Genomic DNA, 66,458 nt, shown 5'->3' with positions numbered 1-66,458 from the left:
GATCTATTGTCTCCGACGCGTGTGCCCCCTCCCCTCCCCCCGCTGCAGTCGCCAGGATTCGGAGGCGAGGACCGGCAGCGCGCCCGGCCACTGGGGCAGCCCCAGACGGCCCACTTCTCGGATGGGGGCAGGATGGCGAGCATTCAATTTTCCTCTATTTGGATAAAGTTTTATACCGCCGAAACCGCAATGAAACAAGGAACACAGCTACAACATGTTCGTATTCGAAAATTTGAAATTTGAAGAAAGAGTTCGTTGCTGCACGCCCGCAGAGAGCCACCTGTCAAGCCGTCTTTGTGCACTTTGACGAGGGTATGACGGAGATCGTCTCGGCTGCCCCGGCATCTACACTGCCAAAACAGGCTGAGCCGACAATAAGGAAATGCACATGGAGGATAGGACTTTGTCACCTGGATTTGGTCCTCATTTTTTTTTGCAAGTAGCTGACAGTGGTGCTCTCTCTCGGGAAAGTGCCACACTTTTAGCAAAGGAGATGAGATGGGAGTATTGACCAAAGCAGCCCCGGCTATACCCCGCGCGGGGGCCGGACCCGCGCGGCCCCAACGTTGCAACTCCGGGGGGTGACCCCGCGCCCTAAATTAAAATTCTGTCACTGAAATTTGTCGACAAGTCATCAAAGAATAGAGTCCATTCAAGACGACTCATGTATGTGTCAACCATGAACGCAGGACGTCTTTCTACGACAAAATTTTTTGTCGACTGAGAAAAGCTGTGAAGTTGAGCGTGTAAGCCAACGACAACTTATCTCAATGTTATTTCCTTTTAAATAAAAAAGAAACTACCTACTTAACTTAACCCTTGAACTACCAAGGCACGTCCAAGATTGAATTCATAGTAATTAATGTCATTTTCTAACCATTGGGGTCTAATTAATGTTAAAAAACCAAACCCCAAAGTTCTATCTTCATCCGGTGGCTTTTTAGAGTTGTAGCCAAATGGCTACATTGGCTGCTCCCGGTGTGGGTCTTAACATTTTTGTCGTGAATTTAAGAGCAAGCTAATTGCTTTTGGAAAGCAATTTATAAATAGAATAATGAAGAATCATTCTGGCCTTCCCTTGACACCGGAACAAGCCATCAAACCGAATTTCAGAGCCGCTAACAGTGGATTTTTTCAGTTGTAGCCAAATGGCTACATTGGCAGTTCCGGGTAACTGTAATTTTTCCTCTCAGACAAAAATGTGCCAAACCCAATTTGATTATCAGTGGCAAACTCTCGCACAAAATTTATGAGTTGTAGCCAAATGGCTACATTGGCTGTTACAGGGTTAATGATGTTCAATCAGTTTAATCTGGAACCGTCTATGCACATTGTTATCTATGAACTTTGAAAATACTATTTTTGGCACTTTTGGCCATTTTTTCACCAGGGTTCCTCCTTAAGACAGAATCCGCAACCATTCCTTACAGAAAACCCCCTATTTTTTTGAATAGGAGGGCGGGCTAAAAACTCTAGGAAGAATCACTTCGCAAGACGAAGGAAAACCATGAAGAAATGCTTCGTGGAGGAAAATCTTTCGTAACACGGTACAAACGGGTCCTGCTTTTGGTTAGCTTTTGCCTATGGTAGAGACATAGGCGATTTCCAGGGAGTTCCTGCGAAAACCACGAACCGTTTTTACCGTGAATACGAGGCATTTCTTCATATTACGAAGCGATTCTACAATGCCTTCATTTTCGTTGTGGTAATGAAGCAAAGTCTTTGTAGGCTTGTTAGAGAGCTCCTTGCACTGAGAAAACCTTACAAACTATTTTGGGCCTTACAAAGAAAAGTAGTTTGTATAACAAAGTATTTTGAGCATACGTAAGCTTACAAAGAAAATACTTCGTAATTTACAAACTATTTCTTCGTATAACAAAGTATTTTAGTTTGTTATATGTATGCTCAAAATACTTCGTAAGGTTTCAATAGTGTGAGATGTACACTAAGCACACATTAGATCTTTCAGTGTTGTGTTCCGGGCTTGCCTGTAGCGCCGCGACAGAGCAGGCGGAGCAGGTGAGGGCCAGAGACTGGAGTCCGTACTGCGACACGAACAGCGTCCAGTCCTGCCAGGTGCCCCCGGCGGAGGGCATGGCGCCGTCGAAGACGACGCCGGTGGCTCCGGGCAGATGCACGCAGCCGAAGGCGAGGCGGCCGGACACGACGGGCCACGACACCATGAACAGGATGTTCAAGGGCCTGTTGAGCGGCAGGGTCCGGCGGCACAGGGCCACGAGGAAAGCGATCCGCCGCGTGTACTTCAACTCCTGCTACGATCCAGAGGTCACCGCTCCCACTCCTTTTTACACTGTAACTCCAAAGGCAATACTTTTGGTACCTTTTTTAGGCGATACAATTAGGTATCGCCAATAAACGGCCACGGCGATACACAAAAGTATCGCCAAAATCTGGCGATACTTCGGAGTATTGCCACCATTGGGCAATAAACGTTGAACAAATCAAGGGGACAGTTCAATGCCGCGGTTTTGGCGATACCAAAAAGTATCGCCCAATTTTGGCGATACTTCTGTTTATCGCCGTTCTGAAGGCAATACTTTTCCGTAAGGCCGTTTATTGGCGATACTCAATTGTATCGCCGAAAAATGTACTCAAGTATTACCTTTCCATTTGCAGTGTTTTAGGCACGAAGTAGCTATAGTATCCCCAGGATTCAGGCGGCGCGAGATTCAATTCGTGTGGCCCCTTATGCATTTTAAAAATTTTCTATAAGAGTTTAATGAGATTTTACAGACTAGTAGAACTTTGAGCGCTGATTCTAATGTTGAAACGTGGTCGAAAAGTTTACGGCCAGTTTTGAGAAATTTGCTGTTAAAATCGGCCAGTTTTGAGAAATTTGCTGTTAAAATCGCTTTTTCTATGGCAAAACTCGGCTCGTCAAAGAAAAAGGAAGGAAGTGGGGGAGCGGAGCCGGAGCGGACCAATAGCCGAGCTTCTTTTCGCTTCTGTACAGCTTACCCCAAAAGCTGAAAAAGCCACGACCCATCCCCAATGGGCCTCAACCCGTCCCAAACGGGTCTTAACCAGTTCCCAACGGGTCACAACCCATTCCGAATGGGTTTCAACCCGTCTAAATGGGTTATAACCCATTGCCGAATGGGTTATAAGTCTTCTTTGTAAAAGAAATAATATAAAGTCAAGTCTGACTTTGGACACTTTGCGATGGGTCAGACTCAATATGGGTGCAACCCATTTAAATGGGTACTTTTCATACACCCATTTCATGGGTTGGACGCAATGAAATGTGTGCATCAAAAGCACCCATTTAAATGGGTTCAGCAAATGGGTTTATTCTGCTATGGGGCATGCCTGCAAGCACGCTCTAGGTAGCGCGGTTTCAGGAACTAATGTCCGCCGAAAAAATGTCCATTAAATTTATGTCCATTAGGAAATGATGTCCGGTGAAGAAACATGTCCGTGTGGAAAGAATGCCCCCAAATTAATTGGCCTCATTTTTAAATGTCAAACTTTTTGTTTATCCATAGTGACATAAATTAACCAAGTCCGTTCCCAAATAATTTTATTTGGCATGGCTTCCAAATATCATTTAGGATTTATCAATCATTGGCTTGTCATTTGCCAATCGCTGGCTCGGCATCAGACAATCTATCTGGCTGCACCTTGATGTTGTACGCAATTGCCTCTAGGTACCTGATATTCCTTCCCCTTTCGCTGTAATCTTCATAGCTTTTGGCCAGAATGAATCGTGCTACTATGAGTTTCTAGAACTTCGAAGCAGAGCCGCTGTGCCACTACTGTCGGCCACATTCGTTCGGTGCCGAAAAAACCTCAGGCCCTTATTAGGGGTGGTCATTATATTATGGGACATTCTACCTTGGACATTACATGCATGGACGAAAAATCGATGGACAAAAAGGGACCGGACATTTACCTGCGGACATTTCTTCACTGTACCAGGTAGCGCATGCCTGCCAAAGATGCACCAACTAGTGCATGTGCATACATGCCATGTACACGCTTCCTGATGCAGGCAACTCCCTATCCCTTATGCACTAGATTCGTGCTTCAGTTAGCGTGTACTTGGCATGTATGCACTAGTAAGTGCATGCTTGGCAGGCATGCACTAGCTGGAGCGTGCTTGCAGGCATGCTCCAGTTACAGCACACAATGTGCGCTCTTCGATTTGTAGAGGACATAGTATCCTTTTTGGCTGAGCGATAGCGAAGCCTGTTACTCCAGTGGGGTTGAAAAGTTTTTTCTGTCTGTCTGTCTGTCTGTCTGTGTGTCTGTGTGTCTGTGTGTCCGCACTACTCCTCCTGAACGGCTCGGCCGATCTCGGTGAGATTTTGCACACTTTTTGGGTATGTCCTTGGCTCGGCACACGCGAAATTTCACTACCCTAGCTCAAATGGTTCAGTTTTTATAGCCAAAAAACATCTAAAAAACGGCGAAAAATCGAGTTTTCCGCAGATAGATCACTTCTGTCTTGGAGAAAGGGAGGTCTGAGGGGGGGGGGGAGCCCCCCAGCCTCGACAAGTTAAAAAGTGACAAGGGTCAAGATCGTGTTATCTGTAGATAAAACAACTCTATTTACAATGTAGGGGGGTCTGGGAGGCGGAGCCCCCCAGCATTCAACAAGTTAAAAAATAACCAACAATGGACAAGCCATTGCCTGCCGCAGGCAGGCTAGCGCCGCAGGCCAAGGTAGGTACTTACGCCAGGCGCGGATTGGAGAAACAGGCAGCGAGACATCGCGAAGCCTGTTACGACAAGACGCGGTCTGGCGTAAACCTACCTTGTTATAATGACCCCAACCCCAACCCGAGCCCAACCCAACCCCTAAAAAAAGTTTCATCCAAATCGAACAGATGATTTTCCAAGAGTTCGTTCGTTTGACATGGGATCGCTCACCTCGTCCTGGATCATCCGCTCAATCCGGGCCGTGAGCACGGTGAGGTCCTCGATGAGTTCACGCAGCAGGTCGCGGTCGCGCGCCCAAAAGCGCTGGTAGCACGCGCCGAGCAGCGGTATGGTGGCGTTCATGGCGGAGAGCGTGCTGCGGTCGGTGCCCAGGTGCGCCACGGCGTCCAGCAGGCACTGCACGCCCAGGAGCACGCTCAGCAACGCCGTCACGTTGCCGCCGTTGGCCAAGACGCACGCACGCTGGGCCAGCCGGGCAGCACCCGCGCGCCCAGCGCCGTCCTCTGTTGGCACATGGATTGGGTACTTCGGAGAAAACCTAGACCGGAAGTCAGCGACAGATGGGGAGAAACAAAAGACCGTCTGTGGAGAAGGGGTGAAGGCGGCGCGCGCACGCTGCCCCCACTCTGCCCCTCCCGGCCCCCACCACCGCTCAGCACGGCCTGGCGACTCTCGTTTGTTTTTCCCCTTCTGTCGCTGACTTCCGGTCGGGATTTCCTCCCTATTGGGAAAATGTACAGAATACCGCAGAGTAGCGTGCACTTTCACCCTCGTGTTGGCTTTTCCTCTCGTGCTTGTGAAGTATTTTAAGCAGACGTTAAATGTACTAATTTCTCTTTGGCTAGACACAATTTTGACAGTTTTATTGATTAAATTGTATGTCACGGACGACCGAACCCGGGTGGAACGAACTGTAGTCAAATCTACAATTTCAAAATGCATCTACAACTCTACAATAACTGTACTGCATCTGGACTCAAATTGAAGTTTATCCAGTGTTACAAATGGCAGGCTGCATACAAACAAATATATACTTAGACTGCAGTTGGACTTATGTAGATACAGCAGTTTAACTGTAGTGAAACTACAGTTAAACTACAGTTAACTACAGTTTTCTTGCAAATAAACTGGTAGTTTTTTTGTAATACTGCAGTCGAATCTGCAGTTTAGACTACGGTCATCTCTCGTTTTAAAAATAGCAGTTAAAACTGGAGTTGAGAAGTATCTTTTAACTATAGTTTTAAAATTTATTTTTTAAAACTTTATTCCTTGTTCTGCGGGAACTCTCTCCCACCCACCCAACCCCTTCTCCTTCGTTACTCAACGACTTTTGATGATGAAAGTTGAAGGCGGTGATGGTATTCGAACGACGGTCCTCCGGGTCGTGGATCGGAGGACTTGACCACTACGCTGGCAGGCGGGCGTGTCCGGAGACGTGCACGACCCGGACCACATGACAAGACCCCCTCTCGTGACCCACTGATCGGGCACTGCAGTTCAACTACAGTTTTAATGCAGTATAACCATAGATAATGTGCACTTGGCTATCACAATTTCTACGCAAACTCACGTTTTATACCGTAAGCCTCACAATTATATTAGCGGATAATTTTTATAAACGATAGGGCTAAAAGAATCCGTATTAGAACCGCTGCCGTTGCTTTATCTTAACTAATTCCGCGCAACTGACTGAACACCAATATTCTGGTTATTCAAACACACAAAAGGAACTAAATTTGGTGAAATTATTTGGAATTGGGACAAAATAGGACACTGATTTGGCTGAACTATGAAGTTGCTCACACAACTGCAAAAAAGGGCAACCAAAATTGTAGTCAAACAACAATTTATTTACACTCCCGAAGTGTGCTTGCTTTTTGCAAACGGAAGTACAATTTAAGTTCCGACTACACTGGAGTTAAAACTGTATTTAAGAACTGCACGTGAGACTGCAATTTAATTGTACCTGTACTGCTGTTGAAAATGCCCTCTATACTACGTTTCGATCTACAGAGTTAAACTACATTTAAAGTACTTTTAAAACTGGCGTTTCTGAACTGCAGTTTATGACTGTAGTCTGCACTCAGTCAAAACTGCACTCCCTTCCACCCGGGAACGCACAGCACGCATCATACTTTATGGCCGTCCCTCTTGTACTATTTTATAAATGCATGGGAGGGGCCAATTATACAAAAGGATCGATAACTCCGAAAGGGTCAGGGGCAGTGACAAGGTGGGGATCCTTCCACAACGGATTGTGGGCCGAATTGAGGCTGGGCCTGAGGCAGTGGACCGCTCCTGGGCCGAGGTCTATTGACCTGTTTAAAACAATGCAAAACTGCAATTAAATAACAGGAAAAGTGGTGATACACATCGGCAACCTCCCAGTCAACAAAACATAGTCCCGGTCCGGGACGGACCATGTTAGGACTATCGCCCTATAGTGGTCCCTGCATGGTCCCCTGGGGATGTCCCTCGTGGACCTCCCAGGGACGTCCGCTCGGACCACCCGGCCGGTGCAATCGGCGGGTCCAGCCGACAGCAGACGTCCGCCAGAGGTCCGGCGGACATCCCATCGGGACCCGTCAATAGTCGCGAAGGGCTAGTTCCGGCCGACGTCCCTGGGTCGTCCCAAGGACGTCCTTTAGGGACATGGCCCCGCGGTGCTCGGACAAAACGCCGATGTACCAGTGGTCCCAGGCCTGTGCCGCCGGGCTAATCCCGGCGGATATCCTTTGCGGACGTCCCAGGGACGTCCTATTGGGACATGGCCCCTGGCGCATAGGCAACACGCCCGACTGCCAGTGGTCCCTAGCTGGTCCTAGCGGGAAGTCCCGGGGGATGTCCTTTGAGGACGTCCCAGGTACATACTTTTCGGACATGGCCCTTTCGATGAGATGACAACACTTTGAAGGAAAATACCAAAGTCATGTCTCACTGGGTGAAACGAGACCTATGCATATGGTCCCGGGCATGGTCCGCGCGGGACCTTCCTGGGACCTCCCCGGGACGTCCGCCGGGGACATCGCCACGGTGGACGCGACGTATCATGTAGTCGAGACACTGCACGTCATCATGCATGAGAGCGGCATGGCACAGTGGATAAGTGCGCTGCTTCACAACCTGAAGGTCGGAGGTTCGACTCTCCCCAAGTGCAACGAGTTTTCATCGTCCGAAGGGAAAGGTGAAAGGTAAGGATGGGCGGGAGTGGCAAATTGAGGGCATTCTAACACACTTGAATTCAAATTTTAACCAAAATTTTTAACGCTGAACATGGGACGTCCCTCGGTGGTCCGATGGACGTCCCCCGGGATAGTCCCTACGGACGTCCGTGGCAGAGGTCCACGGGACGTCTACCCGGGACGTCCGGGTCGGACGTCCCACGGACTACCCAGGGACTGGTTTTCTTTGCCATCTGGAGGTCCCCTCGGACGTCCGACCGGGAGGTCCGGGTAGTCCCGGCCGGACGTCCCTCGGACGTCCACGGGACTATGTTTTGTTGACTGGGGACATTTAATTTTGGTCATTCTTTGAGGTTGTCTCCTTCCCAACTATTAAGGGGCATTGAAATGCACCAGTTCCTCAGTTTACACGCTGATAATCCAAACGCTATGAGTTGGCGTCAATTGGTGCAATACAAAAGCATTGCACATGAAGTGCAATGCCTCCCCGTTCCCATGCATTAGCATAGGGCATTTTCGGGAAGGATTGCACGTTAGACGCAATATGGCTGTGGCATTGCACCATGAGACAAGGGGTATGGACTCGCAACGGAGCTGGCTGGAATCTCTGCCTTGCGAATTGTAGTTCACTATTTCTCCGACTAGATATGCGATTTTTCAGATGGCTCGGGCATTTTTGGAAAGGAGACACCTTAAAGTATGCCCAAAATTCAAAAAAGTTTAAATTTTCCCACCAGGGCTCGAACAGGAACAGCTTCACCGTTGCGCTTCTCAAATGCGCAGGGCGACGGCCATGGTGCCAGGGGCGACGCAGGGGGGGGGGGCGCCTCTTCAACTTGCGATTGAAGCTTCCGGATGCCGCAAAAGTGACCGGACATAGTTTGTCTTCGACTTATACCAAGGTGCACCACTTGTCCCATTGGTCTCATTCAGTGACTCTGGAGCTCAAAACGCGTCCGCTGTTTTGACCGCCTCCACCTCCAACAGTCTTTTGGCCAACTGCGCGCACGTCCTCCTCCATGGAGTATGACTCAATTTATACCTACGGTCTGCAGGGCGAGCAGCATCGCGCGCTGCAGCTGTCCCACGTCGCCATCCTGGAGGCCGAGCTGCCGACGCAACGCCCAGCACCCCGGGGTGGCCATGGTGGATGTGGCACTACACCGCCTCTGGTCGCGCCGTGCCTTTCCTCATGTCGCGTCCAATTATCGGGCCCTGACGACTTGGCCGCCTTGCGTGAATTTTTCAGGCGTCACGGAAAGTGAAGCGTTAACGACAGGTAAATTTCTTATCAGCCGCAGTGACGATTACCCGGATTACCTCCGTATTACATCAAATATAGCCAGGATAACCCTAGGATAACCTCCAAATTTCTGGTAATCCGGATGGCGGATTAAGTCGCCGTCAGCTGGATTACACAAGTATTTACCCCGTCGACGGAAACTAGCGGAGGGCAATGGGGTGCCTTGTGTTCTACTGGACACGCGTTTCTAAACTGACATGCCTTCTACATGTCTGGCATGAACTGGTTGGACACTGTGATAAGGGCTGTAGCCTGCAGCAGAGCCGGGATCAGGGTGGGCTAAGTGGGCTTGACTCAGCGAGCCCATGTGGGCTTCCCAAGCCAACTAAGAGCCCACGATCCCGTAGTGGGCTTCTCAAGCCCATTAGGCGTCTCTAGGGTCAACCTCTGTCCACTAGGTTGCAGCACCTGTCGGGACGATTTGCGACAGGTACAGGCGAGGGGAGAGGCGGGGCGGGCAGACGGCAGCAGCCGAACGGGCTAGTGGGCTCAAGAAACCCACTACGGAACGTGGGCTTTGTCGGCCGGAGTGGGCTTTTCGTGGGTCGGGCTCTAAGCGGGTGGGCTCTACGCGGGTCGGGCTTTTAGTGGGTTTGGCGGAAAGGCGCGAAGCCCACACTGGTATTTCTAATGTGATAAGTTTCATACAATTTGCTGCGATAAAAAGGCAAATGTGATTCCTTCAAATTATCGCATCTGTGGCAGCAATAAAATAATTATCGCATTAAAAATGCAATAAGTCCCTTAGGTTTTGGCCGGTCTGGGCCCAGATTATCGCAGTTTTGGTGTGATAAAATGATAACTACGCTAATAATGCGATAAATGTGCTAATGCCATACAACAATTATTGCACTTATAATGCAATAACTTTTTCATGGCACTACCAATGCCATAAAAATGTTATTGCTTTTTATATTAGTTCATTATTACATTTAAAAAATCAGTGCACTAGAGCCCACCCCGATCCTGGCTCTGGCCTGCAGGAGGACATTGGATCAACCAGTATGATCCACCCTAAAATGTTTCCAAACCGAAGGAATGGCACCCTCGGGTGAAGGCTCTTAAATCTTAAAAATTTGATGATTTTAAAGTCGTTGAATTACTACGAAATAGCTGAAGAACGACGACCGTCGCAAAGAAAATTAGCGACATTTTTGTTGCTAATTTACGACAAAATTTCTAACAGTGCGGAGCCCTGAACTGCTATTCTGGCTGAATCTATGGGCCTCAGGCGTATGCCAAAGAAAATGGCACGCCTTTAGGAATATTGGCATATATTTCTACGCACCTTAAGTGGATAGTATTCTGCATAATTTTAATGGGATTCGGGCCCTGTCAAGCACTTAAAAGTGCTTCAGAACAAGGATGCGTACAATGCACGCACCTGGTCACTTTGATGGGTGTATTGTTAAGGGGTGTAGTTTCAGAACAACCATAATGGTAGTTCAGCGTGCCATTAATTTATGATAATTAGAAGACAAAAGACAAGTGTTGAAAATGAAGTACTAAATCTTAATCGGTGTGAATTAATGTATTTAATTAATATTTGTAGCCCATACGACATTAATATGACAACCAGTACAGTCCGATCACAACAGAAGCTCCACCTGACACCTAACACACTGTCGTGGGAGACGTATAATAAACCAATAATAAAAATCAATTATAAGGCAATGCGACAAGCAACAAAACCAGGATCAAATCCACTCGATAAGAACCATGAGTCAGAAACAAACGAAAATAATTAATTTGACGTACATGAGCTTCAGACACCGCAAAAGAAACGAAAAGCCAACACGTTAGTCAAGACGGATCGGCATGCCGGTGTTCTCAACAAATATCTTGCAAACGCTTGGATTCAGGTCGAAGGCAAAGTTCAAGTGCTCGTCGCCCTCCTCCTTCATGCCGGACATGAAGCAAAGCGCGGCCAGCTTGAGGTGAATGAAGGCCCGATCTCCGACGATGGTTTGCGCGCGCTTGTAGAGATGGTGCATCCGGCGGAGCACTGCGGGGCTGTTCTCCCTCAGCCTGGCCAGCAGGTTGGCGCCCTGCAAAACGGTCAGTTGTACACTGTAAAACTCAACTATAATAAAACTTCTCGTAAAATAACGAAAGAAGTTTGGTTTTTTTTCTTTTACGATTTGCTTGTCATTACACAATAACAGGAAAAGTAGCGATATACATCGGCAACTTTGGCCCGTCCCGTACATTAAGAAACGTACGAATTTCACCTATGTTTGACCCCGACGGAATTAAAACCTGAATCTGGGGTTAAAATTAATGTCATTTTCGTCATCAGCACCCTTAAAAACATCAGAAACAATGCAAAAACTCGAATAAAAAGAATGTTCAAAAAATACCCCGCTGGCATTTGAACCCGGGTCCGAACTTCACCGATTCGCTCGAAACTGGCACCATTGTTTTTTTCTCGTCGCCCCGATTCCAAAAATACCCCTACATGCCCTCCTAGCTGCATCCGTTGCCGAGATCCTCCTCGACCCCATGTAGACCATGATGCACCTGCAGCAGCGCCCCCGGGGCTCGGATCGGATTTGCTGCCACCGGGCGGTTCTTAGGGTCACCCAAGAAGGCTGCATACCAAATTTGGTCAAGATCGGACCACGGAAAGTCCTCGGACGAACGGACGGACGGACGGACGGACGGACGCACAGCAGGGATCATACTATATGCCCGTCCCTCCGTCATTTTTTTACAAAAAATGAACGGGACGGGCCAAAAACGTCGTTTATTTACGAAAATGTCGCATATTTTCAAAATGTTCTTGGCTCATTACTATGATTTCAACCTTCAACAAGTGTGCATGCTTTAAAAAAATATCTAAAAGAAATTACTTGTAATAACAATTGATTCGAGTCAAAAGTTGACCCGATATTTTAATAGAATAATGACACTGGTAAAACTTAAGCGTAGTTGTAAGCTTCATTCAAGCGTACAACTACGCTTCAATAAGACTGTACGCCCTTCTAGAAGCGTACAACTGCGCTTCAAGGCAATTCCCCCATGCATTTAGATAGGAAGAAAGGAGCGCATGAACTCTTGTACGCTTAAAGAAGGGCGTACTGGCTGTACGCTTCACGAAGGGCGTAATAGTAAGCACGCCTTACACACTAACTGTTGATGTAGAATTTTGTACGTGCCACTTGCACGATTTTGTGCATGCGGGGAATTTGCATAATATTATGCGTGATGTGACTTCAGTTCCTGGGTGCAATTCAGACTGCAGATTCTCCCACGCGGGTTCCATAGCTTTTTGCCACAGTGCATGTGGTTCTTTCGTTTAATGTCCACCACCACAACCCGCAGAGATACATACGTTCGTGAGAGCCCGAGGATGGTCCGGGTACAGTGTCAGGGCCTCCTCGACGAGAGCTTCAGCTTCCGCTAACCGACTTGGGCCACACTCGATTAAACTCCTGGCCAGACGCAGAATGGAGTCTGGATCTTTCCGCAGCTTGTACGCATTTCGGAGCAGCCTGAGCTGGACAGCAAAAATGAAAAAGAAAAAAAAAACTACTTTATTTGAGTTTTTAAGCATCAAAGAAGCAAAACCAACGTCACAAGCAACGGGGTTACTGCAAGAGGGTACTCCAATGAATCTTGAAACGGGAGAAGAACAAAAGTAAGCCCTATAAACAGCATCTGCGCATGCGCACCCGGTGGTGGGGGAACGTCTGCGCATGCGCACAAGCTGTTTTTAGGGCTTAATTTTGTTCTTCTCCCGTTTCAAGATTCATTGGAGTACCCAAGTGAAAAGTGGTCTACTATCGCTACTATCGCGCAAGTGTTCACCCAGAACAGCACTATTTAAAAATTTTGATGTGTTAATGAAAAGACGCATTATCAGCAAACTGTTACTGCACCGATTTCGAGAGATTGTTGATATCGTACCTAGTCCCAGGGGGTGGCAACAGCCTTGGGAGAACGTGAAGCGATGCTCGCGCCGTCAGTGCAGAGGTTGCGTACTTCCTCGAGATTATGAAAACTAGACTGTGTTTTTCAAAACGCTTTGCACCGATGGAAAGGGCTTGAAATTTAGGGCGCATATGGCTAATTGCTCTTCTCGAAACTCCCCCCTTACCTAATATTAAGGTGCAGTGAAAACACTGAAAAACACGAGAAATCATAACGTTGAGGAAAAACTCGAGTGCGCCATGTTGATGTAAATGATTCCGCCCTTGTGTTCGGTTGAATTGGAAGTATCGGGCAGTCTACTAGGCCTAATGCACCCCAAATTTTGTGCTCTTTTCATCTGTGCAAAGCGTTTTGCAATCAACGGGCCAGATCTTACAATCGAAGCAAAATAAGTAACCCCTGCACCTCACTCGCGCATGGCTTCACGCGCTTCCTAGGCCGTTGCCGCCCCCTGGTAGCACCGGTGGTTGCGCGCCATCAGCAGGCCTGCTAGTCCGGGAGCTTTTAAAACTAGACAGTAGTGCACTCAGTACACACTATTGGGCACGAACTCACAAGTTAATACAGCCATGTGAGTGTGCTCGGATGAGATCACACCTTAATACACTGAGATTCCAAACGCTATGAGTATAGCACGTATGGTGCAATGCGCTGAGATATCGCACCTTACGTGCAATGTCACAGCCATATTGCACCTTAGGTGCAATGTTCCCCGAAAATGCCCTATGCTAATGCATGGGAATTGAGAGGCATTGCACTTCACGTGCAATCCTTTTGCATTGCACCAAAAAACACTTCTAGCAGAGCCTGGAGTGAAGAACAAGAACATAGGACGGAAACAGCTGCCAAATTACGCTTATTTCTTCATTACGAATGTTTATTCTCAATCCAAACATTTAAATTTGTGCAACAATTTGATTTAAACCTGCCAAAACCCCCGAAAAGGCCTGATTTCTTATACTGGTTCCGGTCTTCAGGCCCTGCTAGAAGTGTCTATTGACGCCATACTCATAGCGTTTGGATTCTTAGTGAACGCCTGCACTGGCATTCATTTTGCGACACTTTCACTACAAATTTTTGCGATAAAACCGAGTCTGCGATTCCCACGATTTATCGCATCCTGGAGTGCGATAATTTTGTTATTGCACTTTTTTTTGCAATAACCACCCCATAAGTTTTGCGATAATAGAGCGTTTTGTGGTAACTTTTATCACACTTTTTCTACGATAACTTTTTAGGGCGTTTTCTTTGTAGTCATTATCGCAAAAGTGTGATACTTTATTGCAAAATTTAGCTATAAATTTTTTATTGCAGATATTTAGTTGTCATCATAGCAGAAAAATGTGATAAGTTTTTTATTGCAAAATATAGACAGTGGTTATCGCAGTTTGAATAACAGTGTGGTAGTACATGCAGCTATTTGGATTGTTGTACGAAGAAATAATTCGTAAATGAAAGTCCCAAGATCTTACTGGGCTTTTGCACCGTAACACAAGCGCGGATCCAGGGGGGGGGGACAAAAGGACAATTGCCCCCCCCCCCCCCTTGACCCCTAGATAGCCGCCTGAAAGGTAGGCAAAAAGCACCGATTTGCCCCTGTAAGTAGGCAAAAAGTGCTACTTTGCCCCCCCCCCTTGGGCCGACTCTGGATTCGCCACTGCCGTAATACGAATAAAAAGCTCAATACCCTACGAAGAAGGGCTCTCAGTAACTTACGACCATGGGTGCGGTTCTTCGATTCTTCATAAAGCGAACATTTTTCTCTGAATTATGATAGGTAAAGTAGCTGAGAATTAGCTACCTAGCATTATGACTGCACATCATTTCACAGTAGGAAATTGCACTCTCATTTCAAGAACGTGACATCACGTAAAAACGAACGTGACAACATGTCACGCTCGTTTCGGCATTGTGTCACATTCGTATGGGTGTGAATTGGCCAAAAATCAGCTTGTTCGCATTCAAACGAACGTGACACAATGTTCAAATGAACGTGGCATTTTGTCACGTTCGTTTCAACGTGATGTCACGTTCCTGGAATGAGAGTGTGAGAGTGTTCGAAGTATTTTCGTAGTACGCTTCTGTGCTCAAAACACTTGGTTATAATCAGTTCTTTTCTTAGAAAGGTCCAAAATAGTTCGAATGGTTTTAGGTGAGCGTACACTGGTGAGCTTGGCGAGTGTCCGGTGCAATCATGCGCGCACCTGCCGCAGCGAAAAATCCTTACCTCTTCCTTGGATGGCGTCTTTTTCCCGTGTCGGTCTTCCTGGAGCATCCAACCCAGGTAATAGCCCCATTGCCCTTCGCCCGGACTCAACTTGATGGATTTTCGCAGCCACCGCTGACGATCTGAGAACAAGGCATCCGCGTTATGCTTTTATTTTCTTTACAGACTTACGACATGGAAAGTTCGAACAACTACTGCAATAACCCGTTTTGAAGGAATCGCTTGAGTCATTATCTCATCCCTCGATCTGCATTTCGACGGGTCCTATTCAAAAGATCTTATGGTCGTTCCCCCAAAATAATATAATCTAAAGCGCAGGCGTCACTGAGTTTGATCATTTGATACAGCTACAAATCAATATAGTCTGTGATTTAATTCACTTGAGGGGGCACATCACTCCAAAATGGTCAAAAATTGCAACCTTCTTTTTAATAGATTATATTATGGATTATTCTTCTCTGCGTCAAATGGCGAAAACCGAATTACAAAACTTAAAAAAAATGCAGATTTAGGAGGTTGTGGGCCGCAACCATGCACAGGGGAAAAGCCCAGTTTCCCCAACTTTGATCGCGTTTTACTCGGAACATGAAATTGCAAACGGTTGCAGCCCTCTATGGCGTAGTTTTTGAGCTACAGCGGTGAGATTTAGCATGGAAGCTCCTACGACATGCCGCTATGGTGGGTAGCAAAAAAGTTTGCATTGGTCAAGTTTCATTATTTTTTAACGTTCAAAATTGAACAATTTTGACAAAAAAAATAAAATTGAACCATAAATTTTTGGTATTTAACAAATGTGACTGAAAATTATTTTTAAAATAAGATTGAGGTACCCACCATAGCCATACATCTCAGGAAGGTTTTCACCAAATTTCGTTGTTCTAGGTCAAACCGTTTGGTTTGGCGTCCATGGACGCTGCAGCGCTGCAGTGCGAAATGGTCTAAACTAACACTCAAAAATGTGTTTTCAACGAAAGCCTTGCACTGCCCTGGTGGATTGACTTTGTGTTGTTTTATACTTTTATCTGTTAAAATATGAACAATTTACGTCTTTTGGTTTGGTAGTTAAGACGTTTTTACGAAATCACTGTTTTTGGAGTGATGTCCCTTGGTAAGGGGACACCCTGGTGAAACTTCCAAGTAGGCTTTAAAATAATCCCAGAAAGTTGAAACTTTGCTAAATTATTAGGTCCATTATGGTGAGTTCCCTAAACAAAATTTAATCCAAAATGTTGAACGGTCTCTGAGAAAAGCGGCTTTTTAGTGTTTTTAGAGCGTTGGGGAAAAATCTTCCTGCATCTTTCATTAGGACGGAAAGTCTTGAAAAATGTTTTGGGTTATCCTTAGAAGAGATGCAAGTGACGGAATTTGCAATTCCTCTACCGGAGCAGCATACGGTAAAAACTGTACCAGGTTTTCCCAGGAACTCCGTGGAAACCGCCTATGCCTTTACCATGGGCTTCCTGAGAAAACCAGAAACCGGTATTCGTGTACACTCTAAATGTTCTACAGTGAAGATTCTCCATATTATGGTGAAAATGTTCCATATTATGGTGGTGCAGCTGACTTCGTAACATACCATTGAGAATTCACTATACCTTATAGAGATTTTGACGAATTTCGTTGGTATTATGGAGAAAATCTCCACCATATTATGTTGGTGCAGCCCTTCACCGTAAGACATTTACAGTGTAAGCTTACCTTGATCAGGGGCAAGACACCCTCGGATGGCGTACACGGCTGCTCGCTGCTTTTCATCCAACTTGCTGAGGGGCTGCACGCTCGCGACGAACTTGTTCAAGTTGACTGCGTCGTGCTGATCTACAACGCACTCAACGCGCATCATGGCCCACGTTGAGTCCAGCACGAGTCGCAGGGCAGGCCTGTAAAATTAATTCGAATCCGCGTAGTTGCAAACGCCTTCGTCATGAATGTGACGAAGTGTCACATTCTTTCACTGTAAAAATTAATGTTTGGAATAAACGACGGATCCTTCGGCAAAATAATCGCCGACGGTTCCTTCGTTAATTTACGAAGCCTTTCGTATATTTACAAAATCCTTTGAAAATTTTTTGAAGGACCTCTGTCGATTTTACAAACACAATGAAGATTTACTCTGCAAACTCAACAGTGTGCTTAGTACACTCTGTTCAGCGTGTACTCACAAGTACACTCCAATTGAGAGTGGAATTACGGAGTACATTTCAACGAGTGTGTGCTTAGATGAGTTCACACTAACGAGAGTGTGCTTAGATGAGTACACTCCAACAAGAGTGTGCTCAGATCCTAGAAATATACACTGATAGAAATTTTTGTTAATTTACGAAATATTTTAGCACGAAACATTTCGTAAAATATTCTTTAAAAAAGGTGTCTTGAAATTTGGAGAATATTTCGTACTTTGACATTATTAATCTTGTATTAGCCACAAAACGATATTTGTGATATTTTTAGCAAACATTTTGTTGACAAATGAAACAGTTGTGAAATTGACAAAATACGTTGTAGAGATTGCCAAAGCCAGCTGGTCATTGAGCTTCAACTGCCGTTGCAGAGCTGTGGTAGCTGCTGCCGGCGGGTAAGAAAGTCCTGGTTTAGAGTCTCCGACGAACATTTTTCTTAGCACTATTTGCTGCATGCTAGGGTGCATGTTACTTACAGCTATCACAAATGTACCGGAATGTTTTTTAGATTTACAAAGTATCTTGTAAATTGATGTTTACGATAAATTTTTGAATTTCACGGCATACTTCATCAACTAGGTTTTACAAAGCTCTCGTTTCTAAAAATTTCCAGTGAAATCTTTGTAAATTCACGAGAAATTTTCGAACAGTGTATGCAGTTGAGTACACGCTCGTGGGAGTGTGCTCCTGAGCACACGCTGACGATAGTGTACTGTGTACACGCTGAAGAGAGTGTACTCGTGAGTACACGCGAAAGAGAGTGTACTGTGTACACTGTGGAGTTTGCAGAGTACGAAGCACCTTCATAAATCTACAAAGATCCTCCGTAAATTTACAGGGAACCATCTTTAATAGACAAAGAACCTTCGTAATAACAGGTCTGGAATTACCTTCGGCAAAAAAATTGCAAAGTTCCTTCATTTATACGCCGTTTAAGGGCCTATCCGAGGGGTCGTCTACTCGCATGCTACTTCGTTCACAACACAGGTTGCATATTATACTTTTGTATTTACGTTAAAAATCCATAACATTAACAAAAAATTGAAAGGCGGCACAAATATATTAAAAAAGTTAGCATGGAAAATAAGCCAAAAGCCGGTGGCATGTATATTGCCATTATTGCTGCATTACATCGTACTTGCGCGATGTGAGTTGACGACCCTTTGGGCCCATCGGATGTTCCCAGCGTCAACACTAACATGCACACACCTGTAGTCACCGACGAGGCCGCAGTCCTTGTGGAAAACGGGGTCCGGTAGGAGCCGCATGTAGCACTCCACGAGGTACTCCCGCGCTTTGTCCTTCTTCGAGAGCTCCCAGAAGCTCCACGCCAGCTTGAAGCGCTCCAGAACGTCCGTCCAGGCCGAGGGGCTGAGGCACAGCTTGTCCGCAGTGTCGTCGCACCCCTCCTCGCTCAAGTAGTCGCTTTCCCAGTTGGCCGGACACTCCAGGTGCTTGTGTTCCAGCTCGTACCCTCCAAGAAACACTGCTGCCATGGTGAGGAGTAGGCTACAGCATGCAGCTCGCTTGCGACCCACCTCCCTGTCGAGGAGAAACACAAGGATAGGGTATTCCAATGCTCTTCCAGAACGGAAGGGATAGATGGGAGTATTGATGAGAAATTTACGCGGCGAAGTTCGTCCGCCGCGTAGATTTCGCATGATAACTGCCATTTTTGACTGCTGTTGTCGTTCTTCTCACTTCCTTCTGGGAGGGCGTTGGAATACCCTATACCAAAGCCGTACAATTTCTTCACTCTATAAACTAAAAATTTGAGTCGTCACTTGATGACGACACAAGACGAAGTATCCTTACAACAATGTCATCACAACGATTGATGGCATTGTTGTCACGCCCGCAATAAGTATGAGAATGAGAGATTTAGCTTTGATGAAAATGTCGTCAATTTGTGATGAGACTGTCGTGATAAAAATATCATCTACTACTTTGTAATAAAGTGACAACAAATTTTCACAGTGTACACTGGACGGAATTTTTTACAGCGCAGATATGAATCCCACCAGATATACAGAACGGAACTTTAAAACTAAGTGTAAATGCAGCTGACGTCTGGTCTCTCGACGCAACGCGACACTACCGCCCGTGTGGTTACGACGAACTTCGACCGGCCGGCAGTCCGTCGCTAAGCTCCACTCGGCCAGTGCACTTTAAAAAGCCTACCAAGCATTTGCTTCACAACTACGATGAAAATGAAGGCGTTGTAGAATTGCTTGGTATTATAACGACATGCTTCATGATACGAAGCACTTCCTCGTGGACTTTACAATACCTTCATTTTCTTCGTATAACGCTGCGATTCTTCGTAGAGTTTTTACTGTGTGCCAGTGTCAGTGGGTGAGCTTGTCGTCCGCGAGTGTTTTCAGTGTCCGTACGCCATGGAAACAGGGGAAGCCGGGATAAGTTGTGACTCATACAATTGACGACGGATACATTTCCGAGTGAATGCTCGCCAAAATGGATACATGTATGAAGTGCACAGACTGCAATATGCGGGCATTAAAAACCCTACGAAATGAAGGCATTGTAAATTGCTCCGTATTATGCAGAAATTCTTCGTATTACGAAGGATTTCCGGTACGAAGTGATAATTCTTCGGGAAGTTCTTACTTCATGAAGTGCACAGACTGCAATGTGCGGGCACTCTAAAAAGCCTATGAAATATTTGCTTCATTACTGCGAAGATAATGAAGGCATTGTCGAATTGCTCCGTATCATGAATATGCTTTATGTGAGCTCACCCCTAAAGTAAGATGGGCGATCCTCATGTCCCACGCAGGTGATGTGTTAGAGTTATACAACTCGTTCAAGGAGAGTCTATTGACTGAAACTCGCACTGAAACTGAGTCACAGCACAGGTTGACAAAAGGAAAGACTGTCAATCTGTCATTAGTAAGGTTGTTGAGTACACTCTTGAAAATAATACTACATCGTGCAGGGAGCTATTCAACAGGAGAAATCAAAAGGAAGGAGAGCCATTCTCTGCTTTCCTGTTAGATATAACGAGCCTTGCCAAATCCTGTGCATACCTCACGCTACACTGAGAAAACAAATGCGGAGGATTCCGCACAATCTGATGCGGTGTAATTTTCTATCAATTTGACCGCACTAACTGATGCGGAGAAGATTGACTTCATTTACTCCTGCGGTGTGTGCCAAACTGATGCGGTCTCAGTTTTGACCGCATTAGTTGAGGTGGATTTGAAGATCCCACGATATTTACAGCAGTGGCAACTTCCCTTCCCAGTCCATCCTCAAAGTGGTTACGTTTACTTGGCCATCTCATTTACTTCTTAAACAATATTATTTGGGAAACCAGTACATACCTGTCATGTAGATGTTTGTAACGCTGAGATGAGCGTAAAGTTAACAGCGATATCAGCCTCATTAAGTAGTTTTTTTAAAATAAAAACCAATGATTAAAACTGCATTTTTTTAGAGATGAATTGTCACACAATTTGAAAACACAATTCAAAATTCTTTTTATCTTTCAAGTCCTCGGCAGTCTTCGGTGAGAACAGCACTGAGGTTTCCAATGTTGTCCAGCCCAGGGCAAGGTTGAGGTTAAGTGACCGGGTTGCTTTGGCACAAATATTTTCAATACTGCAATATAGAAGCATGTCAACACATGCGAAGCACTACAGTACAACTGTATTTTAGTAATATTCATAGTTTTATGCTTTAAAACATCCACAACTATTGAAAAATCGTTTTTTCACACAAAGAAAGTTCAAGACACACACTCTCATAGAGAACCAAACAAAACAAGCCTAACAACAAGAAGATGGTAGTGCCAACCTAAGATCTTGGGAACGTGCTAGCGTTAAAGTAAAACCAACTTTGGATGTATTTTAGGGATTTTTAAGGGAATGGTTTGTTTCTTAAAGCTTAAAATTTGATGAACGACTCACACAAAAGAACAACTTTATAGTTAACTTTCTGACTCATAAGATGTTATTTTCTTATGTTGGCACTCCTTTGTTTTTGTTTAGCTTATTTATTTTGTTGTTGATTTGTGTGATAGTGTCAGAGATTTGAAAGATTATTCCTTTAGAAAACGTTCTTGCAATGGTTTGGAATGATTCAGACCCTGAAATTATGAAATAACCTCAATCAAAGAAATGCTGTAGTGCGTCGTGTGCGTTGGCTTGTTCAAATACAGCAGCACAGACAATTCTTCAGTCAAGCAGCCGGCGGGTTTAACCTTACCAGCATGCAGCATAGCCTGGCTCATGGAAACTAGTATCACCAAGAAGTTTGAGGCTAAAAATAATTTAAAGTGATGAATAACAATAGTTTGATACTGCATTTGGAACAATATCCAGTGTCAATCAACATTTTATACAGCCAAAATTATTATTCCGTGGCTTGCTGTTTCAAACACAGGATATTTACTCATCGCAGCGTTACAAACATTTACATCAAAGGTATGTGTTAGTTAGTCAATGATAAGCATCAGAAGTAAATGAGAAGGCACAGTACATGCCATCCTTTTCTGGTTGTCCAGTAAGAGACGGAAAGTTGGTAGCAGCCGCTAGCTGTTTGGCTGTTATGAAATGTAGGACTCCGCATCTGTTCATGCGGTCAAAATGGAAACCGCATCAGGAAATGCGGTTAAATTTTACACCGCATGACTCCTGCGGTGAAATTGCATCAAAATCCTGGCTATTCAGGTGACCGCATCACTTCATGCGGTCACTTACCTAAACCGCATTTCAAATGCGGAATTCTCCGCATTTGGTTTTTCAGTGTAGAGGAGTCAATGATCTGCGATAGGATTGTCTGGGGTATCCATGACAAGGGGACAAGCGAGACCTTGCGGCCAAAAGCAGGCCTCACTCTCAAAGATGCTATTGCCACCTGCAAAGCGGCTGAGCAGGTGAAGAGAGACAGTCCCAAGGAAGTTGACAGTATCAGGACTAGCTCTGCGAAGCGCTTCAAGGCTGATAGAAGTGAGCCAAAAGCCCCATGCTCCAGGCAGGCATCCACTTCTAGGCATGACCAAGTTTTTGTCTACCAGTGCAAGAAGTGTGACACGAGGCATGAGTGGCGAAACTATCCGGCATGGGGCCAGAAGTGCCTCAGATGTGTGAACTGAACCATTACGCAAGAGTGTGTGACAAAACCCCCTTCATCGGAGAGACGAAGGCACAGGGAGAGGTGGCCAGGGACAAGGAAGCTACCGAGGGAATGGACAGAGAGGAGAAGGCCAAGGTGGAAGTCGAGGCGAGTGGCACAGTCAAGCAAGAGGGTGTCAGGCAGACAGGCAGAATGAAAGCCCGAAGATCACCAAAGTTGACATGATAAAAGCTGTGGCTTTGGCCATTCTATAGAAAGAAAGAGAGAGAAGAAGAAGGAAGCGGAAGCGTCAGCAGCAACTCCACATGTCAGGGAGTCCTGGGATGGCGCGTCCACCTCAAGAAGTAAGCAGAGCCAGGAAGACCTCATTCTGCTATCTCCTGACCCGAAGAGAAATGTCGACTCCGTGGACCAAGATGTGGACATGGACGTCGGGCCTACAGAGTACAGAGAGACACTCAAGATGTATAGGTAGAATTTTGTATGTGCAACTAGCACGATTTTGTGCATACGTGAAATTTGCATAATATCATTCGTAAAGATGCATAAATATGCAAATTCACGCACAATTTTATGCACGACGGTACACAAGTTTAAAATTATGCATCGCCATGTACAAAACTGTACATAAACATTTAGTGTGTAGTCAAAGAACTTGTTTAACAATTTTGTCATTAAAGGTTCTGTTTCTTATCAGGAGTCGAAAGATATGCATCAAAGATCGTTCGGCTCAAAACGAGCCAACGATCCAAACGGGTCGAACTGGAAAACGCAAATCTGCTATTTCTCGTATCGTCGAAAAGCGGCGTTGACAATCTCTCATTCTCAGGAAAAAAAGGCGTCCCACGCGTGAGACGCGGCCGTTTAGTTGTTGCTGAAAATTAATTTAAAAAATCCTGAAGTGGACCACACTCTTTATTTGGCAGCGCTACAGGGATCGGCTTGCCACGGCTCCGGGGATTGGTTAGGTCGGACGGAGCCAATCAGAAGGCGTATACTTTGCAAACTAAAGTGTGCGTCTGTACTGTACAGTGCGCATATTAATGCGACGGCAACCAATGGTTCTCCGAAGGAATGCCCGCTAAATGCAGGGAATCTCACCTTATCAAATTTTGGATAATTGGTTCAAACACGCTCAGGAGGGCAAAAATTTCATGAGAAGATTGGTTACGTGATTGCAGCATGGATTGCTGCGATTCAAGTTGTACTGTACACAGGACGACGGGGTGGTGGTCCCCTTGCCTTGAGGGTTGGCAACTTTTCCTCGTGAGTACGCCCCTTTGTGTGGCTTGTAAACTGCATCGACTGCTTGTTTGCGACCCGAATTGCCCCCCGCCCCTTTTCCCCCTCTTGTGCCGCGTGCCCATACGCTATTCTCATTGATCTTGCAATTGGCCTTAGCCGTGGTCAAATTGCCGGCACGCCTCGGCCGCAGGGCAGACCACGCGCTGTTACGCACGCCAATCAGTTGCCATGCCGGTTGCACGCTCCTTGCAACTGCTCACGGCGCTCGTGCTGTCCGCAGGACTGTGTCCCGCCTTGAAGCCAGAAAACGACTCTACCAGACCGAAAGGCAAGTTTAGTCAGGTGCATTCCTGAGGAAGCACTTTTACAAATGCACTGTAAATGTTTTACGGTGAAAGGCTGCACCAACGGCGGAGATTTTCTCCATGATATTAACGAAATTCGTCAAGATATCTATAAGCATCTATAAGTATCTATAAGGTTATGAAGTCAGCCAGTGGCGTAGGAAGCGCCGGGTCAGAGGGTCAGCTGACCCTCCAGTTTTCGAGCTGCCCCGGGTCAATGCCCTGGGAGGTAGGCAACCAGCAATACATTGACTCCCCCCCCCCCAACTTTTTTGACGTTCCGACGTGCCTGAAGTCAGCTGTACCACCATAATATGGAGAATGTTCACTGTACAACACTTAAAGTGTGACTATTACAAGCCCAGTACTTGCAAGCATGCATTTGTAAGTGTGTACTTGGCCAAGCATGCGTTTGCAAGTGTGTACTTGCAGGCATGCATTTGTAAGTGTAGACAGTTAGGTTTGTAGTGTATTCTCCGTAGGACCTTACAGTGATCTCCGAAGGACTATACAGTCTTCCAGGTCCTACGGAGAAGACTGTGCGGTCCTACGGAGAAATACTGTAAGAGCCTACGGAGAATATTGATAAGAGAGCTACGGAGAATCCTGGCAAAAAAATTAACAGATTTTTTCGTACCTTTTCGCCACAGTGTAGTTGGGAAAAAGAGGTAACTCCAAAACTGTACCACAGAAATTCAGACTCTACGCAGACCTCAGCTCCACTTGAACTGTCTCCGAATTCCGCCTTGCTTCGGAGAGCTAAGTGAACATGGTTCCGTAGTCCATTCCAACGTAAAGATTTAAATCACAGAAACCGTCTACAAAGTAATGCTACACTTTTGAAATTTTCATTTAATTCTTAGGCTTTCTCAAAAATGCAATTGTAGCAGTCAGTCATCTGATTGAATTAAGTTTTCCCTGCAAACCGTTTTTTGTTTCTCCTGAAAAATGATGAAAATTAAGTTATCCCCTTCTTCTGCTTCATGGATCAATCAGGATATACCTCACTCAAGCGGCTCAGATAATTACAATACTTCTATTCGGAAGGGTCGACGTGTTATGGTGCGCGGCAAAAATGGATGCTGGTTTTCTCAGGTTGCCTACCAAGGACAGGTTATTTCCAGGGAGTCCCCTGCGAAAAGCAGAAACTTCATGTCGTGTGCCTCTTCGAGTTTGGTGCTCTCTTCTCTCCAGAAGTCGAAAGATCCGCGTTGACGCAGTCTTCTAACTGGCACAGTCTGGTCGCGGACTGGCTGGCTGCGAAGGAGGTGGGCCGCTTGATTCACGTCGCCTGTTCGCCAAGTGGCAAGTACTCGTTCACGGCAATTGGACATTCAGTTGTGGGGTTTAGGTTAGGTTTCATGTTCTAATCATGGTTTGGTTCAAGGTAAAACAATTACGAAGGACCACTTGGTATACTGATACGACTTTACTCCGTAGAATACACCAGTCGACACACACAAGCAGGAGACAAAGGACAACAGTTGACAGTCTACATGACGTGGCACCAAGTGTGGCAACCTGGTCCACATGGCGCAAACCCAAATCTCCAAGTAACTTTTAGAACATAAGCTCTTCTGAGTCTCTACTCAGAACATTTCAGACTTCCATCATGTTCCTAAGCCCGTAGCCAAATCGACGTTTTGTCGCCTTCTGCAGTGATTTGGAGCATTTTTTAACCCTCAGCCTAACCCTGCCAGCCGCCATAACTGAAAAATAGTAGAAATGTTTATTTTCACCCCAAGTGATAAAATAAATGGAGATACTTTACCGCGCTCAGTGGCCTGATATGAGGCCCAACAGGTAACAGGACCCAAAACCAATCTCGAAATGTTTTTTTGTCTTGTGCAAGCCGGCTTTAGCATGAAGGAGGTAACGTGCGTCGATACCGACGAGATTTTTGTTTCAGGTCGTACTTTGGACCATTTACTCTAATGGCGGTGTTAATTTTTTTTTTTTCAAAATTCCGATTATGTAACATGCTGCATTTAGCTGCACTTAGGCCCTTGGGGCAAGGCTTGGGTCAGGGTTACGGACCTATGTCTTCGGCTACTCACTTTTGTCACCAAAACGAACATTTACACCGCACGAACTCATCGAAAATCGTCAAAAAAGGAAATTCCGCCCACTCTAGTGAGGTGTGCCCCACTCCCTGACAGAATCGATCCCCCTCCACAACGTTGCATCCTGCCCTTATCCACACAGAGTCGCTGGGGCTGGCGCGGGCGCTGCGGGCCGCCCCCCGCTCCGTGTACAGCCAGGCGGCCCCGGCCTAGGGTGGTCCAAAAAAAAATGAAGTTGCTCGGATCGTCCAACGCCGCTCGGATTTGGATTCTACATCGAAAAATATGAAATACGTGTTTTTTCCTTTTTCGAAAAAATGATTTTTAGGACCTCCGCAGAGCCCCCAAAGTTTTTAACAGTGCTATTAATAGGAAAAAAATCGTAACTTGGTCATTTTTTGACCGATTTTCAAAAACAAAACGGGAATTTGTTCGTTTTTTAATGCTTATTACGGAAAAAAATATGCCCAACCCTCTTTTTGGTTTGCCTAACTTTCAGGGGCAAAAAATGACTAAATTTCGGCCCAAATTGGCAAGAGTTTCAGTTTGCAGGCCGCTACAGCCTCTCCAAGTCCACCCTGTCAGCATGGTGGGGTGCCCCCACCACAAGGCAAGCCCCATGAACAGAATAAGGATGCCGAGTGCAATTTGCCTACCTCCCAGGGGCATCAAATATTGGATTTTTTCGAAAATCTATCAATAGTGATGTCTCTTGGGGCATCTGGGCACTCAGATGGGCACCCTTTCACACGGTTTGGTACCCACACTACGTGATATGAACGTTATGGACGTTGCTGACGCGAGGGACCGCAAACCACGCAAGGCCACAAGAAAAGCCATCAAAATGAAGGAATTTTCTAAATTTTCACGTTTTTCTGGTCCTGAGAGGTAGGCATGAGGTGCTCAACAGTCCATTCCTATTGTTTGTTCTTATCACGTAGTGCGGGTACCGAACCGTGTGAAAGGGTGCCCATCTGAGTGTCCAGAAGCCCCAAGAGACATCACTATTGATACATTTTCGAAAAAATCCAATATTTGATGCCCCTGGGAGATAGGCAAATTGCACCCGGCATCCCAATTCTGTTCATGGGGCTTGCCTAGTGGTGGGGGCACCCCACCATGCTGACAGGGTGGACTTGGAGTGGCTGTAGCGGCCTACAAACTGAAACTCTTGCCAATTTGGGCCGAAATTTAGTCATTTTTTGCCCCTGAAAGTTAGGCAAACCAAAAAGAGGGTTGGGCATATTTTTTTCCGTAATAAACATTAAAAAACGAACAAATCCCCGTTTCGTTTTTGAAAATCGGTCAACAAATGACCAAGTTACGATTTTTTCCTATTAATAGCACTGTTAAAAACTTTGGGGGCTCTGCGGAGGTCCTAAAAATCATTTTTTCGAAAAAGGAAAAAACACGTATTTCATTTTTTTCGATGTAGAATCCAAATCCGGGCGGCGTTGGACGATCCGAGCAACTTCATTTTTTTTGGACCACCCTACCCCGGCCGTCTGGGCGGCGAGCCCCGCGGAGGCCATGGGCCTGGCTGTGTTCGCGAACCTGTCCTGCGCGGCGGGCCGGGCCGCCCTGGCCGCCGTGCAGACGGTCCCGGCGGCGTGGGTCGTCTGGAGCACGGACAGCGCGGCAGTGCAGGCGCTGGAGCAGCTCAACCTCACCCTGCGCACCGACCTCACACTCGTGAGCGCGGCCCGCGACGGCCAGACTGCGCTCCTGCTCGACTTGTACAAGGTGCGACAGTTTCGCATTTTCCTAAAACAGCAGCACAAAACGATGCTTCATCCAAACTGGTTCTCAAGAGCCCAAAGTTAAGGGGGATCCTTGTGAAAAAAAGGCCAAAATTGCCAAACACATTATTCCCAAAGTGCTTAGCTAGTAAAAATGTGCAGAGAAGGTTTTAGATTCAGGGGATTCAACCTTTTCTTTAAGCTAAGTGCGCTGGTAAATCAGAGGCATTAAATTCATGCCCTTCAAGGGCGTAAACGAACGTTTTACGCCCCTGGAAATGCGTGAATCGTTAATGCCTTTGGAAGGGCATTTAAATTTCGCACTAAGCCCTATACCATTCACGCCCTTCCCAAGGGCATTAAACGATTTACGCCCTGATAGGACGTAAAAGACTGTTAATGCCCAAAAGGGCATAGTTTTTATGCCTTTGTATTACCAGTGTGGGTAATTTCTGTATCATTTAGAAGAGATAACATTAAGATCTTTTGTCGTTGGTTCTACTCCACTGCTTTACTCAGTCGTCAAAAATTTTGTCGTAGAAAGACTTCATAAGTTCCTGGTTGAAACATACGTGAGTCGTCTTGCATGGAATTTGTTCTTTGATGACATGTCGACAAATTTTAGTGAGGATTTCTCAACAAGGATCCCTACTTTTGTCTACTGACACTCAAAAAAAAAGTTTGAACAGAAGCAAAATATTTCACCTTTAAATTTATATAAATTTGAAAATTTCTAACTTGGAATACGAGTAAAATTTGAAGTTTTCCTCACTAAAATATCTGGTATACATCATAGGAATAACGCCAAAAGTTCATGACTTTCCGTCCCAATGAAAGACGCAGGAATTATTTTTCCTTACGATCTAAAAAACCCATCAAAGTGGTTTTTTTCTGAGAGAGGTAGTTTGGATTGAATTTTGTTTTGGGAACTCAGCATAGTTGACCTAAATTTGGCAAAGTTTCGTCATACTGAGGTTTTTGAAAAGTCTACTTGCAACTTTTACCGGAACTGTGAAACCAAACGTGGACAAGTCTACACTTCCTTGTCTGGAGTAAGGGAGTATGGGGCGATTTGTAACAGGGGCGATTCGTAACAAATGCGTTTATTAATTTAAGTGGAGGGAGCAGAGAAAAATCTGAGTATGGCCCCTCTTTCGCTTCGCGTACAGGGTCTTTGAACAATTGAACCGGATGTGATCGGTGCTCAGGTATAGTTTTGAAGGGCGTCTGAAACATAGGGTACACCGAAATTTCGGCAAACAGGCAAATCTTTTATTTTGAGTTTTATTAAGTTTCTGTCTGAGGCTCCCCAGGTATGAATCACCTTTGAAGTACCGTTGGGGCCTTGAAGCGTGACCCCTTTACAATGTGAACACGTGGCATAAGTTGCTTTTACTTTGTCCAGTGATAGTTACGGACGGATTTATTGCGTAACAGGCATTTGGGGTGATTCGTAACAGACCCGCATAAAAACAAGAATTAAAGTAGTTTTTGCTGTTAAATGCTTGAATTTTTCCTCGAATCATCTGCTGTTTTATTCCAATACATTTACACAGCTCGAAATGCATTTTGAAGCGAGTTATTCTATGCTTTCCTCTAAAATTGAAAAAAAGTGAGGTTAGGATTGACGTAGCCTATCAGTTAATGCTGAGGCGGTCAACGGCAGCTTGTAATGTAGATTTTCAGACGTCTGCAGGACACCCGAAGAACAACTGGTGGAGGAGATAACATTCCCGACGATGTTTCAATTAATGTGTAGGATGTTACGAAAAGCCCCATGGCTGTTACAAATCACCCCATGCTGGGGCGATTCGTAACAGCATGCAAGAGTTTGGAAAACGTCTTTGATATCAAAGATTACGGACTCCAGATTGATCCAATGGAGCTGCACAGTCTAGATGAAGGGCCAGACTGCTCAACTGGCACAAGTTTGACACATGCAGAATGTTCTTAATTTTGTATAGAGAATTCCGAAATCTGTTACAAATCACCCCATACTCCCTTAAGTCTCCACACTTGCAAGTGCAGAGTTTGCAGTCGCCAAACTTATCATGGTGCAAACGTGGACAACTCCAGTGTGGAGACTGCAAACTCTGCACTTCCGAGTGTGGAGACTGAAAATTCCGCACCTCTGCATTTCAAATGAGGAGTTTTCCACGTTTGGTTGTGGGGGTCTCCCCTTAACAACACTCAAGTCCCCTTGCTGGGAGGTAATTGACAGCGTTGAGATTTGGCGAGGCGAAAGGCGTCCCTTGATTGGCTGGCATTGTCACTGCCCCAGGTGGCGCCTGGCGCCGCGCTGCAGCGCCGCCCCGTGGGCTGGTGGCGGCGGCACAGCGGCCTGCGCGCAGCCCCCTTCCCCACGGCCTGGCGGACAGCACCCGTTCGCAGCGACCTGCAGGGCATCACCATGCGTGCTGCCGTCTTCGTAAGGACTCGGTGCCACCGCCTTTACAATAGTCCAGATCCACTGCAAATGCAAAGGCGATACTTAAGTACACTTTTTGGCGATACAATTGAGTATCGCCAACAGACGGCATTACGGAAAAGTATTGCCTTCAGAACGGCGATACACAGAAGTATCGCCAAAACCGCGGCATTAAACTAAGGACTTGTCCCCTTGATTTGTTCAACGTTTAATGCCAAATCGTGGCAATACTCCGATGTATCGCCGTTTTGAAGGCAATACTTTTCCGTAAGGCGGTTTATTGGCGATACTCAATTGTATCGCCAAAAAAGGTACCAAAAGTATTGCCTTTAGATTTGCAGTGGAGGAGATTCTTGAGCAATCTCACTACCGTTTCTATTTCTACATATCCGATCCCACTCGTGCCATTCTATTGCTTTCGATACGTGTGTATGGCTATGCTAGCCAAAACCATCAACGGACTTCAGAAAATACTTTTAAATGTTCACTTCACAAAACGAGCTAGAGTAAAAAGTTGAAATTGCTGTCAATCCTGAATTGAATCTTGTTTCTCTCAACCTTTTGGTGGTGTTCCGAGGGTTGGTACCCACCATTCAAGACAAAACTCCTAGTTCTGAGATGTCCGTGTCAAAGGGTCAGTGGTCTGGCGTCAAATGGAATTCCCGGGAATTCCCCTCGATCTTCGCTTTCTGGACTGCCGTACACTGCTGCCTGGCCATCCTTCCTTGTACGTGCACTGTTATAAAAAGTTGTAAAAAGTGTTGCAATATTACAACACAATCACCTACTGGAGTGTTGTTGTTGTTGTTTGGTGTCTGAACGGGAAATTCATCAATAGACAACTCTTTTGTTGTATTACAACTATCTGGTCCGGTTACAATAATGTCATCGTAATTAAAAAGAGTTGTGTTGTCGTTTAACAAGATTATTGTAATCTGACAACAATATTTGTTTCGAGATTGCACATGCACGTGCACAATGTGACCAACAAAAATGTGGTTTAAAAAAAAAAACAGAAGACTTGACGGAAGTCTTGTCGTATCGATTCATCAGAAAACAGCACCGAGCGCTAGCGCGTGTTTAATACAACAAGATGTGTTGCTATCAAACTCGCAAAATCGTAAAACTGCAGCAACTTTTTTAACAGCGTAGACACTGTCCGGTCCTAGATGAACAGCCACGTCGGCGGCGGCCAAGAAGGCCTGCGGCGCTGGCTCCAGGACTACGGCAACCCGAAGGCGTACGGGCAGACCAACTTCGGCTACGACATGTGCGCCACTTTGCAGGATTTGTTCAACTTGACGTACGTGTTAGAGATTCGTACGCCCAATTTAAAACTTCCATTTCACGAAGTGCGCTGCGACCCCGCTGTATTGTGCAGACAAGTCCCAACGGGTAAAAGAGGTCCTTGGATGTTCAAAAACAAAAAAAAAAGTGGTCATGGATCCCTACCCTCCCTTAAATCTACTGTCGTTCTCTATCGTTCTGCTCTGGTTCTAGGTACCACTTGATTGTGACGGACAAACCTGGATCTCAACTGAACGCCAACGGCAACTTTGACGGCATGATGGGTCTCGTTCAACGCGGGGAGGCTGAGATAGCCGTCACGCCCTTGACCATGGATCTGAATCGCGTGAACGTTGTGGACTTCAGTGTACAGATTTGGCCTCGCAGGTTGGTGAGGAGTTATTCCTTCCTACATTTACATCCCATCACATCGCCCTCTTTGCTCCATTTTTTTGGTCAAAGGATAGGGAAGGTGCCCAGTGATGGCCACTTTTAGCGCACAGATGCGCCTTTCACCTCTTTACGAAGTCTCTCAATCGTCGTACTGTTTGAGATATTTTCAGGAGCGTGCAAGAAGGATAGAGTAGAAGTTCTCCAGTTTGGAAAGGAGCAAAATTTAACTCTGTCTTTGCGAAAAGAGTAACCAAAATATCAGTGCAGTTTGCCCGGTGATGCCCGCCCTTTGCTTAGTGATGGCCTGTGCCCTGCTCGGTGATGGCTACTTTAGGTTTTGAGAGGGGAATAGTTCCATGCTTCCGTTTTTGAAAATAATCAGTTAGAATTAAAGTAAAGATTCCAAATCTGCGAAAGAAACGCTGCGAATACTGGTTTGATCTCAGCTCTACAAAATGAACAAAACATGTCAACGCAGCATTCGTTGCGCTGAGCCCGTGCGGCCGCCCACGACAGTAACGAGACGAAATAATTGCGGTGTTGTGTTGCTAATAGGTGAGGGTACAAAACCCCAAAAGCTCAACTGTTTAACTCATCCCGCGTGGATGAGAAGTCAGGGCAAAGTCTAAAGTGGCCATCACTGGGCACCTTACCCTACAATATGTGACACCCAGCACTGTCGAATGCCCCAGAACGACCCCCACCAGACGACTGTGCGGAGGGGAGGGGAAAAAATCTCATTCAACGAACGTTAATGAAAGCAGATGATACTCGTTTGGTTTTCTTCTACGGGGTAGGGTAAAGTGCCGAACATGGATCGGGGTACCAAACATGGATCACTTCTGTTTGGGGGTCTATAACTAAAGACCAGCTGACCAGATTCTTAATTTCTGTCTTTCCTTGCTTAGACTGACCCTTTGACTGTTCGATGTGAAGCTGACAAGTTTGTAACTGCGTCTCTCTACTCTGCAGGGTTGCGTTTAGAAAGACACCTAAAACAGGCCCCCGAAAATCGATGGAAAAATGACGTTCAAAAAGGTGATTTTTGCACCCCTGATTCTGGGCCAAGCAATCACCGCAGTCACTTCAAAATTTTTCATCGTGCACTTTGGACAGACTAGTTTGATATTCTGGGACTACTGAATGCATACCTTGCTTTGTGTCCGTACGCTGGTGGGGTGATCCATGATTGGACCACCCTAACCTAACCTTAGCAAAAATAGCCATATTTTCTTGTCCTCACAACTTCCAAAGTATTCGAGTTAGAGGTACCATTTTTGGTAGCCATATGACCAGTAAGGTAAACATCAATATTAGATTCAAAAATAGTAGTCACCCATACTTAATTTCGATCACCCTAGTATGGGCTCATTCCAAAGATAATATTTAAAAACTGAGTCTTTTGTGCCGTGGCCTGCACCGCCGCGCCATGAGACTAGGGCTTGGCCGCGCCGCCGTGCCCGTTGGCCCCCTCTGCGCTGTAGCGGGGAGGGATTGTCAATGCTGCGCGCAGGCCGTCGCGCGCGAGGAGGGGGTGCCATTGTCGAATTCCGCGCAGGCTGCGCCGCACACGGTAAAAACGGAACCTGGTTTTCCCAGGAAGCCAATGGTGTAAGTATAGGCGATTTCCAGGGAGTTCCTGGGAAAACCAGGAACCGTTTTTACCGTGCAGCGACAGACTCATCAGCCCGCCCCGGCAGCCAGCCCCTATTATATTGTTAGGTTACGCACTTGGTTTTTGGACTCTCGAGTAAAAGCTAGCTGACACCTTTATGTGTCTTGTAGTTGTAGTTTTAGGTATGTTTTTGTAAAGGTATCATCTGCTAAAAAGTAGCACTTTATACCATCGGCCAACACTACAAACCTAACTGTCTACTAAGTACACACTTACAAATGCATGCTTAGCAAGTACACACTTACCAATGCCTTAGCATGGAGCTACACGGCGCCAAGCATGCGTTTAGAGGAGTGCCCCCGTTGCAGGGCGGCCTTCATCTTCCGGCACCCGCGGCTGCTGGTGCCCTACAAGGCCCTGGCGGAGCCCTTCGCGCTCTCCCTGTGGCTGGCGGTGGCCGCCATGGTGGCGCTGGCGGCGGTGGTGCTGGTGGCGGTGCAGCTCTGCGAAGACGCCGCCTCGCCCAGCACTGGCGGGGGCGGCGCCGTGGCCCACGCCGTGGTGGTGGCCGTCGGCATCCTGAGCCAGCAAGGTCCGTGGCAGGCATGACTATCGTTTCAAATCCGGAGAAACAGATAACGGATATTGTTATTCAATAAAGGTGACGTCACATTTGTTAATGTTAGTTTGTTACGTTGGTTCGAGTTTGATGTCATACGGTACAGTCTAACATTCACAGTGCGAAAAAAAAACAGAGTGAATCCCGTTAATTTTTATGCCGGGATTTATCGTAGTTCAGAACACATGATGTACTGTGCCTGGCTACAGTATTTACTGCACCTGGTACTGTACATTCCGTACTCCACTCCTGTGGTACTTACAGCAAATCCCGTACAAAGTACAGTAGATCCTGTAAATAAGTACATTAAATCCTGTACTCTGAACTACAGTGACAGCTGTACTAATCACTACAGGATTTACTGCGATTTTTTCCCACAGTGTTGGGCCATTGGGGAACATGACGTGGGTGCGTTGTATTTGCTGCAGGCAGTGCGTGGGATACCACTCTGGCGTCAGGCCGGTGTGCTTTGCTGGTGAGCTTGATGTTCGCCGTTATTCTGGTCAACTTCTACACGTCAAGGATCGTCGGCACACTGCTGTCGCCCGTCCCCCGCACCATCCACACTGTGGAAGACCTGATCCGCAGCCCTCTCCAAGCGGGCCTCATAGACAATGCCGTCTTTCGTAACACAATCCCGGTACCTCAGCTGTTGACACTTATTAGAGCAGTTCTCGCGAAATGGTTAATTTTGGGCGCTGCGTCCCACAGTGGGCAAAAGAGGATAGTCCTATACCATCATCAGGTCTTGCCTATTCGCTATGTTTGGAAAATCTTCAATAATGGGTGCGTTCGTCCACTGAAGGAAAAGTTGGTTCATGAGTCGAGCGAGCGGCCCGCTGGGCCGCAGCTCGCGGCGCATTTAGCCCTCCCAGAAGTATTTCAGGCACCAACGTGAACAAGCCGACACTGTTAAAAATCCGCCGCCATACACTGTGGCAAAAAGGTACGGAAAATTCTGTTAATTTTTTGCCAGGATTCTCCGTAGCCCTCTTATCAATATTCTCCGTAGGCTCTTACAGTATTCTCCGTAGGGCCGTACAGTATTCTCTGTAAGTCCGCACAGTCTTCTCCGTAGGACCTGGAAGACTGTATAGTCCTACGGAGATCACTGTAAGGTCCTACGGAGAATACTGTGCTGTCCTACGGAAAATACTGTAAGAGCCTACGGAGAATATTGATAAGGGGCTACGGAGAATTACCACAAGCTGTTTACAGAATTTTCCGTAGCTTTTTGCCACAGTGTATTAAAACACATTCTCATACAGTAATCTTGTTAAATTACAGCAGTTCTGCTTTGTGTCCGAACCCACATGATAATTTTAACATTTTTTTGAAAAGCACTATGGTCATGTCATGTTCTATAGCAATCCAAACGTTGAAACAGACCAAATTGTTGATACAAACGGTACTTTAAAGACACTGTTTTTTCGCACAGTGCACGTTCCTGAGAGCATTGTGTCATGTTCGTGAATCAGCCATAAATTATCTTACGTTCAAACGAATGTGACTTATTGTCACTTATTGTCACATTCTTTTCAACGCGATGTCACGTTCCTGGAAAGACAGTGAATGTGTGAAAATAAATTGACTGCAATTGCACTGTTATCGAAGTTGCGATACTTTCAACACACAAACGTGCGATGATATCCAAAATGTGACTCCCACGAATCATTGCTCCTGAGATGCAATGACTTCTGTATCGCACAAAATTCTGCACTGACAATCGCAACTTTCTGCAATGAAAATCGGAATTATTGCAAAAAACTGCGATGATGACAACACAAAATCTGAAATCATTTTTGCAATGATCATTGCAAAATCCTGCGATACTGTAGCTCATCACACCTTTTTGCAATGATCATCACAGAAAAGTGGAATGAAATGTGTATTGCGCAGAAAGTGCGGTCTGTATCGCAAGTGGAATAACAGTGTGTCCCGTTGCAGGACTTCAAAGACAAGTGGGCGACAGCCGTGTACGAAGCCAAGATCCTCCACTCGTGGCCCAACAGGACGACAGGCGGCTTCTTCTCCGTGGCGGAGGGCGTGGCGCGCGTGCAGCAGGGAGGGTTCGCCTTCGCCACCGCGGAGGCTCTCGCCTTGTACCAGGCAATCGAGAGGACGTTTCGAGACGAGGAGAAATGCAGCCTCGCCGAAGTGGACGTTCTCCCGCCGGCCTTCAACGCGCCGCTAGTGCGCAAGAAATCGCCGTTCAAAGAGCACGTCAACTACGGGTACGCACAATAATGCACTCTAAATGTTGTACAGTGAAGATTCTCCATATTATGGTGAAAATGTTCCATATGATGGTGGCGCAGCTGACTTTGTACCATACCGTTGAGAATTCACTATATCTTATAGAAATTTTGACCAATTTGGTTGGTATTATGGAGAAAATCTCCACCATGATATGTTGGTGCAGCCTTTTACCGAAAGACATTTACAGTGTGGGTTTTCACTCCATGGCTCGAAATGAATTCAAAAGACTTTGTCTCGCACTCCGAAATCCTTACAAATTATGTAAGCCTTGCGAAGTAAACACTGTAAAAATTATGTTGTGAATTTACAACGGAATATTTTACGAAGGTTTTTGGGAATATCCAAAAGTGCACTGTAAATGTTTCTTTCCTACAGGAACTTTTGTAAATCAACGGAAGTTCGTCGTTAATTTACGAAGGTTCTTAGTAAATTTACGAAGAAAAATCGTAAATGTACAGAATCTGTTGTAAATTTACGAAGGGCTTCGTAAATTTACGACGGGCTTCGTTAATCTACGACGGGTCTTCGTAAATCTACGGCGGACCTTCGTAACTTCGTTAATCTACGACGGGTCTTCGTAAATCTACGGCGGACCTTCGTAAATAAACGAAGGAACTGTTGGCAATTTTTTTGCCGAAGGATCCGTCGTTAATTCCAGACGTATAATTACGAAGGTTCTCAGTATATTAACGAAGGTTCTTTGTTTATTAACGAAGGTTCCCTGTCAATTTACGAAGGATCTTTGTAGATTTACGGAGGTGCTTCGTAAATTTCCTTTGTGATTGTAAAATCGACAGAGATCGTTCAAAAAATTAACGAAGGTTTTTGTAAATATACGAAGAGCTTCGTAAATTAACGAAGGAACCGTTGGCAATTTTTTTGCCGAAGGATCCGTCGTTTATTCCGGACATTAATTTTTACAGTGAAGTAGCTTCACATAACCATGGAAAAGGACTGCTTCTCCATGATCAAACAAAGTATGCTGTACTGAGAATGAAAAAGTCTTGATCAATACCCAATTTCGAGCGAGGTATACTTTCCCAACCAAATTTGGGTAAAAACGTTTTCCTCACCCGAATTCGGGTGATAAAATTATTCTAACCCCAATTTGGGCGATAAAGAATACCTATACCTCGCCCAAAATGTTTTGTCTTGATTAAGACTCTTTCATTCTCAGTGTGAGCAAGCTTACAAAGAAAATAATTCGTAGTTGACGAGCTATTTCTTCATGTTGCAAACTAAATAGTTTACACTCTGCAAACTGAAGTGTGTACATAGTACAATCTTATTAGAGCATGCTTCCAAGTACACTCTTATGTACAGCATACTTGCTAGGCACACGCTAAAATAGAGTGTGCCTGGCAAGTACACGCTAAATAAGTGTGTACCTTGCAAATACACGCTAAAATACGCTCCATTAGTCCTATCTAAAAGCATGGGCCAGTTTAAGTGTACATTCGAGGTACACTCTATTTTAGCGTGTGCCTACACGGTAAAAACGGTTCCTGGTTTTCTCAGGAACTCCCTGGGAATCGCCTATGCCTTCACCATTGACTTCCTGGGAAAACCAGGTTTCGTTTTTCCGTGTATCAAGTATGCTGTAAATAAGAGTGTACTTGGAAGCATGCTCTAAAAAGAGTGTACTATGTACACACTTAAGTTTGCAGAGCACCTTCCGCATTACTTCGTAAAGTTTTAAGCGTGTGTAAAATTACGTTGAAGGTCCCAGAGCCTTAAAGAAACTTAAGGGGAGGTTCTGGTGAAAATGCTATTTTCTACTAAATAGGTCCCACAGTGAAAATTTGTTATCAAGTATTTATTAAAATTTTTCATAGGGGAGGCACATTCTATGCCCTGAACCCAGTCGCAGAGCCTTTTTCTCCCATTTAGGCTATAACTTTAAAAATCTTCTTGCGCATACTATTTTGTCGTGAATGGTTGGTTTAGACATTTTTCACTTCGTCGATTCATTTTTTTAAAATGCCGGCATGCACATCTCGAAATGTCAATTGCCTTTTTATTCGCAAGCTTCCTAACCAAGCATTTCATTATAATTGATCAAAAATGTACAAAATAGACAAATTTTAGAGACTTTTCAGCTTTAAAAGCTTATAATTAATAATATAATGGAAGTTTTGAGCTATGCATGCCGGAATCTTTTGAAAATGAATTGAAGAAGTGAAAAATGTCAGGGTCAACATTTTACGACAAAATAGTATGCGCGAGGAGACTTTTTAAGATACAGCCAAAATAGGCTCAAAAAGTCTCTTCGACTGGGTTTACAGCCTGGCATGTGCCTTCAAAAGCCAAATTTTAGTCTCCTCAATGAAAAATTTTATATTCCGAACAAATTATGACTGTAGGATCCATTTGGAAAATGACAAGATTTTCACCAGAACCTCCCTTTAAGTTGATTGTTCACTTTTCACCTTTTACCTGAAAACAGTGTCCTCGTGTAGCACAACCGCGTCACTGAGTTAAACAGGAAGAAATGTTTTCAAAGTAATAGTCGCAACAGTAAAAGATAGCACAGAGTACGGGGGGTCGGTCATTCACACTCTCATTCCAGGAACGTGACATCACGTTGGAACGAACGTGACAAAGTGTCACGTTCGTTTGAGCATTGTGTCACGTTCGTTTGAATGTGAACAAGCTGATTTTCGGCCAATTCACACCCAAACGAATGTGACACAATGCTCAAACGAACGTGACAGTTGGAAGTTGGAAAGTTTGTCACGTTCGTTTCAACGTGATGTCACGTCCCTGGGATGAGAGTGCAGAGGTTTTTGCTCGCACATTTTTACTCATAGAACTGTTGTGTTCTTTTGTGTATGGTGGTTGCCGTAGTCTACTTCTGATGTACGAGCGAGGCCTGGTCAAGAGGTCAAGGCTGCGGTGGTCCATGCCGAAGCCCTACTGCGAGTCGGAGACGAATGCCGTGGCGGCGGTGGGCCTGGACCCCATCTTCCCCGCGCACGGAATCCTGCTCCTGGGCATCGTCACCTCTTCGTTGTTCCTGGTCTTGGAGCGCTGCAGTGTAGGGGCGTGGCCCAGACCCTGCAAACGAGGAGGCGGCCCAGTTCGCGTACGCCTGGCAAGTCTGGAGGACAAGCCGCGCTCTGAACCTTCCGCATGCCGTATGACTCAACTTAGAAGAAGTACGATTGGAAATTTAAGTACCCACTCAACAAAACATAGTCCGGTCCTGGGCGAGTCCACAGTGGTCCCAGGGCCCTCTGAAAATGTGTCGTCCTTTAATGACAAAATCATTGATGATACTTTCATCACTTTCTAATGATGACAATCTCATCACAAATTTGTGACATTTTCATCAAACAAATGGTTTTTATTTCGTGCATTTCAGATCATGAGGAATCACGTTTGTTTGAATGTGACAATGCGGGCATGTCACATTAAGACGAACGTTCAGTACAAGGTTCGTCACGTTTGGATGTGACACGACCCATGCCAAAGTGTACCATCTATCACATTCGTTTCAATGTGACAGTTCGCGTCCTGATTTCGTTTCTTACCTGAAGTAATGTGACAAAGAGGTGCTGCGAACTATTTTCGCAGGTTGCGAAGGAAAAAGTTTGAACATTGCGAAGCATTGGCTCGTAACGTTGCAAAGCGTTTTCTCTGCAAGTTGCAAAGTAATACTTGGCAATGCAAAGGAAAATAGTTTTTAAGAGAGTTTGCAATACAATGCCGGAGAATACTTCGCAAGGTTTATGAGAGCAGTTTCTGGGCATCTCTGTCACTTGTAAGTGTATTATACACTTATACACTTATAAGTATAAGTGTATTGTAACCTTCATGTAACAAATTTCTGTATCAAGCTCCAAAATGATTCATTTTTCTGTAACCGGCACATCTGTTACAAAATTCTATATCACTTAGACAAATATTTGTAACCAATGCAGGTAATACCAAATCCTGCATCAAAAATGACACAAAATTCTGGAACTTTTTTTAGAGTATACTTTCACTATTATAGCTGGCTTACGGCATGTACACACTGTTTACTGCATGCTTATGTGTATGGTATATACTGCATATGCAATGTAGGCCCAGGCAGTACATGATGCATAACAGGTCAGCTGTCGGAGTACTGAAAAGAGTACTTACAGTGTAGGCCTTGTGCACTTAACACTAGAAGCGCCGGGTTTTCGGATTACCGTAAAGCGCCGAGCGGGCCAATTTGACCCAAGGGCATTTTCGTCGTACATGTCAACTCTTGAACCGTCATTTCGACTCGAAGGGAACCTAAAACGGATTTGTAGACCCTTAACAAGTCTAAGGATAAAATTTGGTGCACAGGGGTCGCAGGGGACGAGGTAGACAACCCGCAAACCATGATTTGCTGTTCTTAGTGTTTTCTACTGTGCCTCGTTGCCGAAACGTTTTTGATGATAATAGATGGCATAATTGTAATCGCCTTATGATCGAGATAGGGGTAGGTTGGGGAAGAAAAGTACGAAACGCGTACTTTGCACTGTACAGAAGTTCCAAATGAGGATTAAACTATTCTGCTCTCGTGAATATGTAATCCAATGCCTTCCTAATGAAATGGATCACTGTTCGTTGATTATAGTTCCCCACATTACGTACAACATGCCAAAATGTATGTGATTTCGGAACTCCTCGAAAAGGGTAAGAAAAGTACACCACCGGGAAAGAAAAGTACAACGAAATGAATTGCGAGTTCGAACCGGGAGACCACCAATCTTGCCTCAATACAGGTTTACCCCTAAAGTGGAGAGCTTTCACTTGCCATTAGTTCAAGTTTCGTCAAAATCGGTCAATTGGTTCTGATTCTACATGGACTCATCACATAAGGTCCAAGAAGCCTTTTCTCAGAGATAAGTGGGTACAGCATTTTTGTACTTTTCTTCCCCTTTTCACGTAAATGCCAAATAACTTGTTTATTTCGAGTCTAATTCTATAAATTGTGATGACATTTTTAGCTTGTCTCGCGTAATCAAATCGATTTCCGAGATCAATTCAATTTTCATCCCGCTTTAAGTTTCTTAGAGGGTGTTCTTTTCGTCCCCAATACCTGTACTTTTCTTCCCCAGCCGACTGTACTTTTCTTCCCCGTTTCATTTTTACACTTTAAAAAAATTGTGTTGAAGCCTAAGAGCATCGAACGGCACTGTTTTTTCAAAGATGATTATGATGGTCTATGCTATAAGGTGGTACCTCACATTGGACTGTCGGCTGATTCTGCAGGAAGCTGTACTTCAAAGTACAAACATTTAAAAAAAAAGATTTTCATAGTTATTTTTAACACAGAAAATAAATATACATTGAACCTACCGACTGCATGCGTATCATTGTCACTCTCCTGATAATTCAAGGGCATCTGACAAAATGAAGTGGGGGAGGACAATTTTTTCAAATCCCAGCATGCAAAATGAGGAAAAGGTAAAGTTTCAGAATACGGAGAAAAGACTAAAAACCTTTCAACTAACGGAAACTATTGGCTCATCATGCACTGAGAAAACCTTACAAACTGTTTTCGGCCTTAGAAAGGAAAGCAGCTTGTTATATGAAAGTATTTGATCCAGGAAGCGGAAGAAGGGGATAACTCAATTTTGGCCATTTTTCAGGAGAAACAAAAAACTGTTAGCAGGGAAAACTAAAACAAAACAAACGAATTTTGCAGATGTTAATAATTTCAAAAAGCATTAGTAAAATTTTGGAAAAAAATCAAAAGTGTAAGGTCACTCCGTAGAGGATTTCTGCGACTTATCACTTTCCGTTGAAATGGAAAACAGAGTCAGCTCACCTTATATTTCCTAAACAAAGAGGAATTTTGAGACAAGTCAAGTGGAACAATAGTCTGCATAAAGTGTATGTTACTCTGGTGTATTTTTTGGACTTAGCTCTTTTTTCCAAATTGAAATTCAAAATTAAGGGGGGGTTAAGTTGAGTTGATTCTTTTTACACTAGATTCATAAAAACACAAGTTGAGTTATATCCTTTTGCCAATTTGTCGAACGAACTCATGTAGACTAAGGTTGAGTTATCTCCATTTACCAGTGAAATTTAGACTGTAAAAGGGGTTAAGTTGAGTTATACCCTTTTTCCATGTGGATTTTCTCCTAAACTGCTTGGAATTCAGTCAAAAAATTTGGTGTAATGATGTAAACCATTCTAAGGCACAATAATAAAATAAAAACTCAATTTGGGGATAAGTCAAGTTATTCCCTTCTTCCGCTTCCTGGATCATTTTGAACATACATAAGCTTACAAAGAAAATACATTGATATTTACGAACTATTTCTCCGTATAACAAGGTAAACAAGGTAGGTTTACGCCAGACCGCGTCTTGTCGTAACAGGCTTCGCGATGTCTCGCTGCCTGTTCCTCCAATCCGCGCCTGGCGGACCTACCTTGGCCTGCGGCGCTAGCCTGCCTTCGGCAGGCCATGGCTTGCCCATCGTCGGTTACTTCTAAATTGTTGCATACTGGGGGGCTCCGCCCCGCAGACCCCCCTTCATTCCAGATAGAGTTGCTTCATCCACAGATAACACGATCTTGACCCTTGTTACTTTTCAACTTGCCGGGGCTGGGGGGCCCTGCCCCCCTGACCCTCCTTTCTTCAAGGCAGAAGATATTTGCCGGCAGAAAACTCGATTTTCGCCGTTTCTTAGGTGTTTTTCGGCTATAAAAACTGAACCAGTTGAGCTAGGATAGTGAAATTTCGCGTGTGCCGAGCAAAGGACATACCCAATAAGTGTGCAAAATCTCAGCCAGATCGGCCGAGCCGTTCAGGAGGAGTAGTGCTGACAGACAGACAGACACACAGACAGACAGACAGACAGACAGACAGACAAAACTTTTCAACCCCACCTGAGTAACGGGCTTCGCTATCGCTCAGCCAATGAGATTGTACAATGTACGCTCAACCTACTTCGTAAGGTGTTAAGTGTGAGGGTAAACACTCGTGAAAGTGTAAACGTAAACGTGCCAAAACGCGTCTGCAAGAAAACACGTGTGAACACTGTAAATCTTAGCATGGGACAGTTTCACACATTTTAGCGTGTAAGGGAGAGGGGGTCACATAGTGACACGGGGCTAGTACACTGTGCGGGATTATTTTGTGAAATTACGATTAATTGTCTGTTAAATCTGTACCACGAACTGCTCGTAAATTTCAAAAACGATGTGATCATCCATCTTTTTTTCGTCAATTTACAAAAATATTCTTAAACTTACAAACTTAATCCTCAAATTTTGGTCGTTTCAGGCATTTTTTCTTCCTATATAGTAAGGAAACAACGGCCGAAAACGCACTTTTTCAGACTTGCTTTTACAATCATACTTGTAAATTAACGATTTCACCTGTAAATTTAAGAGGCAGTTCGTAAAATGATGAGCAGATTGTCAATTTACAATTTACTTTGTAAAAAAACAGTGCAGTTCGTGGTACAAATTTAACAGGCAACTATTCTTAAAAATAAAGCTTCATTTGTAAGAAAACAAGTTTACGCGTTTTAAAACGAGAATAGTCGTAAGATAACGATTTTATCAGTAAAACTACGATCTTTCGTCAGTAACATTAAGATTTCATCGTAAAATTACGAATTTATTCCTAAATTTATGAGTAAAGTATGTAGAAAATATGACAATTGTTCATGTCATGAATCTTGTAGTTATTTTACGAATTATTATTTGTAAAATTACAACACTAATTGTTGGGATTACTGTTGTAAAATAACGACTTCTCTTAACAGTGTAGTGACAGTTCGTGTTTCGTCCTGTTCCCACGCGATTTCTGCCCTCATAATTTTTCATAAGCTTTGTTTCAAGTCCAGAGCGATGTTTTGAGAAGGTAGTGGAAGAGAGAGAAGTGGGAAGGGCGTCATTAATTTTGGGAAATTTGACCCTCCGGAAACGAGGCATAACCTAAATTTTCTTTCCATATTTGAAGTCCTATAGCATGTCTTTAATGATATTTGAAAGCTTATCATATGTTTCTCCGTTTGCTGTACATGTCAATACGTCATATCGACCAAATATTTAATGTATCAGTCGATCTGGATGAAGGAGGTTAAGATGCAAAGTTTACTTTGTCTCATGGGGTAAATAGTGACAAAAATTCGGGGGTAAATAGTGACACTCGTCTACTGGCATTTTTGAATTAATATGCCAAATTTTTGACTTTTGTTTATGTTTTTTATTAGGCTGTTAAGTTTTTGGTCTTTATGTTAGGTTTGGACCATTTTAGGTTTGAGGTGAAGCGTTACAAATTTTTTTGAGGTCTGGTCTCAATTCTTGTCGAAGAGACTTTGCGCTCAAAATGAAATTTTAGCTTTTCTTAATTAACTGGAAAAGTGACTGTTCCATGTCCTCCAGGATCATTCTACCAGTACAAAGAAGTATTTTAAGTAACAAAATATGAATGTTAATACTCTAAACAATAAATCTTCTTGTAAAAAAAAATTAAACGGGTATTTTATAAAATGATCAACCTGACCTAACCTAACCTAGATGTAGGGCCTTAAAGAATATTAGCCGTCAAACGTTGTGGAAGGGCTGTCTGTCAGTGACAGTACACAAGAAGTGCAGGTGCTAACATATGGTAAACGGCAAAGCCGCTGCTCCTCACATTTGGAAACCCCTAAACATCTGTGTCCTCTTTGATAGAAAAATATTGAGTTTTTCCTCTTAATTTAGATTTGGCACTGTTAACATTTCAGAAAACACTTATAAACATTTTATAACTATTTTGTGATGTCAAGAATGGAGGTTTATCAAAGGAAATTGATAGTGTCACTATGTACCCCCAAGCTGTCACTATTTACCCCAGGGTGGGGTAAATAGTGACAGTTGCAAGGTTTATCAGAAAAGCTTTTGGAAGGGATTTGTGTGACTCAGACAACTCGAATGCTACCTTTTCTTACTCAAATAATACCATACTTCAGTTTTATTTTTAAAAAATGGGAAAATGTCCATTAAGACGCCTGTAGGACCGAAAAGAAATTATCTGTCACTATTTGCCCCCCTCTCCCTTACCAAAGTGTCTCGCGCTAGCAAGTGTGATACGTGTATCACACCTGGAAGGGTGAGACGGTCTGTCCCCCACTTGTTGTCAATGCTGGCTCTCAGGTTCAATGCCACGAGGCCGGTGATTGCAAAAGTGAGACGAGCGTGTCACACACTGCCAGGTGGAAGATATTGGTGTCGCACTCGTCCAGGGGCGAGACGTTGGTTTCACACACTTCCATGTTGAAGATGTTGGTGTCTCACTCTTCCGGGTGTGAGACATTGATGTCTCACTCTTCCAGGTGCGAGACGTTGTTGTCTCACACTTGAGAGTGTGAGACGTTGATGTCTCACACTTGAGAGTGTGAGATGCTGATGTCTCAAACTTGAAAGTGGGAGATATTTAAGCTTACGCTTCGTAATGAGAAAACTCTAAATGTTGTACAGTGAAGATTCTCCATATAATGGTGAAAATGTTCCATATTATGGTGGTGCAGCTGACTTCATAACATACCATTTGAGAATTCACTGTACCTTATAGATATTTTGACGAATTTCGTTGGTATTACGGAAAAAATCTCACCATATTATGTTGGTGCAGCCTTTCAACGTAAGACATTTACAGTGAATGCGGCTCACACTTGGACTTGCAGTGCACCAGCGCAGTGCAGAATGTTCAAAACTGCATTGCCTAGTTCGCCTTGCAGCGGCGTACCGGCCCCCACTATCTCCACCACAAGTTTTGAGTTCCGCTGACATTGTCCGCGGGACGATAACGACGGAGACGTCCGAAATAACCTTCGGGGCTGCACGCTGATAGACATCGCGGCGTCTGGGCAAATAAATAGAGGCCCTTTAACATGCTAACGGGCATTTCGCGCGGCGGCGAAAGGCACGAATGGTCTTTGTCGTCTCGCGGTGAGTGTGCGAGTGCAGTGGCGGATCCAGGGTCAGCCCAAGGGGGCGAGAAAAGTAGCACTTTTATCCTACTTATGGCGGGGGAACAATGTTGCTTTTAGCCTACTTTTTTAATCGGTGGAAGCAGTAACAGAATGGAACAGTTTGTTAGCTATGTACGTCTCCCCCCCCCCTCCTTTCCCCCCGCATCCGTGCTCACTGAGAATAAATTGGTCACCACCATCACCGTTTAAATGGGTGACTCGCGCTGCTCGCTGGGGGCTCCGCCCCCAGACCCCCGCATGTGTGGAGCGCGTGCCGAAGTATTTTCATTAAGTCCGTGGTGAGCAAAGGCAAATTTTCTAAGGAAGTAAATGTCCTGCTTCTTTGAAAGCTCTATTTAACCGCTTTTGACCATATAATAAGGCTACTTTTACTGCCCAAATAGATAGCTTGTATTGCATTGGCTACTGTGGCAGTCAATGGGTGCATACAAGGTCCGGAAAATATTGAAGACTGCTTTGACAAGGATAGAGGTGAAAGGAAAAAAACCTTAAGTCTCTACGACCACTCCTCGACCCCAAACATTTCTTTGAGTGAGTAAGTGAGTCAGTCAGTCAGTCGGATTGGGGCTATATAGATTCTTGAAGATGATTGCCCAATTGCCGGTGGCGGGGTCCCGATTACGGCACAGTTTCGGAAATTCTCGACCAGACCTACCGATGGGGCGAATAAAATTTTTTAGTCATTCGGTCCCCTTTTTAGAAGATTGAGTAGCTTTGCTCGGAAACAGTGAGAAATTTTCAACTTTTGAGATTTTTCCCAATTTTCCCATTAAATTTGGAATCGAATGGAAAACCCGCAGGTCTCTACGACCACTCCTTGACCCCCAACATTTCTATGAGTGAGTGAGTCAGTCAGTCGGATTGGGGCTATATGGGTTCTTGATGATTGATGAGTGAGGAAGTCAGTCAGTCGGATTTGGGGGCTTATAGGTTCTTGATGACAATTGATGATTGATTTTGAGTATGTTGCCGGTGACGGGGACCCGATTGTGGCACAGTTTCTGAAATGTCTCGACTTGATTTACCGATTGGGCTAATAAAAATTTTTAGTCGGTCGGTCCCCTTTTTTGAAGATTGAGTGGACTTTGTTAAATTTAGGCCTATTTAATTGTTTTTGAGGATGTTGCCGGTGACAAAAACCCGATTGCGGCACAGTTTCGGAAATGTCTCGAACAGACCTACCGATAGGGCGAATAAAAATTATTAGTCGGTCGGTCCCCTTTTTTGAAGATTGAGTGGACTTTGTTAAATTTAGGCCTATTTAATCGTTTTTTAGGATGTTGCCGGTGACCAGGACCCGATTGCGGCACAGTTTCGGAAATGTCTCGACCAGACCTACCGATGGGGCGAATAAAAAATTTTAGTCGGTCGGTCCCCTTTTTAGAAGATTGAGTGGATTTTGTTGAATTTAGGCCTATTTAATCGTTTTTGAGGATGTTGCCGGTGACGGGGACCCGATTGCGGCACAGTTTCGGAAATGTCTCGACCAGACCTACCGATGGGGCGAATAAAAAATTTTAGTCGGTCAATCCCCTTTTTTTTTAAGATTGAGTGGATTTTGTTGAATTTAGGCCTATTTAATCGTTTTTGAGGATGTTGCCGGTGACGGGGACCCGATTGCGGCACAGTTTCGGAAATGTCTCGACCAGACCTACCGATGGGGCGAATAAAAAATTTTAGTCGGTCGGTCCCCTTTTTTGAAGATTGAGTGGATTTTGTTGAATTTAGGCCTATTTAATCGTTTTTGAGGATGTTGCCGGTGACGGGGACCCGATTGCGGCACAGTTTCGGAAATGTCTCGACCAGACCTACCGATGGGGCGAATAAAAATTTTTAGTCGGTCGGTCCCCTTTTTTGAAGATTGAGTGGATTTTGTTGAATTTAGGCCTATTAAATCGTCTTTTGGGGATGTTGCCGGTGACGGGGACCCGATTGCGGCACAGTTTCGGAAATGTCTCGACCAGACCTACCGATGGGGCGAATAAAAATTTTTAGTCGGTCGGTCCCCTTTTTTGAAGATTGAGTGGATTTTGTTGAATTTAGGCCTATTTAATCGTTTTTTGAGGATGTTGCCTGTGACGGAGACCGGATTGCGGCACAGATTCGGAAATGTCTCGACCAGACCTACCGATAGGGCGAATAAAAATTTTTAGTCGGTCGGTCCCCTTTTTTGAAGATTGAGTAGGTTTGCTCGGAAACGGTGAGAAATTTGTTCCCCTTTTTTGTAGATAAAGTAGGTTTTCTCGGAAACGGTGAGGAATTTTCAACTTTCGGGATTTTTCCCAATTTTCCCATAAAATTTGGAATCGAATGGAAAAAACCGCAAGTCTCTACGACCACTCCTTCACCCCAAACATTTCTATGAGTGAGTGAGTGAGTCAGTGAGTCAGTGAGTCAGTCGGATTGGGGCTTTATAGGTTCTTGATGGAGATGCAACTTCGTTGCCCAAATTTTGGTAACGAAAAATTCATCACCCGAAATTTGGTAACAGGCGTTTGGTCGCCCAAATTTGGGTAACGCCGTCGGCGACGCCGTGAGGTTCCCGATGACGTCCTTCCGGGGCCACCACGATGACCGGAGGCCTCAACGCCACATTGGATCATCGTGGTGGCCCCGGAAGAGCGTCATTACCTCATCACCTCACGGCGTCGCCGACGACGTTACCCAAATTTGGGCGACGATATTATGACTGCCTAAAATTTGGTCACCGCGGGCTCGTTACCCAAATTTGGGCAACGGTGCGTGCGTTACCCAATGACAGGGCGATGGTGGTGACTCATTCATTCTCAGTGCTTATGTGTGTGTGTGTGAAGCGGCGGGCTAGGCTACGTCACAAACTCGTCTTTGCGCCTTGCTCTGCGCAGTGCTCGCCTCGACGGGTCTGGTCCTGCCGCCGTAGTATGCCTACTGTACAGTACAGACGCGAGTTGACTACTCTACAAATCGAAAAGCTTACATTGTATGCTCTACCTGGAGCATGCCTGCAAGTAAGGGAGTATGGGGCGATTTGTAACACATTTTGGAATTCTCTATTCAAAATTAAGAATATTCTGCATATCGGTGTCAAACTTGTGCCAGTTGAGCAGTCTGGCCCTTCATCTAGAATGTGAAGCTCCATTGGATCAATCTGGAGTCCGTAATCTTTGAAATCTAAGACGCTTTCCAAACCCTTGCATGCTGTTACGAATCGCCCCAGCATGGGGTGATTTGTAACAGCCATGGGGCTTTTCATAACATCCTGCACATTAAATGAAACATCGTCGGGAATGTTATCTCCTCCAGCAGTTGTTCTTCGGATGTCCTGCAGACGCCTTAAAATCTACATTACAAGCTGCCGTTGACCGCCTCAGCATTAACTGACCGGCTATGTCAACCCTAGCCTCACTTTTTTCAATTTTGGAGGAAAGAATAGAATAACTAGCTTTAAAATGCATTTTGAGCTGTGTAAATGTATTGGAATTAGGCAGCAGATGATTCGAGAAATAATTCAAGCATTTAATTGCAAAAACTACTTAAATTCTTGTTTTTATACGGGTCTGTTACGAATCACCCCAAATGCTGGCTACACTCTAAAAAATAATATAGGATTTTGTAACGATCTTGATACAAAATTCTGTAACACGTCAGTCGGATACAAAAATTTGTATCCTTGATCCTAAAGTCTGTATCACGTCAAGAATGTTACGAATTTACGAACCAGTGCTTCAAAATTCTAAAACTGACATAAAATTCTGTACTTTTCGTTTCAATATTCACAATCAATGATATAGTTCCATGTAAAAATGCGATCTTTATGCAAATAATTGTAACTGATACAGAAAACCGTAACATATCGTTACAAGTTTACATATCGTCTGATGCAAAAATTAATAACGCAAATTTAGAGTCAAATTACGAGCTTAATTTTAACATCACAGTTGATCGGGTGAGAAGTCCTAACGTGGGGCATGGTACTTTAGAAGCTTCGGGCCAGGAACTCTAACTGTCGCGCCGCAGGGCTCGTTTCCCACCACTACCTGGGCTTGCAGCGGGCCCGCTCGGTGTCATCGACAGTCTGAGGCGTGCCTCCCCATACGGCGCTGAGGCGCAAGCGGTAGCATGCCGAGCTCGCAATCCGGGGGACCGGGGTTCGGTTCCGGAGAACGCAGTTCGGTTTCTCCGGTTGTTCGGAAGTACAGGAGCGACGGAGCGAATGTGTAGGAACGAACGATCGTTGAGATTGAAATTTTGTTTATAAAACGACAAATTTTTATGATTTTTGCATTGCAGAATTCTGTAACCGGGAAACAGTTTACCGTAACGCGTCATACAAAATTTTGTATCAGTGCTGATACAAAATTCTGAAACATTTGTAGTGGAAATTACTGCGTAACCATGTTACAGAATTTTGTATTGAAATTTTTTTGAGTGTACGCAAGAAATACGTGTCTAACTATCACTGGACAAAGTAAAAGCAACTTATGCCACGTGGTTACATTGTAAAGGGGTCACGCTTCAAGGCCCCAACGGTACTTCGATGGTGATTCATACCTGGGGAGCCTCAGACAGAAACTTCCTAGAACTCAAAATAAAAGATTTGCCTGTTTTCGGTGTACCCTATATTTCAGACGCCCTCCAAAACTATACCTGAGCACCGATCACATCCGCTTCGATTGTTGAAGGACCCTGTACTTGAAGCGAAAGAGGGACCATACTCAGATTTTCCTCGGCTCCCTTCACTTAAATTAATAAACGCATTTGTTACGAATCGCCCCTGTTACAAATCGCCCCATACTCCCTTACGCTTTAGCCGGCAACTCCCCCTCCCCTTCTCCCCTACTGGCTCTCTTCCTCTCCTCCCTCTCCCCTATATATCCCTCCCTCTCTCTCTCTCTCTCTCTCTCTCTCTCTCTCTCTCTCTCTCTCTCTGTCTCTCTCCTCTCTCCCCCCAGCAGACAAAACCGGACAAAACCCATTCGCTGAACCCATTTAAATGGGCACTGTTCATGCACCCATTTAATTAGATCCAACCCATGTAACGGGTGTATGAAAAGTACCCACACTCGTAAACTCTTACGAAGTATTTTGAGCATACACATAACAAACTAATTTACTTTGTTATACGAAGAAACAGTTCGTAAATTACGAAGTATTTTCTTTGTAAGCTTATGTATGCTCAAAACAACGTTTCGTTGTAAGCCCCCCCGCCCCCTCTCTCCGTTCTCGTTTTTTTTTTCAGAGTGCCTGTCTGCGGGCACCCGTAGGTCAGGGGTTCCCCTTCACGTCTCCACTCATCTGGCCATCTCTTCCGCCGGCGAGTGTCCCTTATTCCCCGCCTGTTATAAATACACCTCAACACCCGCTGTATTAAAACTTGCATCATCCTTCGTTTGGCTTCGCCCTCTCGAAAGGCGTGCCCTTGTTGCCGGCCCACCAGCCGACAGTGGGCCAGAAGACTGTCGGAGGCGGCCAAAACTCTAGACGCGTTTTGAGCTCGAGTCGCTAAACGGAACTCGCACCGAGCAGGTGACCCCACCGATGGATTGCTTTCCGAACGAGGAATCCATTGGTGGGGTCACCCGCTCGGTTCGAGTCCTGTTTAGCGACTCTGGAGCTCAAAACGGGTCTAGAGTTTTGGCCGCCTCCACCGGTCTTCTGGCCCACTGTGCACCGGCGCGGCGGCGTGTATTCCCCGCCGGCTGTATTCCCCGCGCGCAGTGCAGGCGGCAACAAGAGCTGCGACGTCGAGGCGTTTCTGTGTGTGTGTGTGTGTGTGTGTGTGTGTGTGTGTGTGTGTGTGACGCGCCGGCTGAGTCAGACGGCCAGTCCAGCCGCCAGGCCAGCGCCCCCCGCTCCGCCACCACACCACCGCCCAGCACAGCACAACAGGCGGCAGCCGGCAAGCAGGCAGGCAGGCAGCCACGGCCGCAGTAGTGCGGTGTTGGTCGCCCGGCGTGGTTCTCCGAGTGCGTTCTCCCGCGAGCGAGCGGTCGTTGTGCCGCTGCGTCGAAGTGATCGTCGCGTCTCCAGCAGACAGCTGCACCGAGGGCCCGGCCGTCTGTGCTGCTGGTCCTTACTCGCCCTGCCCTGTTGCGTCACTCTTCAGCCTTAGGACAGTAGGACAGCCAATCAGGGAACGCCTATCGACGGCATAGGTAAGTGTACACAACGTGCAGCTGTTCTTTTTTGACGAGGCGGATCCGAGGAATACGAACTCAGGGCCTCCACTCTCATCCCAGGGACGTGACATCACGGTGAACCGAACGCCTTAAAATGTCACGTTCGTTTGAGCATTGTGTCACGTTCGTTTGAATGTGAACAAGCTAATTTTTGGCCGATTCACATCCAAACGAATGTGACTCAACGCTCAAACGAACGTGTCATTTTAAGACGTTCCTTTCAACGTGATGTCGCGTTCCTGGAATGAGAGCGTCTTTGACTGAAGTCAAGTCTTCAGCCAGTGAAGAAGAAGAATCGTGAAACCGGAAATGGGGCTGGCAACTCAACCCCACTCTCAAAGTGGGTTGATGCGGCACTCCATCAAAATCAATCATACCTTTTCACGAAGGAGAGAAATGTATTTGTTATCGTTTCCCCTGCGAACCGTGGTCGTTACCTACTTCCGGTCCACTCCCGGTTTGGTTCTTCTTGACTTTCGTCTCCGGACGAAAGGGGCCATTCTAATATTCGTTTAACATATTGGATAAGTCTTGTATCTCGTACCCTGTCCCCGCCCTGTCCCCCAAGGTAAATGCGGTGTTACGGTTCTGTCAAACCTTCACCCCCCCCCCTCCACCCCGGCTCCCTGTGCGGCAGGGCGTTGCGTTACGCAGGTCAGTTCAGTTCTCCTTCCTTTCTAGTGATAACAGGACGTCCGCTAGAACCTGTAACTCGTCGATAAATGAGGATTATAAGTAATCAAAAAGCCAGGAACTAAAAGCACGACACCTAGCGGCCGTTACTCTAAGTTGTCCAAAGCTGAACCCTGATTGGTCGAAACCGTAGGTCTGGTCGAAGTTCACAGCAACGGCCGGTAGATGGCGCGCTGATTGGTTCCTTCATTTTGATTCCTTTTGATCTTTCGGCATCGAGCGAGAGGGTCTATTGGGCCTGCTTGTGATTCTGTCCCCCACATTTAAAGAATGGTCCCAGCCGGGACGGTCCCCGCGCGGCCGGGGCGGTATTGTTGGGAGCCGCCGGCGGGACTCGTGTCAGAGTGAGACAGGGCGTGAGTCCACTTCCACTGTTAAAACCAAGTTTCAATATGTCCCGTCAATTTTATGGAGCCTTTACTGTGGTTTCAGGTGCAGGACACTGCACAGTGCACTCTTTCTACCTTGAAATCTGTAACTGTTGAATCGGAAAACATTTATCAGTACCGGATTCATCTTGACGAAATGAATAATAAACATGTCAACGCATGTCGTGGGTTTAGACTCAAAACAAATTGTTTTGGCTGTCGAAAAAGTTCTAAACTCCACAAGGGACATTTTGAACACGTTGGGGCCGTCCACGAAAAGGGGGCAGTAGCACTTTGGGGACTTGGGCGCGTTTTTTCGATTGTTTTGGGACTTTTAGTTTGGACCTCGATATAAATATTGGCATGAATGCTTGACACAAACAGCGTTAACCATGTTAAAGTACAAACTTTTTACATCAAATTTTTCAAAAAGTTGCTTTAGCATCTAGTGATATGTTGCACGTTAAAAAGGTCTGCATCACAATAATGCCCTAGCTTATTATCTATCTCCAGCGATTTACGCCCCTGGAAAGACGTGAATTGTGACTGCCTTAGGGCATAATTTCACCTTAAAACTCTATACCTTTTATGCCCTTCAGACGGGCATTGAACGATTACGCCCTTGAAGGGCATAAAAGACTGTTCACGCCTTAAAGGGCGTAGTTTTTATGCCTTCCAGTGCAAAGTTACGCTAAACACATTAAATATGACAGCAACATTACAGAATTACAAACATTAAGTAAGGAAGGAAAGTGTCAACCCGAGAAATTGTGCGTGACGTTACGCTGAGGGGGTAGGGGGTTCCGGTCCGGCGTAACTCTGCGTAACATAGGGGGACGTGCACTGAGAAAACCTTACAAACTATTTTGGGCCTTACAAAGAAAAGTAGTTTGTATAACAAAGTATTTTGAGCATACGTAAGCTTACAAAGAAAATACTTCGTAATTTACGAACCATTTCTTCGTATAACCAAGTATTTTAGTTTGTTATATGTATGCTCAAAATACTTCGTAAGGTTTTAAGAGTGTGGGGGTCAGAAAGTACTCAAAAGTGCGTGACGTAATTTATGGACGGCCTCGCGTCAGCCAATTTCGGTTTCGTTCAGAGTCGTAGCTCTCACCATATGGTGACATTCTCTACCTTACTGGTGAACCAAAGGCATTACACTGAGAAAACCTTACAAACTATTTTGGGCCTTACAGAAAAGTAGTTTGTATAACAAAGTATTTTGAGCATACGTAAGCTTACAAGAATACTTCGTAATTTACGAACTATTTCTTCGTATAACAAAGTATTTTAGTTTGTTATATGTATGCTCAAAATACTTCGTAAGGTTTTAAGAGTGTAAGGTTATGCCCTTCAAGGGCGTAAATCGGCGTAAACGAATTACGCCCCTGGAGCGGCGTGAATCGTTAATGCCTCTTGGAAGGGCATGAAAATTTTGCCTTAAATTTCTGTATATCATCTACGCCTAGGGCTTAAAACGATTTAAGCCCCAAAGAGCGTTACTTTTGTCTCTGTCTTTTATCATTGTGTTTCGTTTAATTAAGTGGTCTGGACTGTCGGCAAAGTATAGCTTATCTTGTTCGCAAACGTACAGAAAAGGCTAGAAATTGAATGTTTTCAGTGTTTACTAGCTTCGCACCAAATGACTGTAGGTTTTTCTGCGCGTCAATGCACGAAATTAAACATGCACTTCGTAACGCACGAATTTGTGCGCGACAGTGCACGATTTCGTGCGCAAGTATGCAGAAAATCGTGCATTGTCGCGCATTGTTGAGCGACGTTAACGTCCCCTCTTACCCCCTTCGTAGGTTCTGCAAGATATTAAAGTGTACACACTCTTAAAACCTTACGAAGTATTTTGAGCACACATATAACAAACTAAAATACTTTGTCATACGAAGAAATACTTCGTTAATTACGAAGTATTTTCTTTGTAAGCTTACGCATGCTCAAAATACTTTGTTATACAAACTACTTTTCTTTGTAAGGCCCAAAATAGTTTGTAAGGTTTTCTCAGTGCAGGATAGGCTGAAGTTGCCGATTTGTGTAGCCTTTTTTCCAAGTATTTGAACCGGTTCATTACATGAGTTTAGAAACTGAAGGTTGTCGCCAGACCTGTGAGCACTCTAAATTACTATGTAGTTATTTTTGTGCATAAGCTTTGCACAAAACTGCATGCGTTTCTAAATCATTAAATGTTACGCACAATTTTGTACGAGACGTCACATTATTGTTGGGTTCAGATTAACTTTTCATTCAACGTTATTTCCAAAAAAAAACTACACATTTCCCCCCAATTTTGTTCAAAATCGCCTTCAAATTTGAACCGAAAGGTCATCTGCATCAAAGACTGTGACGTCTCCTACCAATTTCGTTCAAAAACGTAGGCGTGTTCGATGAATAGCGCTTTCATTTTTCTATCGTGACAGGCGCAATTTCGCCAATGAACGGGGATTGACATAGGCGTCCTGCAGTGACCTTTACGAGCGGCAACGTCCAGGACCCCGCCGTCGACCAGTTTTATAAACAGAGGGTCTTACAGCAGTGTGAGAGACAGGCCCTGTTTTCTTATCGTGGACTGCCTCGCGTTGTGCATGTGTCACACCCTGTCCCCTTCTCCTGTAAGCTGATTCCAGACTGTTTTCGTCGCTCCGTCTCTCTCGCACTCCCGACGTTCCCTGGGGTTGCGAGGGAGACTGTGCGATAAACAGAGGGCGAGCGTGGAATCCATCTGCTGCGTCACCACAGTTCCGTTCGAACTTTATAGTTTGTTCAGTAGGTGCACTGCAGACCTAACTGTCTACTAAGTACACACTTACAAATGCGTGCTTGCAAGTACACACTTACAAACGCATGCTTGGCCAAGTACACACTTCCAAATGCATGCTTGCAGGTACACACTTACAAACGCATGCTTGGCTCCGTATAACTCCATGCGTCAAGCAGCGTTTGTAGTGTGTACTTGCAAGCATGCATTTGTAAGTGTGTACTTGGCCAAGCATGCGTTTGTAAGTGTGTACTTGCAAGCACGCCTTTGTCAGTGTGTACTTAGTAGACAGTTGTGTTTGTAGTGTGATACTGAATCCTGTAGTCTCTCAAAAGCGTCTGACCTTCCACGCTAGACAACTCATCACAGGAAAAGCTTTGTACAAAATTGTGGGTGCGTTTTAAAATGCACGAATTTGTACGCAATTACGCACGAAAATATGCGTTGTTGCACGGTAAAAATAGTTCCTGGTTTTCTCAGGAACTCCCTGGAAATCGCCCGTGTCTCTACCATAGGGTTTCTGGGAAAACCAGGTACCGTTTTTACCGTGTGTGCATGAAATTGTATATTTCACGCGCATGCTCCCTTTTGTGCAAAAGCGACGCACTACAAAACTCACGTAGTAATTTAGTTTGCTCAATCTACAGTAGGCAGCAGTGATACAACTTTACTCTCACTGTTAAAAAAAATTTCTGAATTTTCAGACTAATTTGAGTGAAGTACTTTTACATAAACTCGTTATTAATTTTCAGACTCGTCTTGGTCTGAAAATGAAGTCTTAAAATTCAGACATGGCCAAGTCTTAAAATTCCCACTGCTTTGTAGCTGAAAATTCATACTTTTTGTCCAAAATTTTAGAACATACTGTGTGAATTCATCCTGCAGCAATCGTGCGGAAAGGGCAGTCTGTTGTGGTGGTCCTAGACGCTTGTTAGGGCGGACCTACTGGACGATAACGATTTTTCTCCTGTGAGAGAAAGAGCAAACTTAAAAGCGCGCCGGGATTCGGCGCACGATGGTCACCATCGCTACTCAAAAATTATCAGACGAGATGGTCCGCAGTAAGACTGAGGCACTCGTCGTTCGAGGGTGAGAGCTCATATAGAACCTCCCATGTGTGCCACTACATTTCGGAGGATCATGCGGGCACCCAACCTAATGACCGAACGCAGACGCCAGCGAGAGCCAACATTGAAATGCGGTTTTATCGACTTCGGAGTAATATTTTGTTTCAAAATTATTGCTAAAGGCTAGAGCTGATAATTACTAAAGCAACAGATGATGCTGTTTGCAAAAATTATTTACTTTAATGACATTAATCGGAAATACAAAGTGGCGATCTGCCGCGGCGCTCCAGGCGCCACCTAGCGGCAGGTCCCTGAAACGTAACTCCAGGCGGCTGCAAGCAAGTGGACCAAACCATGTGAGAAGTGATTGGTCCACAGTTTGCATTCAACAAGCTCCCTCAACATAACAACTGCCAATATCATAATGCTTTGATGCGCGACGTTTTATTTTGTATATCTGGTTTTGTATTAGTCAGCCTAATCTTAATTTTATGACTTCCCTCATTATGAAATTTCAGACTGGGTACAAATATTCAGACCAAGCACGGTCTCAGACTGCCCTGTCTGACATCTCAGACAAAAGTTATGAAATTTCATAAAAAGGTCTTAATTGGTGTTTCATAACGTCAAGTCTGAAAAAAGTTGTCTGAATTTTCAGAATTTTTTTAACAGTGCTATCTCAAACCGTTTTTTCGCACGGGTCACGCCTCACGAAGTATTTTGTGCAAATGTTATCTTCAAACTATTTTGTTTGTGATACGAACAAATAGTTCACAAATCTTTGTAATCTCATGTTTGCCCAAAATATTTTGTTCTGACAACCGACTTTTCTTGGTAAGGCTGAAAGTTTGTAAGGTTTTGAAAGTGTGGAGGTTTTCGAGTAATTATAGGCGACTTTATAGGCGATTTCGGAGGTATCGGCTCAAATCGATATCGTACGAGATCTCGATGACGAGAGATGTTGGGCTCATACCAAATGTCACTTTTTAGTGAGAGGCAAGTAGGTAACTCCCTTCACACTAAATTTTATGTACTGTTTTGCGCATAAGCTCCGCTCAAAATTGAGCATGCGTTTTGAAATGCACGAATTTGTGCGTAACTCAGCACGAAAGTGTGCGTTGTTGCGTTTAAAGTGCGTGCACATCGAAACGCATGCTCAATTTAGTGCAAAGCTTGCGCACCAAAAAGTTCATAGTAATTTAGTGTGTTTAAATAGGCAGTTTCTGTTTTGTGTTGTTCTGTTTTGTTCCTACACTCTCAGCACGTAACTGTATTATTTTTCATTAATAACGTATTCCCTCAAGCAACAATAATACTTAGTATTTTTCTAAGTAAGTATGACTTATTCCCTCAGTAAAATTATGTACAAAACCAAATTGCCAGTACATTATTGAATATTTCCTAGGTAGTTCTTTAAAATAGGAAAAGTACGTGGTATGGATGCACAAATTATTTGCATAAGTACGTCAGAGCAAAACGTCAGTAACGTGCTGAGAGTGTTCTCTCGCCTAACGGAAACTCGTGGCCATTCATTTCTTGCGGGGCATTTCGCATGTTCGCGATTATAAAAGAATCCAAAATCCAATTTCGGTTATGTTTACGAGGGCATTAAGGGGGCTCATACATGTTAAAAGCACTTTTTTAAAAAAAAATTTTGATGTAGACGGATTAAGATTTTACAATTTCTGTGTTAAAATCCTTTTAGATAATTGAGTAAGCTTCATTTTGGCTTAAGGGAAAGTGACTTTGGACATTTTTTGGAGATTTAGTCGAAACGTTTAAAATTTTGCTTCTCGTAAGATTTTGTTCACATACTTGCTCAGATCTGTGGGGAAAAAATCAGGGAGACTCATCCCCAGTAGTGTCATAGAATTGACTAGAATGGGCTTTATATCTGCAATAGTTTTCAAGGAAAAAAATAAAAACAATTTTTTTAACAATTTTTAAACAAATTTTTCAACAAAAAATTGTTTTTATTTTTTTTCTTGAAAACTATTGCAGATATAAAGCCCATTCTAGTCAATTCTATGACACTACTGGGGATGAGTCTCCCTGATTTTTTCCCCACAGATCTGAGCAAGTATGCGAACAAAATCTTACGAGAAGCAAAATTTTAAACGTTTCGACTAAATCTCCAAAAAATGTCCAAAGTCACTTTCCCTTAAGCCAAAATGAAGCTTACTCAATTATCTAAAAGGATTTTAACACAGAAATTGTAAAATCTTAATCCGTCTACATCAAAAATTTTTTTTAAAAAAGTGCTTTTAACATGTATGAGCCCCCTTAAACTACCAAATAGGTTTATTGTGCATAAGTTATAGACGAAACTGTGCATGCGTTTCAAAATGGACGAATTTGTGCGCAACTACGCACGAAAAGGAAGTTCGTACATTTTCAGTTTGCATTCACAGTTTCGTGCACAGCTTATGGACCAAAAACTACATACTGTAATAAAGTGTGAGGTCAGCTGACTCAGGCAAGCACATTAGCATCCTCGCAATTCGTCGTTGCCGAGTGTACAGTCCCATTGTGCTACAGGCTGCCACGTGCCACGCTCATCTTCCATCGCGCTCATGTGTGTGTGTGTGTGTGTGCGCGCGCGTGCGTGTGTGTGTGCGCGTGCGTGTGTGTGCGCGCGCGCGTGTGTGTGCGCGCGCGAGTGTGTGCGCGCGCGTGCGAATGTGTGTGTGTGTGTGGGGGGGGGGAGATGGGAGACAAGACCGTGTATGATTGCGACATTCAGACACCGGCCACCCCCCACAGACGCAACTCAACTCCAGCCCCTCCCCCTTCCTCTTTCACAGGCGCCATCCTGACGCCAGCCGCTCTCTGGGCGGGATCAATACTCGCACCAAATGTATTTGTACAATCTCGCACGTTCTCTGAATTTTAAACCTGCGAACTTCTTCGCTCAAATTTGTGCGTGAAATCGGTCAAATTCTTGACCAAATTCGTAATTCGTAGACACAGAAAAAAGTCTACGAAGAATCGCTTTGTAATTGGACAGGTTTGGTTAGATTTTACAATACTATGTCTTTCGTTGTCAAAATACAAGGTAGGTTTACGCCAGACCGCGTCTTGTCGTAACAGGCTTCGCGATGTCTCGCGGCCTGTTCCTCCAATCCGCGCCTGGCGTACCTACCTTTAGACCGGCTCAAATTTCCTGAAGGTTCGAAATGTCGATGCGCGGAAACGGAATTCGGTTCCTTTCCGGATTCTAAGACTCTGGGATTTTTTTGGGATTTTTGAGGTCACCGGAAGTGGTCCCGCACGGCAGGGTAAGTTAGGCGCACTGCTCATTGATAGACCAGCAGTAAAGCGGCCTTCATATTCGTTTTTCGGGCATATTCCATGAAACAAAAGTTGTCAGAAATGATCAAATTAATAAAAATATGTGATGTCTGATTTCGAAAACTCAAAATTTGCAATCTGGGTGCCTACCTGTAAGGGGCAACTGGCGTCTATTTTCGCTCTGAGCCCCAAAGTGAAGTGTATCAGGACGGAAAACTGTTTGAAAATGGATTTGGCCCTTCTGGTGGTGCTATTTTGAATGCCTAATCTCCGCCCGGTCTAGCGGATTAATTGAAGGCCTTTAATGAGTATTGTCTTGTTTGCGTTTGGGCGCGCGGATTGTGGTGAAGACTGGTTTCTTTTCGTTTTACTCGGTGATTTGCGAAGATTCAACCCCTGACACAGTAATAGTGCGGAAACTACACTGATAGAAAAGATGCTGTTAATTAACAGCATATATCCTGTTAAGTTTTTTAGCAACACTTGTTGTAGAAGAACGGCATATTGTTGGACACTGAGTCGTTATTCAACAGCAGTGTTGTAAAAAGGGATGATGGCTCTCTGTATCTGATCTCTGACAATAAGTTGTTGTGTAACAGAATTACCATTTCCAAATGGCACCAACCTGTTCATAAACAACACTTTTCTGTTTTCAAACAAAGAAGTTGTTATACATTTACAAAAAAAATGTCGAGGGTACTAATAGTCTTATCCAATACTAGCAGTCATTCAGAAACGCTCTTTTCTGTTTACAAACAGCACTGTTCTTCAACGCGGTCTCTCTGTTATTCACAAAAAGGAAATAGGAGTTTCCTGACGGCTCAAACAAGACATTTGTTTTGTAACAGTTCGTGCAGTTCTTGGACAGTTCACCGCTGTTTAAAAATTGGAAGTGTTGCTAAAAAACTTTACAACACAAATGCTGTTCAGAAACAACAGAATTTATTTTGACATAGTTGGAGTTTGATTTGAGCCGTGAGCTGCAAAATGCTCCGGCAAATCTTCAATTGAATGGTGTTGTTTTTAAATGACAGGATACCGTTCCAAAACAGCATATATCATTAATTTTACAAACAAGATGTTCTGTTTTCCAGCATTGGAAATCGACTATAATTGTTGTTTTCTCCAATGATGAAACTTGCTGTTTCCTAACAGCATTTGTGCTGTTTTAAGTTCCGATGACACGTGCTGCTTAAAAGCAAATCACTCGTTGGTAAATGTGCTGTTTTCCTACAGTTTCTTTTAACAGTGTAGAACCACGGCAAAGCCTCACGGCGAAGGGCTGGAGCGCGGTGATCCGGGGCACTGCGAGGAAACTCTACATGAAAGCGGAGGCAAGACTGTTAGTTATTAAGTGTTGGTTGGGAAAATAACGTAAGTGCCGTTTCATATTAAAGCTAGTATAAATCTATTGGTGCAATTCATCAATGAACACTTCTAACCCTGAAAGTGAGGTGCGAGCTCAGAAACAGTCAGCCAAATTTAAATTTGCGACCGCCGTATACGTAGAGTAACGCGGCAAGCGAGTTTATACGACGTTTTTGATGAGAAGTGTACGCATGACGAAAAGCTCGTCCTATTCTGAATCTGCTTAGCAAAATAAACGGTCTACTTAATACGCACTCTTTGGCGTGCACCCACGAACGCACTCCCACGGGCGCGTAGTACTGAATTCAACACACTTATGATAGAATGTTCTCAGTTGTGACCTGGGAGTATACTCAAATGAGTGCACGCTCGTGACGATCAATGTATTGGTCACAAACGGTTCCGAGTAGGATGAATCTCTAAGACTGAAGTAAGCACTTGCGAAATGAGTTTCGACCGGGTCCATGCGAATGTGCGTTGGTGAAGCAAAGAAATCAAATCGCTAACTTTCATCGCAGGCACAACATTTCAGTAAGGATCGGTTGGAGGTAGGGAGAAGTAAATCACAATGAAAGTATTCTTGTTCAGAATTACATTTCAGACTAGAAAGGCTAAAGGCCTGTCCATCCGGTGTTCTCTTTTACATTCTCGCGCTTCTAATCTCCACGATTGAATCTTCGGAAATTACCGAAAAACTGAAAGAAAACGAACTTAGCCACAAACCGGACGCCCAAACGCAAACAAGACAATGTTCATTGCCTCCAATTAATCCGTTAGACCAGGCGGAGATTAGGCACTCAAAATAGCACCACCAGAAGGGCCAAATCCATTTTCAAACAGTTTTCCGTCCTGATACACTTCACTTTCGCACCTCACTTTCAGGGTTAGAAGTGTTCATTGATGAATTGCACCAATAGATTTATACTAGCTTTAATATGAAACGGCACTTACGTTATTTTCCCAACCAACACTTAATAACTAAGTCTTGCCTCCGCTTTCATGTAGAGTTTCCTCGCAGTGCCCCGGATCACCGCGCTCCAGCCCTTCGCCGCGAGGCTTTGCCGTGGTTCTAGTTTCCGCACTTTTACTGTGTCAGGGATTGAATCTTCGCAAATCACCGAGTAAAACGAAAAGAAACCAGTCTTCACCACAATCCGCGCGCCCAAACGCAAACAAGACAATACTCATTAAAGGCCTTCAATTAATCCGCTAGACCGGGCGGAGATTAGGCATTCAAAATAGCACCACCAGAAGGGCCAAATCCATTTTCAAACAGTTTTCCGTCCTGATACACTTCACTTTGGGGCTCAGAGCGAAAATAGACGCCAGTTGCCCCTTACAGGTAGGCACCCAGATTGCAAATTTTGAGTTTTCGAAATCAGACATCACATATTTTTATTAATTTGATCATTTCTGACAACTTTTGTTTCATGGAATATGCCCGAAAAACGAATATGAAGGCCGCTTTACTGCTGGTCTATCAATGAGCAGTGCGCCTAACTTACCCTGCCGTGCGGGACCACTTCCGGTGACCTCAAATATCCCAAAAAAATCCCAGAGTCTTAGAATCCGGAAAGGAACCGAATTCCGTTTCCGCGCATCGACATTTCGAACCTTCGGGAAATTTGAGCCGGTCTAACCTACCTTGGCCTGCGGCGCTAGCCTGCCTTCGGCAGGCATTGGCTTGTCCATCGTCGGTTACTTCTTACGTGTTGCATGCTGTGGGGCTCCGCCCCCCAGACCCCCCTTAATTCTAGAAAGAGTTGCTTAATCTACAGATAACACGATCTTGACCCTTGTAACTTTTTAACTTGTCGAGGCTGGGGGGCTCCGCCCCCCTGACCCCCTTTCTTCAAGACAGAGGTGATCTACCTGCAAAAGAAACTCGATTTTTCGCCGTTTTTTAGGTGTTTTTCGGCTATAAAAACTGAACCGGTTGAGCTAGGACAGTGAAATTTCGCGTGTGCCGAGCCAAGAACATACCTAATAAGCCTGCAAAATCTCAGCCAGATCGGCCGAGCCGTTCAGGAGGAGTAGTGTACACACACACATACACACGGACACACAGACCGACAGACAGACAAAACTTTTCAACCGCACTGGAGTAACGGGCTTCGCTATCGCTCAGCCAACAAAGCTATTTTTCGTAGATTTTTTTCTGTGTGTGCTGCACGGAAACCTCGGGGAGCGTTCACTTTAAAGATTCAGAGACCGAATGGCCGTTTCAATTTCAAATACCGAGACGTTAAAAAATCTCGAAGTACACTCTCAGCCGTTTACTGACTATTTCTCATTAGCAGACGTATTTCTGTAAGCAACCATAATACTTAGTATTAAGTTCTTAAATACTTACAAATTTCTTTGTAATTTACTAAGAAAACGGTGATATCAGTACAGTAATTAGCTATTGCTAAGTAATACTGACGAAAAATACTAAGAATTATGGTTGCTTACAGAAATGCGTAAGCTAATGAGAAAAAGTCAGTAAAAGGCTGAGAGTGTAGTCTAGCACCAACAAAATATTTGATCGTGCATTCAAAGTCCAGTAATTGGAGGACTCCGTCGTGTTTTTCTACACTCTTAACTACTATGTAGTTTTTTTCTTTGCACCAAATTATGCATGTACCAGGTGGCCCAGAAACCCCGCGACGATTGCAGGCTACACGCTCTGGGGTGGCCACTCGTCCATGGCCAGGGGGCGGTAACACCCTAAAGCGGCAGTGAGGTGCACTGAGAAAACCTTACGAACTATTTTGGGTCTTACAAAGAAAAGTAGTTCGTATAACAAAGCATTTTGAGCATTCGTAAGCTTACAAAGAAAATACTTCGTAATTTACGAACTATTTCTTCGTATAACAAAGTGTTTTAGTTTGTTATATGTATGCTCAAAATACTTCGTAAGGTTTTAAGGGTGTGAAGCGCTCGCTCCGATCTTGCTCCGTGCAGGGGTCACGGGCTTCTTCGAGATTATTCAAACTAGGCCATTGTTTGCAAATCGTTTTGCACATATTGAAAGAGCATCACATAAAGGGTGCATTGGACTCATTGGCAATCCCTTAACTGCTACTTCAGCCCTCAAAAAATCAAAGTGAAAGCACCGAAAAATACAATAAGTCTAATAATTAAGGAAAAAACGTTAACGCTAACGCTAACGTGAAAGCAGATGATACTTATGAGAATGTTTATTTCAATGTATGAATGTGACATTTTGTCAATTTATTTCAAAGAGTAAACACTCGGAACTCTTTTTTTGACAAATTTGTTACACATGGTAATTCATGGAAATGTCAATTTTAGTATAACTTTTGAATATCCTAACGTGCCATTGTTTTGTGTTAAACATGTTCGCAATGACGGTGGGGCACTCATATGTCCGATACCACTTGTGTTGGGTATCATTTTCGTTGTTTCAACGCGAGGATGCACAATTTGGTGGCTAATCACATAAATACTCAATACCCGTAAAAGTTGTGTTCGGTACTAGGGCAAGGCGCCTTGCGGCACGCGGCGTGTCAGCCACATCTCCAAGCGGGGCCGGCCGGCCGGCGCGCCACCCGAACCCGACCTCAAGATAGATAAGCAAGAGTGGCGCACACTGCCGACGCGCCGCTTCTCGAGAGGGGCAGGGGTTCGGGGGGCGCTGAACTACGCGTTCTACGCACTCAAGGCTCAAGTCCGTGTGTGTGTAGACTGCTGCGGGGTGTGGCGGGGCGCGGCGGGACGTGGCGTCTCGGCTAGGGAATGGGCGAGGGGGGCAGCTACGCGATGCGTGCTAGCAGCGTCTCGTGACGACGCGCAACGCGAGGGACGCACTTCTTGAGTACTAGAGAGCTGGGTGTCGAGGTTATACGCCGCGCGCGCAACCCGAGGCCCCCGCAGGCGCCCCGATTCATGGTGCGGCGGGCGACGGCGCGGCGCGGCGCGGCAGACTGCGGGCCCTCCGCTCATAATCTTCTAGGCAGGCGAGCCAGCCGGTGCCTTGCCAGCGAGGCGCTCGGCCTCTTCTAGGCTTGCTAGTCAGGCAACGAGGCAACTCCTGCCTGGCTAGCCGGAAACTCGGTACTCTCTGCACGAGAGTACAAGCACGCTGATACGTGAACGTATCATCTGCTAAAAACCTCGGGGGCGCCATCTTTGTGTAAACATTTCCGCGATTTCCTCTTTTGGACCAAGTAAAATTGGGAGTC

General features: G+C 44.8%; 3 protein-coding genes across 24 annotated transcripts in view; 2 read left to right on the top strand and 1 right to left on the bottom strand.

Moving 5' to 3' along the window:
* Nucleotides 1-10,680: 10,680 nt before the first annotated feature.
* LOC117645465 lies at nucleotides 10,681-34,076 on the bottom strand. Of its 22 annotated transcripts, none has more exons than XM_034385690.1 (6): nucleotides 34,025-34,076; nucleotides 18,718-19,050; nucleotides 17,027-17,208; nucleotides 15,329-15,450; nucleotides 12,503-12,667; nucleotides 10,681-11,216 (listed from the first exon to the last, which is right to left on the bottom strand). In XM_034385690.1, the coding sequence occupies exons 1-6, from the start codon at nucleotides 34,036-34,038 to the stop codon at nucleotides 10,968-10,970; spliced, it is 1,065 nt and encodes a 354-aa protein (XP_034241581.1). In that variant the 5' UTR covers nucleotides 34,039-34,076; the 3' UTR covers nucleotides 10,681-10,967. The 22 variants fall into 22 exon arrangements, with proteins under 22 accessions (XP_034241581.1, XP_034241582.1, XP_034241572.1 ...); XM_034385691.1 differs by lacking the exon at nucleotides 34,025-34,076 and adding an exon at nucleotides 30,126-30,148; XM_034385681.1 differs by lacking the exon at nucleotides 34,025-34,076 and adding an exon at nucleotides 25,299-25,363.
* A 189-nt stretch (nucleotides 34,077-34,265) lies between these two features.
* Nucleotides 34,266-40,190, top strand: LOC117645546. Its single transcript, XM_034385828.1, has 4 exons — nucleotides 34,266-34,311; nucleotides 34,767-34,978; nucleotides 36,286-36,572; nucleotides 39,445-40,190. The coding sequence occupies exons 2-4, from the start codon at nucleotides 34,823-34,825 to the stop codon at nucleotides 39,890-39,892; spliced, it is 891 nt and encodes a 296-aa protein (XP_034241719.1). The 5' UTR covers nucleotides 34,266-34,311; nucleotides 34,767-34,822; the 3' UTR covers nucleotides 39,893-40,190.
* Nucleotides 40,191-52,405: 12,215 nt separating this feature from the next.
* Nucleotides 52,406-66,458, top strand: part of LOC117645462 (NFX1-type zinc finger-containing protein 1-like) — a 22,622-nt gene continuing 8,569 nt past the window's right edge. The window contains exon 1 of the mRNA XM_034385671.1: nucleotides 52,406-52,687. The gene's annotated coding sequence lies outside the window, so the exon portion shown is untranslated. The remainder of the gene's footprint in view (nucleotides 52,688-66,458) is intronic.

The sequence above is a fragment of the Thrips palmi genome, unplaced genomic scaffold (genome assembly GCF_012932325.1).
Source record: "Thrips palmi isolate BJ-2018 unplaced genomic scaffold, TpBJ-2018v1 HiC_scaffold_18, whole genome shotgun sequence".
Lineage (NCBI taxonomy): Eukaryota > Metazoa > Arthropoda > Insecta > Thysanoptera > Thripidae > Thrips > Thrips palmi.
This window is presented reverse-complemented; position numbering and strand designations above follow the sequence as displayed.

Bases quoted from the DNA above. Each gene is read 5' to 3' on its own strand.
- LOC117645465 (XM_034385679.1), bottom strand. From the start codon at position 23,789: ATGCTGCAATCACGTAACCAATCTTCTCATGAAATTTTTGCCCTCCTG. The intron at 17,209-18,717 runs GTGTGTGCATGT...TTAATTTTACAG, and splicing joins GGCCTCGTCGGTGACTACAG to GCCTGCCCTGCGACTCGTGC. The intron at 12,668-15,328 runs GTAAGGATTTTT...TTTGCTGTCCAG, and splicing joins AGACGCCATCCAAGGAAGAG to CTCAGGCTGCTCCGAAATGC.
- LOC117645546 (XM_034385828.1), top strand. From the start codon at position 34,823: ATGTTCGCCGTTATTCTGGTCAACTTCTACACGTCAAGGATCGTCGGC. The intron at 34,979-36,285 runs GTACCTCAGCTG...GTCCCGTTGCAG, and splicing joins TCTTTCGTAACACAATCCCG to GACTTCAAAGACAAGTGGGC. The intron at 36,573-39,444 runs GTACGCACAATA...TGGTTGCCGTAG, and splicing joins AAAGAGCACGTCAACTACGG to TCTACTTCTGATGTACGAGC.